Source organism: Ylistrum balloti, unplaced genomic scaffold (assembly GCF_031769215.1).
Source record: "Ylistrum balloti isolate Yb309-2 unplaced genomic scaffold, AGI_CSIRO_Ybal_v1 Utg371000, whole genome shotgun sequence".
Lineage (NCBI taxonomy): Eukaryota > Metazoa > Mollusca > Bivalvia > Pectinida > Pectinidae > Ylistrum > Ylistrum balloti.
The window spans coordinates 1,147,489-1,212,775 of NW_026782558.1; the positions used below are offsets into that span (position 1 = coordinate 1,147,489).

Below are 65,287 nucleotides of genomic sequence, written 5' to 3' on the forward strand. Positions count from 1 at the left end.
GGTTTTCTAAGTGATGGAAACTCATTTAATTTAAACTCAGTAGGAGAAAATACGAATAGAAAGTCTCTTTGATACGGAATAATATCTAGAGCTAGAAATCCACAGATATAAATTTTCTTACAGGTAGAAACCCTCTGAACGATACAAATACAAACATACGTTTTTTACTGTCAGAAACTCTTTGAAAGATATCACTTTCCTTAATGGTAGAAACTTTAAAATATGACAGAGCTCACGTAATGGTTACGGATGACGGTGAATTTAAGATATCCATTTGACAACATTAGTATGAACAAAAGACATGAAGTTCTACTATTTTATGCCTGTCTGATATTCCCTGAGTAGAATCAAACGGAATACAAAAATGACATCATTTCCATGCATGTGCTGTTTTGGAAACTAATTAATTTATTTTATTGTTCTGATGTGCATATCTGAAACCTTTGTCAACATTCACGACATCTTTACGAGCGGAACCGATGTAGTTATTGTAATGTTGTGATCACGTATGAATCACTATGAAATGCGTTTCAACACGTCCTGGTAAAATATTTATCTCTGATTACTTTCTCTGTTCTTCACATCTAAAAATATACACAACGCTGGATTCAAACGTGGGAGTTCAAAGGATTCCAAGTCATTTACACATTTACATATAGTTGTATATTGATCAGGGTGGATCCACATTAAATAAATACTGTGTGAGAAAGTCAACAGTGAAGTGGATAATTATCAACGACACCTGAAAACAAGAGCTTTGACAAAAACATGATACTGACCTTCTTTCTAACGTAAAACACGCGACCTTATTTCTGACGTAAAACACGCGACCTTATATCTGACGTAAAACACGCGAACTTATTTCTGACGTAAAACACGCGAACTTATATCTGACGTAAAACACGCGACCTTATATCTGACGTTGACACACGCGACCTTATATCTGACGTAAAATGCAAAAATACATTACGGTACCTTACATTTGATAAACGCTTTAATATTGAACAGTAAATTTACGTCTGACGTAAAAAATGAATATTAAACGGTATCTTGTATATATGTTTGAAGTTTAAAAGTCTCAAGAGTAAAATGCAAATGTATTATTATTGAAATAAAACACAGCTTTAAAACTTTTTTATTAAGAAATTTGTCTCACATACAACACAGAAATAAAAAGCATTCTTTAAATTCCGAATAAGATATATGTATTAATGTTGTTGTTGTTGTTGTTGTTGTTGTTGTTGTTGTTGTTGTTGTTGTTGTTGTTGTTGTTGTTGTTGTTGTTGTTGTTGTTGTTGTTTACAGGCAGAGGCAGGCGAGGAATACACACTTCCGTGGCTGGATATGAAGGATTCGTGCCTTACTCCGACAGCAATGTGCCAACCGTGAAGCCTCCCCTACCCCCAGCTTACGAGCCGGCTCTCCCTCCCCCTCCTCCGTATTCTGCAGTCAGTGGGCGGACAAGCACGGGTATCAGTACCGTCGAAAATTACAGCCCCGCCCACACAACACCGCCCGTTTCCTGACCTTTGGATCCCACAGCTTTGAATTTTGGATTTAACAAGCAGTATTAAGAATATATGATTTTGGTAAACATCAGGCATATGTCCGGAGAGATGTGATAATTACTTTTTTATGTCATAATCACGTGACCCCGGAGTTGGTATTCTATCATTATCGACCTTGTGGTGTAGAGTATAGCTCAAACCCAAAGAGTGTATGTAATTTTTAAAGTTTCAAACTTCAGATTGTATCGAATGAAAAAAAATCTATATTTGGATCATGTCGACCTTTTCTTTCACCTTTCCATTCCCAATTCTAATTTCTCTTATTCTAAAGGTACCTTGACCACGTTTTGCTCTAGGAAATTGTTATATAGGATATAATAACACTGCAATTCATCATATCACTATCCAATTAACGATGAAACAATACCCATAACAAATTTCTTTGTTTTCTATTTCACATGTGTAATATGACCTAGCGGTGCCTTGATTGGCTGAAAAGATCCCCAATGTTTCCATTGTGACGTCATAACTCCATGTAGGCATATGCATTGTGGCATCACCAAGGAAAGGGACGTGCAGAAAGAATACCTCTGATATTAATATCCTGTATCAGTAAAAAATGCTGATTTCACAAAATTATCTCGGCTATGTGAAAGCAATTTTGCATTCATTTCCATTTAATTAGGAAGAAAATTCTCTAAGGTGTTCTTTAGCCTTGCTTCAGCACATTGTAAAAAATCTAAAGTTTTCTAAATCTCATAAGAAATGGAAGTGAATGAAAGACCCTTTACGATCAGATAATATTTGAGATGTTTCAGAAACAATAGGTCCCATGGTAATCCAGTCCTGATAATTGTCATAGATGTATATGTTATTTTAAGATACACTGTCATGTTAAAATTTGACCTATTCCCATTAAACATAGGACGGACAATTAGGTTTGAAGATTGGTGTGCTTCGTTAAAATCTCAATTTTGATTTTTTTTTAAATACTTTTCAATAGGTATTAGTTTGAATACGTCCATATATGCTGTACAGATATGTGGTTATCGTAATTATGCCCCCGGCTCGTAAGATCATAACTTCATGGTGTCATTAAGTACTGCATCGCCATATTTGGCATGTGTTTCCTGTGTGAAAAAAACATTTCCGGTGGTACCAAAATTTTTGACCATGTGACCTTGACCGACAAAAAACTTCATTTGAAAGTTGAAAAAAAATAATTACCACAAAAAAGACATAACTGTTTCATGAGGTGTGCATGCCGTTAGCACGTGTCTTACACGGTACAGTTTTAATGTCCATCTTCAGAATTTTGTTGCAACCGGGGGCATAGTGTTTCACAAACACATCTTCTCTTTGTATATTTTATATTAGTTTCACGGTTCTTTCATTACTTGCTAGCAACAGCCATCGGTAAAACATATGAATCAGGTTTAATAATATGGATGTACGTTGTAAATGATTTCGTGAATCATTTACCGAGGTGTTGGAACACAGAATAGAAAAGTTGATTCTTAATAATAAAATCATATTTCAGGCATATTAATATCTGTAGCGTGTGTTTCCGTCCATCTTTTTATGTCTATATCACCGGAGATGTTATAGGACTACATCAATTACTTTTCAATGTTTATAAAACAATAAAGCTTATCTATTTTCTAACAGATTTGTTAATTAAGCGTATCAGAAACCACTTCAGGTATTGTAAGACCATGTGTCCCAAAAGGTTAAACGTCTTCTGCTTTATCGACGACATCCGCCGTGTAAATCTTGGCCAATCTATGTGAGAAATTCTGGAATAAAGGCAAGCTAAACAACAAAGCAACTGCGAGGCAGACGAACAAGCGTCGATCACGTCTGACTTCATACCGCTCAAGGAAAAACACTTTCCTATAGAAGTCACGGCGGCGACTATAAATAAGCATTAATTAGCGATGGACCATATTGTAAGCGTGTGAGATTTGAAAATAATCGCACCACGAAAATGGAGTGGTGTAAGACTTACAAATAATAGCAACGCCAAATTGGAGTGGTGTCGGGCTTGAAAACAATAGCACCGCGAAAACTGGAGCGGTTCGAGGCTTGAAAATAATACCATCGCGAAAACTGTAGCTATATTGTTTGCATTCAACGCAAGATGAAATGACAGCTTCACTGCGTTATATAGGCATGTTTTTTTTCTAATACATTGCTTTGGTATGAATTTGCATTAGTCACACGTGAGGCTTTGCTATCATTAGATAATTCTTTCTTATCCAACTAATCATTACTAGTTTGTAGGGATAATGGTTCATGGAAATATTTTGAAGATGTCGAGATAGTATATTTTAGATATTACTGATGTTTTACCTAATAACAACATACTGTGCAGTGCTAGTGTCGGTTTGTAGTACGTAAAAGAAACCTCATAGGGATTCTTTACAGCTGTTTGTAAAGGTTGTGATTTTATATAATAAAATAATACATTAACAAGGATTTGTGTTTCATTTCTGAATAAGAACAATTTAAAGAACCCTACCACCAGGATGCCGTCCTTACAGAGATTCATAGGTTCCAATATTTTGTCCAATCGACAAGCGGCCGATTGCAACGCCAAAGTTTGAAAAACTAGAAAATGTCTGTAAGACATGAATGCCCCCGCCCCCCATGTGAAATAGTGAAAGGTCCGAATGAAGTTGTTAGGTGGTATATACTGATTTGGGACGCGACGCGACGGGACGGGACGGACGGACATGGGCAACGCTATATGCCCCCGGCCATAAATGGCGGGGGCATAAAAATCATCGAATTCACTCCGTAGGTAAAAAAGCACATAAGAACTAAATGTCCAATGATGGATAATGGGTAAAAATTAATTTTTTGAAGTCTAATAATATTAAATGAGGAAAAATTAATTTTTAAGTCGAATGATAGATGATGGGTAAAAATTCAAATCGTAAGTGGATTTTGTCGCTTTTACAAAACCAATACTTTTTGACGGAAATGAAGGTTATTGTAATCCACAAATACCTGAGTGAGTATAGACATCGACAGAATAAAAAACATGATTTCTGTCATCTCGTTAGGTTTGATCAAACAAATCACACGAATCCATTCAATAAGACATATAAAATATTTATTATATATCATAAATCAGGCAAAGTATTAGAAAAGGAATGTTCACGGATACATATGAGATTCACCTGTCAAAACATTGAAACTTCCATCAAGCTTTAGCATCAGTAACAGCTAAGCGTGAACAACATCTTACTTTTTATTTTCAAAATCAACAATGACAACGAAATCAATGGCCAGAGTATGTACACATTAGATAAAGATACAGAATGATATCAAACCATGTTACAAACTTTTAAAGTTATCTCCCCCTGCCCATTCCTTACATCCAGAATAACGAAAAATTCGAATATTAACCTGAACTAAAAAATCCAAATACAAGTAACGAAACATTTTAAAGATAAAATCGTTCTGAATTAGAACAAAATATATGAAACTACAAATGTAGTATAAATCAATATTTTCTTGTCAAAATGATCATTTCATTAACAGTAAACTGAAACATTTCATTATCAGAAGTGTATAATGATATTACATGTAGCATTATCTAGAGTAACACTTCAACAACCAAGATCAAAATGGTACGCTACGGGCTCTGGAATCAGCCAACCATGAAATAAACATCACAACTAACAGGAATTTTCCTTAATCAAATAGTCCATTTAGTCATCCTAAAAGAAACTATCCTGGAATGAATGTGATATAAACAGTAATCCTGAAGTGAAATGAACATTACATGGACATGAGCCACTTCAGAATGACAATTACATTAACAGGTGACATCTAAGAATGAAATTTTACAGTAACAGGAGCCAATTCAGAATGAATATTACATTTAAAGGTGTTACCCAAGAATGAACATTACATTAAAAGGTGTTACCCAAGAATAAACATTACATTAAAAGGTGTTACCCAAGAATGAACATTACATTACCAGTGACCATCTCAGAATGAACATTACATTAAAAGGAGCCACCTCAGAATGAACATTACATTAAAAGGGACCGCCTGAGAATGAACATTACATTAAAAGAAGTTACCCAAAAATGAACATTACATTAACAGGAACCATCTTACCATGACATCACATTAACAGGAACCACCTTTGAATGAACATCACATATATAGGCAACATAACAGAAAAGTCATTACATCAGCAGAAAAAATCCAAAATTTACATTTAGATTTGAAGAACATCTAGTGATTAATTTTAACAAAAGAAAAGCATTGAAATGATCCCTTTAATATAACGTAAATTAACGTAAATGATGAAGTGATAGGACGAAGAAAGTGTGAGAAATAGATTATTGCACCTGCCAATTTATTGGGAGTTTTATCCTATTTTACCTTCCATCACTGAGCCCTAAATAACACATCAACTTGTCTAGTTTGAATGGAAAATGTCCACTCTTTCATATCAATAAAGACCCCGTCAGAACACTAATTGTCGTCTGTGAGACATACCTTGCATGGGAGGAGTTGCAAAGAAGGAAAACCTGTAACTAACTATAATTCAAAAATCCTAAATGAGGATTCCAAATTAAACAGTTTTCAATTCCCTGAACACACAATTGTGTAAAAAAGCAAGCAACATTGGAGGAGAGTGAACATGTTTAGGAGGACTAAGAATCAAACCCTGAACATGCATATATTACCAAATGGATTAAAAGTGAATTGATTTTTTCAATAAATTATCAAAAAAATTTGAATCATCACTGTGACCCTTCCACCTCATATACATACAAAAAAAAATTAAAAATTAAAAAAAAAAAAAAAAAAAAATTGAATCAAATTAAGTCCAAATCATCAGACAATTATTTAATTTTTTTCTGATAAAATATGTTTAATTTTACTGTGAAACTAGATTACAAAATACATGTACGTAAAAACTTTCATCAGATCAAAAATTGATTATCTCTGAAAGACAACCAGGAAACGGAACATCAGTAGTTTTTTCCCAACTGTGGAATTCATTAGAAATAAGGAGTGTTGTACCTTGTGATGTGAGAAGCCCACATATCCACTTGGACAGTTAGTCACATCATGAACACACCTACCTAAACACCATCAGTTTATGACAGAAACAGAAAGAAGTGGACAAAACAGAAAAAATACCCTGTTTGGAAATGTTTCAATTGCACGTCTGTTTTTCTGTAAACAATTTATTTAACAAAATTTGTAACCAGTCACCAACAAATTACAATGGCTATACATATACTGTTACATACATTACATTGAATCTAATAAAACTGAGAACTTAACTTACTGACAAAGTACCCAATCTGAAACTTCACATGGGAGATATCAAATGCAGATTTTAATAGAAACAGGAAGTGATGTTTTATAAATAGTTACTCCAGTGTCACCAACCTGTTGTTAAGTAATATCTGGTCATGACCGTCAACATCAGGAAGGACAAGGTGTGCCAAAGAATCGTCAAGGTAACAAACCTCATAGGCAGTTCTAAGTGTATAGTTATCACATTTGTATGTATTTAGAGGATGTCCTATGTTATGTTTGTATTGTATTGTGAAATACAAGTAAAATATAAACAAATATCAGGTGATTTCAGCATTTTTCACGATTTGAGCAGGTCATATTTCTAATATTAGACTGATCTGATGACATCAGGTGAGCTGGTGACATTGTAACTACAGGATAATATTAATTACAGACTGATATAGAAGGAAGATTGTCTGAACTTGACCTCATTAAATCCAGGAAGCTCCACAAAACTGACCACTAACAAGGTCCAAAATCACCATAAAACCTGTCTTAGAGTATCCAGAAACAACAACCTCTATATATATATATATCTAGTCTGGTGTCATTGTAGATTTTGTACAATTATGGAACTTATGAACAACCAGGTATTTGTTCACGCTTTTTTGTTCACGCTTTTCTCAGGTATTATTGAACCTGTCGGTTCTGAACATCAATATCCTAGTTCATGATCTATCATTATATTTCCAAGCTGAAAATACATGGCCATTCTTTAAATATTACACACATTCTGTAAAAATTGAAATGTTTAATTCATCATCAAGCTTCTTAAACAAATGTTTTACACCTTATATATTGAAAAGCAGTAATTTATATGAAAATGTTCAAAACAGATGTCTACACGAAATAAAATAAATAAACAAAAAAAAAAACTGATCCCTGCAACCGAACTAATGATATAGAACTAATCTAAGTCATACGGTAATAAAAAAATTGATTACAAAATAAACAGAAATTTCTACTACCACTACTACCTAGAGTTCTGTCCCCTGTCCGTTACCATTTGTTTCCATTTTGTATAAGTAATCGTGACATTGAATTAGAACAAGAACCCTTTCCAATGGGCTACACACCACAGATTTCCATAATAATGGATTCCCATGTACGCTCTGAAATATTAGATATCAACTATTTTACTTTCACTGACACTGAAACTGTACTTATTCACAGGAACTTTTGTAAACAACATTTGGGATATCTTGGATTCTACATGAACTACAATATATTTTTGCAAATTCTGTGAAATCATTCATTTTTGTGGTGGTTTCATTTTCATGGTACTCTTTATCAAAAAATTCATATGTCCATGAACAGCTAAAATAACTATTTATAATGGAAATTCATTTAACACAACCAGTAGAATATCTGAGGGTGATATTTCAATGACTACACCTTCATTAAACAAATGATCAGTGTGAAGCATACTATCAGTGACGTACCTAGTTTAGGAGCCAGTAAGGATCCAGCATCCTTTTCTGCTGTACTATATCTCATGTTTATAACAGATTGAAAATGTCACACTCAAATCTTCTACTGGTTTCATTATAAGAACTTTTATTTCATTGACATTACCAATCTGAAGGAAACAGTCTGAAATAATCACATACATCATATTAAGCTGATTTACTGTTCAACATTTATCCACAAAGTCAAGTGTCCATGAAATAGAACTTTTTTGAAAAACCACAAAAATTGTGCTCTCTGAAAATGTCTGATTTTACAGAATATACAACTTAATATAAGCTATCTTACTTCAGTTGATTATGAATAGAAGTGCCGGTTATGTATATATATATCACTACTCTATTTGTGGCATTATATGCCAAACACAACCATTATTACCACACAATGACACCACAACCTTGACTATAACACAGTACTGCCATCAGGAGACTTCATCACCATTCATAGCTCACCAGTAATATAATTCTTTACAGTAAAAAAGACAAATCGAATGAAATGCATCGATCTACAACTATTTCTGATATATTGCACTAATAACATAAAGTGTATACAGAATTGATATTGGACTAAGGTAGACTGGATGTGTTAACATGCATTATTGTGTTATCATAAAATCTTGAAACATGAAAACAAATTCACAGTCTTATCATTCAGAACTACTTCTCTCAAGAATGTTTGAAAAAAAAAATACATTCAACACTAAAATAAAGAGATTTGACCTTGTCAACTCTAGAGTGAAATTATAAAATTCATTTGATTGCAAGTTACATCAATCTATCTTTCCTTAAGGATACCTTTTCCTGATAGAAAAACAGTCACAGATTACCTGCAGTAATTGCATAACAGCTCAAGACATGAAACTGAATTTATTACAAACACAATACATGGACGCTGGATTATAGATATCATTTTACATATATATTAGATAAGGAGGGCATTTCAAACCTCCATACAATCCTCATCTATGTACATATACCAAAACATGGACAGAATTTGGATTTCACAAGAGAAAAAAATAAAGTGATTTTTAACAGAAATGCTAAAACGCTAAATAAAAAATTATGAAATGTAAACAAAATTTAGCCGATTCTGCGTAGTGGTCAACATTTATGTGCCTTCCAATGAAACAAAAATATATATTATTTTCAACCTCTTATTGGATCAAAGTTCAGCCATGCACACGTAACACTCAGACGGTACATGTCAACTAACAGCAATTTTTAACAGACTGAGATTTAAATATCTTATATCTCATCATGTGTAACTATATGTGAATGTAAGCATGGAGTTCGGAAGTGTCGCATTAAGAAAAGTAATACACGAACAAGGTTAAGTTTATAACTGCTACCTTTCTGATCATAAAACATTTGACATTTTGAGAAAATTTTGCTACAAAAATCAGAAAAAAATAAGCATCTCTGACAAGTTTAAAATTTGAAACATCGAAGTAAAATTTGAAAAAAAAAAATATGAGAATTAGTAGCCTTAACTCCATTGGATTACTAGCAACTCATTCTATCATGTCTTTTGTATCACAATGGTTTTCTGCGGGTTTTTTTTGAGACACACTTTCAATATATATCATGTCTACTTTCAAGACACATCTGTCCTGTCCTCTTCTGAGACCTGTATTTCTTGTCCTTTGCCAAGACACAACTTTTCCTGTTCAGTGAGAAAACAAACATTTCCTGTTTTGTCTAGTGAAAAGACAAAAAAACATTCCATGTTTCCTCTAATGAAAAGACAAAAAAACATTTCATGTTTCCTCTAGTAAGAAGACAAACATTTGGTGTTTTCTCCAGTGAGAAGCAAAACATTTCATGTTCTCTCTATTGAGAAAACAAACATTTCCTGTTTTGTCTAGTGAAAAGACAAACATTTCCTGTTTTGTCTAGTGAAAAGACAAACATTTCATGTTTTCTCTAGTGAAAAGACAAAAAAACATTTCTTGTTTCCTCTAGTGAAAAGACAAAAAAACATTTCATGTTTCCTCTAGTGAAAAGACAAAAAACATTTCCTGTTTCCTCTAGTAAGAAGACAAACATTTGGTGTTTTCTCCAGTAAGAAGACAAACATTTGGTGTTTTCTCCAGTAAGAAGACAAACATTTGGTGTTTTCTCCAGTAAGAAGACAAACATTTGGTGTTTTCTCCAGTAAGAAGACAAACATTTGGTGTTTTCTCTAAAGAACAATATATTTTCTCTGATGTTCCAGCTCACTTTTCTGTATCTCTGTTCATATAACTTAAGCATAACAGAATCTTCAATACATTTGTAGTACACAGATCACAGTGACTAGGTTCCAGTAGCCTGTACACGATGTTAGGACAAAGGGAGTTAAATAAAATCACAGATTTCACAACAGTGCTTGGATTTCATATTGTATACATAAAATGGTAGTATATCATCACATGTATGTATAATGTAGAGCAGTAGAGATTACAGCGACAACTAACAAGCAGGCAGGAGATGTGTTTTATAGAGACACAGCTGATTACAACACAAGCTAATTCATTGGCAGGAGATGTGTTTTATTGAGATACAGCTGATAACACACCACAAGCTAATTAGCAGACAGGAGATGTGTTTATTAGGGGTGTAATTATAGACCAAAAATAGAAAACAGTTCAACGTATCCTTCACAAAAATAATTATCTCTGAGAAAAAAACACAACTTTATCCTATCTTAAAATTAGATCAGTATGTCACTACACCCCTAGCAGTATGGTGTATCCTTACATCCCTAGCAGTATGGTGTATCTTTACACCCCTAGCAGTATGGTGTATCCTTACACCTTTAGCAGTATGTACACCCCTCACAGTATGGTGTATCCTTACACCCCTAGCAGTATGGTGTATCCTTACACCTCTAGCAGTATGGTGTATCTTTACACTGCTAAAACCTACCGACTATGGGTAGACTAACACAAGGTCACTTTTTTTAAAACAAATACATTATTTCAAACATAACTTACAGCAAGGAGATCAATGTTAATGTTGAAAACATCAGCTTGATCCTAAATATACTATTTTACCAGCTTATTATAAGACAATATCACTTCTAGGGTTACCAATACAAATTAATCGAGAGGTTTTCTAAACAAATATTGGGTTTTTTTTTCCTATTTCTATGTCTTGTTTTGAAAGAAGGGTGGGGTGGAGGGAGAGGAGATGACAAACAAACAAACAAAAATTATACTATAGAGCAATTTTTGTAATTCTCCAACAGACCTTATTCTAATCTGTCATGGATTTTGGATTGCTAAGATTTATGCAGAGCATACAAAGATCCTCAGCAATATGTAAAAGCTATCTTTACAAAGTAAGTGAAGTAGGTAGTTTTATAAAAAGTCTACACATAAAAAGTAAGACATCCATCAGAAACAGTAACTGTGTCTTAAGATAAACTGAAAGGAACACAAGAGGTGTTTTATAATAACCCTGACCTCCCGTTTCTGTTTCAAAGGGAGTTAACTCTAAAAGAAACAAGGTGCATTGTATATCTGATTAAGTAGCATGTCTACTTGAACTATCAATGACATCAGAGGCAAGAAAATCAGGATAAATGCATGTACTTTGTAGCTCAAATGGGGAGTTAATATAACATTAATTAAAAAAAAAATGAGGTCAAATGTATCATGTACCCTTAATGAAGGTGGGTGTATTTTTCAAATAATGTATTTATATAAAAAAAGTATCAGGTTATGTACAGAAATCCTATCTGGCATATCTAATCAACTTCTAGATAACCAGAAAGAGGCTAGTGAAGCTTGGAGAGGTAAATTACAGCAAAAAGAAACAACCATACAACACAATATCTATCATTAATTGAATTGAAACAGCGCCATCTGTGCTGAATTGCTGACAAAGGATATAATTCGCTGTATCTTAAACAATAATATCAACATAAGGTCATAGAATTTTCAAAATCTATAAAACTCTTTTATTACAAAATTGTGAATTTGCAAAAAAACAAAAAAAAAAAAAAAAAAATAATGCAAAATTGAACAATTCTCTTCAAAAGAATCTGTAATCTTGAATCTCCATCAAAAAAAAAAAAAAAAAAAATGTTCCCACCCCTGGTAATGCTCCATGTAACCAGCAACAATAAATAAAGCTTCACAAACAATATGGCCAACTTTAGGTGATAAAATTCGCTTCCCTTTCAATGATTTTGTATGACTACAGGGGCAAAAAACCAATCTGATTTCCTGTCTGATATTTCTCAAATATTTCAATATGAAAACTTGTGGTGATCCCTGTGTGAGCTAACGATGAGTTCAAAATTTACTCTTCAAAGCCCAACTAATGAAAAGAACAATTAAAACAAAATAATAATAAAGAAATAAATAAATGAAAAAATTCACAACTCAGAAACCTTCTCAGTTTTATGTTACCGGTAATATCTGGTATATAACAGAAACAGTAACTAGAATACAGATCAACCAAGTTATTATGAAATTAAAATTGAAAAAAAAATATGTATACAGTGTAAATTAAAACCAGAAAAATTGAATAAATGTTAATAAACTTGAAAACCAGAAATATTTCAGTATCACTATGTGTTTTGTATATTCTATTTAGATTTTTAGTTATCAATTTAAAACCTGTTCAGAATATAAGCTTTCAGAATATCTAAAATGTTTTCTTCTCAACAATAATATCTGGAGAAAAAGTCCTTTTGTTTGGATTAATGATTCATGTTGAAATCTTAATATCTCAGTTAAAATTTGATATATGTTACATAATAATTTTCGAAAGAAAAGAAAACATTATGTTTTTAATAATGTACCACAGAAAAATTTGGGACAAAGCAAAGTATGATATATTTAAAAAATTAAAAAATATAATTAAAATCATAGAATAACAACTGTAACATGAAAGTTGGATTTTGAAGTTGCTGTTTTGTCTGTGGTGAAGATATTTTCTCCTGTTTTTGTGCGTTTGAAAATTGCACCCCTTCAGCCCTCTATGTTTCTATAACAAGGCAGTTACAACATCTCCGTGGAAAATTCTTCAGAAGTGAACTGCAGTATTAGATGTCACTTGGTCCCATCATGTCCGTTATAACAGATCACATGTCCATTTCCTTTTCTAGGTTATGTAAGCGGGATTTTTTCTCCATTAGATGGCTCAAACGGATTTTCATCATCCTAAAATTAAAGACAGGAAAAAATTTACCATGGACACAGGAAATTCATTTTTACATGTACACATATTTACATTTCAAATCATGGCCTTCCATTATCTCTAGATTGTACACAAAGGAGTACTTTCTACACAACACTGCCATCATAGATGTACAATGGTGGTCTATTGACCTAATTACATGAATTATAGGTAATAAAAGTAATAGGTTTACATATATAGTTTGAATTATCACTGTTTTAAGGATAAATACAAATTAATTGAGTGAATTTTTTTTTTATTTCTTTCACTTAGTAAAATAGACATTTGAAATTTTGAAATAATATACCAGGTATCAGAAATGTAAATAGCTGTAGAACTATTGAACGTTAGTCAGATTGTAACCATTGTCAATATGAAAGTAATTTGGGTGACAGATCTTCACATAGGAAGCCATCCTATCTATCTTTTATTTGGAATGTAAATTTAAATTGATAATTAGAACTATGGCCAGGATTGCTGATACCCTTGCTTCCCAATAATTACCGGTACTGACAAAATCCCAGCATTTCCGATTCAACAAATTCAAATACCTACACGAAAGTACTTTGTCTACCATGTAATCATTGCATATACCATCCCCTGTAATCCCTGTTTATGTAAGGTGAAGCTACCATCCCTGAAATCCTATATATTTCAGGTAGAGCTACCATCCCCTGGAATCCCTGTATATTTTTGGTGGAGCTACCATCCCCTGAAATCCTATATATTTCAGGTAGAGCTACCATCCCTTGAAACCCCGCTATGCATCAGATTTTTTTTTTATTGGTCAATTAAGAAACTCCACTGTGCTTCCATGGAAACAAGTCCAAAACACTAGGCCCCATTAAACAAAATAGGGAAAATTCTTTTTCATGGCATAGGTGTAGACAAGTCATAGTAATACATTCTGTGTGAAGACTATAACGGTTTTGTTTTTTTCAGCAGAAGTAATTTGAATTTTTTATAAACCACTGGTTAGCTCAAAACCAACTTTGAACAACCTGGACCTGACCATATCAATTTATAAGCTTTGATGACTTACTACATATGACAAAGTTTAAATGAATGTGAACAAAGCACCCAGGAGTTATCCCCCCTTTATACAAAACCTGTACTAGTGATTTATCTAAATAGTCCTCTGTTATAGAAGTTTTACTCGTATCATTTTGGTGACCATCAGAGTTGGACTAGTCCATCTAATTATACCCTTGGACTTGCTAGTGTTTCAAACAAGTAATCTGGGTTTTTTTTAAATTAGAAGTTGCATGATACACATTTGACCTTTGTGACTTTGCATGAGTGAAGATCCATTTGAACAGAAATGAAATGTAGGCGAGATTTTAAAAATAAAAATTAAACTGTTAATCATAAAGAAATTTGTAAACAGTGAATCGAAGTGTTGCTGAAGATGGTATATATAGTAAGGCTATGCCTGTTAACAAATGTTATGTAAATGTCTTGTAATAAGCCCATCCTGTGCTTTTTGAAACAAATGTGATGTTTTGTCCCTCTGGATTTACTGTAGTATAACTACATTGAGGATGCCATTAGTATGTCGGCCTAAGTCTGGTGTATTTTCAAGTGTATTATCAGTAGGAACACCCATCATCCAAATGCTATTTATAGATAGCTTCAAACATGCCAACAAACTATACACTCTACAAACAAACAAACAAAACGAACAATATATAAATAAACCATAAAAACCTACACTTCAAAAGCAAACCATTAGCAAGGGCCATTAGGGTCAGCTTATGCTGCCCAAATGGAACAAAATTTAACTACGAAAAATAATAAAGGGCAATAAGAGAGTTATAATTCTTGTGCTCCATCTCGTCGAGATCGATCTGTTTATGAAGTTTCATATTGATACCTCTTATAGTTTTAGTGTAACACCCCGCAAAAAATTATGATGGATGGAAAATTTTTTTATAAAGGAGGATAACATTCCATTGTTACATCATTAGAAAGGCAAATAATGCCTTATGGTTAGGAGTATCATCAGTCTTAGCTTATAAATGAATTGATAAAATAAAATTGAGATAAAAATTAACAGTATTAATTTTTTCTTCATAGTACTTACATGAAACATACTTCTCACAAACAAATAACAGGAAACATACATCTCACAAACAAATAACAGGAAACATACATCTCACAAACAAATAACAGGAAACATACATCTCACAAACAAATAACAGGAAACATACATCTCACAAACAAATAACAGGAAACATACATCTCACAAACAAATAAAACAAAACTAAATGTGATAAAGTAATTATAAAGCAAGTGCGTTCTGCAAACTTCTACTCCAATCACCAGAATACTAATCTAAGAACCATTTTAAGTAAAATAGATATTTCAGTGTTTAAAGAAAACTAAATATCATTATCATTACATACAATAAATTCTAAAGACAAAATTGGTCTGTAACGCTGATGAGACAAGGCAAGGGAAATATTGAGAATGAATGATAACAAACTAGAGCTTATTGTAAACGAAACAATTTCTTTATAGAATAATATCATATCACAGGAGATACCATAACATAATATAAATATGAAATGTTTTGTAAAAGATTTTCAATTCAAAAGTGGTCCATTGCATGACCTTTGACCCTTAAATCAGTGATCAATCCTATCAAGACCATAATACTATACTTAATGTGTGAATATGAAGTCTATCTAGGCGTTCATTAGATATCTTGTTAAAATGTGCAAAAACTAGGTACTTTTAAATTCATTATGTGTAACTTTTCACATTCTTAACTTGGTGAATCATATTGAAAACAATACAATTTTCAAATGTTTCAGTACAGATAGATGAAAGTAGATATATCTCTAAATCTCCACCTTCTTCTGGTAAAGGTATAGGTGGGTGTGTACCCGCCACCGTAACACTACCAATCACCTTTAGGACTATTACTTACAGAAAAGAAGTCATCACTGCTCTGTTGGTGTGACAACAGGAAAATAATATCATACACAATTATCATGACTTAATGATGTTTACTTGACAGATATGATAATGTACAAAAATAACCTAAACAGTATTAGTGACTAAAGGGCAAAAGTCATATATAGTCCAAATTTAACCTAAATTTACCATATTTTACTGAGGGAATGTCATGTACGTAAATATCAAACCAAATCACATTTACCGTGATAGTAAGGGAATGTCATGTACGTCAATATCGAACCAAATCTCATTTATCGTGAAAGTGAGGGAATGTCATGTACGTAAATATCAAACCAAATCACATTTACCGTGATAGTGTGGGAATGTCATGTACGTCAATATCGAACCAAATCTCATTTATCATGATAGTGAGCGAATGTCATGTACGTAAATATCAAACCAAATCGCATTTACCGTGATAGTGGGGAATGTCATGTACGTCAATATCGAACCAAATCTCATTTATCGTGATAGTGAGGGAATGTCATGTACATAATTATATCAAACCAAATCACATTTACCGTGATAGTGAGGGAATGTCATGTACATAATTATATCAAACCAAATCACATTTACCGTGATAGTGAGGGAATGTCATGTACGTAATTATATCAAACCAAATCACATTTACCGTGATAGTGAGGGAATGTCATGTACGTCAATATCGAACCAAATCTCATTTATCATGATAGTGAGCGAATGTCATGTACGTAAATATCAAACCAAATCACATTTACCGTGATAGTGAGGGAATGTCATGTACGTAATTATATCAAACCAAATCACATTTACCGTGATAGTGAGGGAATGTCATGTACGTAATTATATCAAACCAAATCACATTTACCGTGATAGTGAGGGAATGTCATGTACGTAATTATATCAAACCAAATCACATTTACCGTGATAGTGAGGGAATGTCATGTACGTAAATATCAAACCAAATCACATTTACCGTATTACTGAGGGAAAAATTACCGTACGACTGAGGGTAAGTTGACCATATTACTGAGGGAAATTAATCTTTGTCAATATCAAAGGAAAAAATGTTTATTATATTTTTGAAGGAGAGTAATATTCATAGAAAGGAAAACAAAATGAAATTGATTGCCCTAATAGGTACGGGTATTGACTTTATAACTTTTTCAATAAATATTATCACAAAAATCAGTAACACCAGAGTCCCTTAAATGTGTGATGATATGTGTTCATGAATGAACAAGTCCTGTGTAATGTTATCTTAACACACAGTTGGCATGAATTTTTCTCCTTTTAAAATGTCTCCATGAAATAAGGCCTGTTTGGAAATATGATTTTTTAAGGCAAACTTTGTGAAAATACTGAGGTTTTATTTTTAAAAGATTTCAATGCGATTAACTTTTATTTTGTGTTATCAGCTAAAAAAACTTTTAAAAATGTGAAGTTTAAAGTTTTTGTTTTGTACCTGAAACAAAAAAAAACCCCAAAAAACAGAGATTGTTCCAAGATAACAAAACTAACTGTGAATGTTATTTTTGTTTCTTGAAACTTTTAAATTGATGAACTCAAAATGACCAGGATAATGGCTAAATAAAATCAAATACATGGATTAAATATCCATTTTGTTTCAGCTATCACGGAAAAACTACAAAGAAGCTTTGTTAAATTTTAGGTAATCAGCTTTACCTGTTATTCAATTTACCAGAGTTCATTTGTAGGTATCCCCAGACAACATACACATATATACCGAGATCAAACTTTAATAACATTTACTGCATCAATCACACAATCAATGGACAGATAATAACATATATGGACAGTGTTAATACACATATAAAACACTGACGAGGAACACAGCTGCAGGTCAGAGAAAATGATACAAATGACATGCGTAAATATTAGATTGAGTAATAATTAGTATGACACTTGTATTCAACATCCTGCAATACTTCATTAACGCTAGGCCTGATAATTATACAGGTGTTATGTCATTGAATGATACAATTAATTTACATAGTAAGATGATTTTTATGACTGATAACTAAAAACTACAGCAAGAGATTCCAGAGGGCTCTTGGCACCCACCACTGTTCATTTGCTCCTTAAAAGTTGGATCTTTTCCCTTCTTTTCTCTTCTCTCCTGTTTTTGCTCTCAATGATTTGAAAATAATTTGAACATTCTTTTGCAGAAATAGCAATAATTATATTTAACAGCCAAATCAAAGATGCTCACCTCTCAGTCATATTGTTTTTTGTATCAGTCCCAAAATCAAACAAGGGACTAAGAGGAACCTACATATGAAATTGGAGGGAGATCTATCAAGTCCTTCTCAAGAAACAGATAACAAACTCAACTGTAAAAACCAAGATGGCCACCTGTCAGCCATTTTGTGTTTCTGATCAGTCCCAAAATCAAACAGGCACAACTAATAACCAAGAGGAACCTACACGTGCATCTTAGAGACATGTGATATTCACCACACACTGTGTTAAATATCCTTTCGTTACCTATAATGGAGGTCGAACTAAATGGAAGAAACCTCATTGAAGTTTAGGAGAACTAAATGTTTACGTAAATGAGTTTTTCTGAATTTCAACCCACATTGTTTAGTTAGTAATCCTCTAGTTATGTTGTACAAACAGAAGATATCATTTGTGGTTAAGTCAGAAAACGTGTAGTGTTTACTGATGATATGATGTGTAATGCTTGTGTGGTTAAGTCAGAAGACATGTGTAGTGTTTACTGATGACATGTGTGTAATGTTTGTGTGGTTAAGTCAGGAGACATGTGTAGTGTTTACTGATGATATGATGTGTAATGCTTGTGTGGTTAAGTCAGGAGACATGTGTAGTGTTTACTGATGATATGAGGTGTAATGTTTGTGTAGTTAAGTCAGGAGACATGTGTAGTGTTTACTGATGACATGTGTGTAATGTTTGTGTAGTTAAGTCAGGAGACATGTGTAGTGTTTACTGATGACATGTGTGTAATGTTTGTGTAGTTAAGTCAGGAGACATGTGTAGTGTTTACTGATTACATGTGTGTAATGTTTGTATAGTTAAGTCAGGAGACGTGTATAGTGTTTACTGATGACATGTGTGTAATGTTTGTGTGGTTAAGTCAGGAGACGTGTAGTGTTTACTGATGACATGTGTGTAATGTTTGTGTGGTTAAGTCAGGAGACATGTGTAATGTTTACAGATGACATGTGTGTAATGTTTGTGTAGTTAAGTCAGGAGACATGTGTTGTGTTTTTACAGATGACGTGTGTAATGTTTGTGTAGTTAAGTCAGGAGACATGTGTAGTGTTTACTGATGATATGTGTGTAATGTTTGTGTAGTTTAGTCAGGAGACATGTAGTGTTTACTGATGACATGTGTGTAATGTTTGTGTAGTTAAGTCAGGAGACATGTGTAATGTTTACAGATGACATGTGTGTAATGTTTGTGTAGTTAAGTCAGGAGACATGTGTTGTGTTTTTACAGATGACGTGTGTAATGTTTGTGTAGTTAAGTCAGGAGACATGTGTAGTGTTTACATGTGTGTAATGTTTGTGTAGTTAAGTCAGGAGACATGTGTAGTGTTTACTGATGACATGTGTGTAATGTTTGTGTAGTTAAGTCAGGAGACATGTGTAGTGTTTACTGATGATATGATGTGTAATGTTTGTGTAGTTTAGTCAGGAGACATGTAGTGTTTACTGATGACATGTGTGTAATGTTTGTGTGGTTAAGTCAGGAGACATGTGTAATGTTTACAGATGACATGTGTGTAATGTTTGTGTAGTTAAGTCAGGAGACATGTGTTGTGTTTTTACAGATGACGTGTGTAATGTTTGTGTAGTTAAGTCAGGAGACATGTGTAGTGTTTACTGATGACATGTGTGTAATGTTTGTGTAGTTAAGTCAGGAGACATGTGTAGTGTTTACTGATGACATGTGTGTAATGTTTGTGTGGTTAAGTCATGGAGACATGTGTAATGTTTGTGTGTTTACAGATGACATGTGTGTAATGTGACATGTGTGTAATGTTTGTGTAGTTAAGTCAGGAGACATGTGTTGTGTTTTTACAGATGACGTGTGTAATGTTTGTGTAGTTAAGTCAGGAGACATGTGTAGTGTTTACTGATGATATGATGTGTAATGTTTGTGTAGTTAAGTCAGGAGACATGTGTAGTGTTTACTGATGACATGTGGTAATGTTTGTGTAACCTTGGATACAGTCTGTGCTCCATGTGTTTTTCGGTTTGGGATGGTGTAGGCTGTGTGTTCGTGTGTGATGATGCAAGGGGTGCCTTCATTTATTTGCTTGATGGTGCGGAGGCGAGTGCTTCTTTTGGGGTTTGGTTTCTGTAACAGCAACACATTAAAGAGGTCATGACATCATGTCTTTGTACTCAATACTAAAAAATAACTATATTTTTGTAAAATTAACATGAAAAATGCCAAACTATGGTATCAAAAACCCAGGTGACAAAAATCTAACTCTGATATCAACATTCTATGTGACAAGTGCCTAACTCTGATATCAGCATTCTATGTGACAAGTGCCTAACTCTGATATCAACATTCTATGTGACAAGTGTCGAACTATGATATCAACCTCATAGTGACAAGTGCCTAACTCTGATATCAACATTCTATGTGACAAGTGTCTAACTTTGATATCAACATCCTAGTGACAAGTGCCTAACTCTGATATCAACATTCTATGTGACAAGTGCCTAACTCTGATATCAACCTCCTAGTGACAAGTGCCTAACTCTGATATCAACATCCTAGTGACAAGTGCCTAACTCTGATATCAACCCTCTTGTGACAAGTGCCTAACTCTGATATCAACATTCTATGTGACAAGTGCCTAACTCTGATATCAACCTCCTAGTGACAAGTGTCTAACTTTGATATCAACATCCTAGTGACAAGTGCCTAACTCTGATATCAACATTCTATGTGACAAGTGCCTAACTCTGATATCAACCTCCTATTGACAAGTGCCTAACTCTGATATCAACATCCTAACAAGTGCCTAACTCTCAATCTCCTTGTGACAAGTGCCTAACTCTGATATCAACATTCTATGTGACAAGTGCCTAACTCTGATATCAACCTCCTAGTGACAAGTGTCTAACTTTGATATCAACATCCTAGTGACAAGTGCCTAACTCTGATATCAACATTCTATGTGACAAGTGCCTAACTCTGATATCAACCTCCTATTGACAAGTGCCTAACTCTGATATCAACATCCTAGTGACAAGTGCCTAACTCTGATATCAATCTCCTTGTGACAAGTGCCTAACTCTGATATCAACATTCTATGTGACAAGTGCCTAACTCTGATATCAACCTCCTAGTGACAAGTGCCTAACTCTGATATCAACATCCTAGTGACAAGTGTCTAACTTTGATATCAACATCCTAGTGACAAGTGCCTAACTCTGATATCAGCATTCTATGTGACAAGTGCCTAACTCTGATATCAACATTCTATGTGACAAGTGTCGAACTATGATATCAACATTCAACTAACTCTGATATAGTGACAAGTGTAACTCTGATATCAACATTCTAGTGACCTAACTCTGATATCAACATCCTACTCTGTGACAAGTGCCTAACTCTGATATCAACAAGTGCCTAGTGACAAGTGCCTAACTCTGATATCAACTCTGATATCAACTCCTATGTGACAAGTGCCTAACTCTGATATCAACATCCTAGTGACAAGTGCTTAACTCTGATATCAACCTCCTGTGACAAGTGCCTAACTCTGATATCAACATTCTATGTGACAAGTGCCTAACTCTGATATCAACCTCCTCTTGTGACAAGTGCCTAACTCTGTGACAAGTGCCTAACTCTGATATCAACATCCTAGTGACAAGTGCCTAACTCTGATATCAACTCTGATATCAACCTCCTTGTGACAAGTGCCTAACTCTACATTCTATGTGACAAGTGCCTAACTCTGATATATCAACTAACTCTGATATCAACATTCTATGTGACAAGTGCCTAACTCTGATATCAACTTCCTAGTAACAAGTGCCTAACTCTGATATCAACCTCCTTGTGACAAGTGCCTAACTCTGATATCAACCTCCTTGTGACAAGTGCCTAACTCTGATATCAACATTCTATGTGACAAGTGCCTAACTCTGATATCAACCTCCTAGTGACAAGTGCCTAACTCTGATATCAACATCCTAGTGACAAGTGCCTAACTCTGATATCAACCTCCTTGTGACAAGTGCCTAACTCTGATATCAACATTCTATGTGACAAGTGCCTAACTCTGATATCAACCTCCTAGTGACAAGTGCCTAACTCTGATATCAACATCCTAGTAACAAGTGCCTAACTCTGTTATCAACATCCTAGTGACAAGTGCCTAACTCTGATATCAACATCCTAGTGACAAGTGCCTAACTCTGTTATCAACCTCCTAGTGACAAGTGCCTAACTGCAGTACCAACATTTTCAGTGACATATGTCATGTATGTGATTGATGTGTCCTATTAGCATACCTTTCCTCTCTTGCCACGCAGTTTCTTGAAGAAACGGGCACCACGGCTTTCCTTGAAAGTCACCGAGTCATACTGGTCATCTTCACCATCCTCTAAAGCGCACGAGTCAACGCCAGGCAGTTCACCATCATAGTTACGATCAGAATTCTCGGCAAGCTTCATGTATTTCACCTCCAGACTAAAGATATACAAAAATACATAGGCCATCATCTAAAAAGTAATTAAACAATATCATCCATTTATTGACTTGGTTAACATACAGTTGAATTTCTATGAGGATTTTTTCCAGTTAAGAAAATTTTCAAATACTTTCTTTTAATAATCTTAACAAGGGAATCAGTTTGACAAAATTTAAGTATGAAAAATAACAAAGGGCAATAACTCCTAAATTATGCAAAAGATTGTTATGGTTTCTGTACATTGCACTTCTCCTTATAGAGATCTATCTACCGATGAAGTTTCATATTGATACCTCTTACAGTTGTTGTGATATGCTCCAAACAAAATTAAGGCAAGATGAACCAACTGACAAATGGATGGACAGATGGACGGACAAAGCAGCAACTATAGGCTCTCACTTTGAGGAGCATAAATGTATGCTCAATACCCAATGAAACTTAAAAGGCACTGAAGACAAAAAAAACCACCTTGATCTCTTCAAAGAGTCTTCACCACAGCTACATTACAACATGCTCTCACAATGGTATTTTACTAAAATGCCTCCATGAATTAGTGCAACTAAAACTACAGTCAAATGTGTCTACTACTGAAGTGTTTCACTTTAGCCTTGGGAAAAGTTCTAACAAATTCTGAAACTCCTCACAGAGGGAACAAAATAGCTGGATTAGATTCTTAACCCTGTGATCTTTTCAATACCAGATGAAAAGGTTGCAAGTCGTAGCATTAATTTTTTAAAAGGAAAACACTAATAGGTTTTATTTAGCTGTACAGGTAATTGCTTTTTTAAAATCTTGTATAATACAGTTAACTTCTTAGATATCAATTAGTTTTGATCTCATGGCTTCATAATGCTGCAAAACTAACAAGTTTCCTGTATTTCGACACAAGATTTGAAGAGCACAGAAATTGTGTAACCCTCAGGAGTAACCTTTAGATTTTACAGATGAGTAAGATCCTTGTAAGCCTTCTATGTAACAGTGTAAGTGAACTGTAGACAACCTTGTATACAAATCTGAAGAGTATCCTATGATTTTGTGACCAAGCCATGGCAAAATCATACAAAATATACTGTGATGTTACCTTCTGTTTTTGTGCCAGCAGTAGAAGACGATGAGAACCAGAAGTAGGCTCACAGCAGCTGCAATCGGTATGGCAACCTGGAGCTGATAACATTATACAAATCACACACTGGTTAAATGTTGTAAATGTATCAAAGTTTTATTTAACAGATATATTAAGGCAAAATCTGCCTTGTATTCCAGATTCGTTTTAACCAACATATTTATCTAGTGATTAATTTAAAAATGTGGATGATATAGGTAAAAATGTGGATGATATAGGTAAAAAGGTTCGGACACCTAAACCATAACTGTGTAAAATTTTTTTAAGAAACAAAACTTTGTAAATTAATCTAAAAATCAGTACTTTGTAGATTTTTGTAGAAACGAAAATCAAAGTTTGAAAATTTGTCTTGGTGAAATCAAATGACACTTGGCTTCACATGATATTAATACCACACTAATTACATTACATGTGTTACCATACTTACCAACACATCAATCTGTATTCATTACAGATATGTTTGATCATACAAAGTAAAACATATTTCTATAAATTAAAATATAGCGTTCTTTCAAAATGATTAATATACAAATATTTCTTTTTCAGAGAAAATGAATTTCATCTTTGATTTATTTTTCTATTTAAATCTCATTCCTACCATAGCTAAGTATGATCAAAGTACCGGTGAGGAACAAACACAGAGAGGACACTTACTCCAAATGGTAGTGAAGAAAGCTTAACTGTGCATGCCTTCTTTTCTGGCTCAAATTTTGATTTCTTAACACAGTTTCTGAAAATAAATGAGAAATTCAAAATCCAGCACTTTTTCTAGAATACATATTTGAAACATAAAACTCCAAAATTAACTCATTTAAAATCCATATATTTTTCAGTACTTTTTAAATACATTTACTCATAGTGGTGGAATGAAATATATCTATTTCAATGAAAGGAGTGCAAGTAAAGTGATTGTAATTGTGATGTCACAGTGAAATGTATTCATAAATGAAAGAGGCTGATTTCAACATGTGTAACTTACGCTGTTGCAGTGAAATGTATCCCTTTCTGGGTTATCGATGGAAGCCAAGAGAAATGTAAGTAACTTGCCAGGGTGGAGCTAAATGTATCAACTGAAATGTATGTAATTCTATAGCGGAGATACTATTTATCTATACCGAGGGAAGTGACAAGGACCAAATGACATGAATGTAACTTGCAACAGAGGAGTGAAATGGACCCATACTGGGGAAAGTGATGGAGGACAACTGAAATGTATGTCACTTACAGAGGAGGAGTGAAATAGTTCCATACTGGGGAAAGTGATGGAGGACAACTGAAATGTATGTCACTTACAGAGGAGGAGTGAAATAGTTCCATACTGGGGAAAGTGATGGAGGACAAGTGAAATGTATGTCACTTACACAGGAGTGAAATAGTTCCATACTGGGGAAAGTCATGGAGAAACACTGAAATGTATGTCACTTACAGAGGAGTGAAATAGTTCCATACTGGGGAAAGTCATGGAGAAACACTGAAATGTATGTCACTTACACAGGAGTGAAATAGTTCCATACTGGGGAAAGTCATGGAGAAACACTGAAATGTATGTCACTTACACAGGAGTGAAATAGTTCCATACTGGGGAAAGTCATGGAGGACAAGTGAAATGTATGTCACTTACACAGGAGTGAAATAGTTCCATACTGGGGAAAGTCATGGAGGACAAGTGAAATGTATGTCACTAACACAGGAGTGAAATAGTTCCATACTGGGGAAAGTCATGGAGGACAAGTGAAATGTATGTCACTTACACAGGAGTGAAATAGTTCCATACTGGGGAAAGTGATGGAGGACAAGTGAAATGTATGTCACTTACACAGGAGTGAAATAGTTCCATACTGGGGAAAGTGATGGAGGACAAGTGAAATGTATGTCACTTACACAGGAGTGAAATAGTTCCATACTGGGGAAAGTCATGGAGAAACACTGAAATGTATGTCACTTACAGAGGAGTGAAATAGTTCCATACTGGGGAAAGTCATGGAGAAACACTTAAATGTATGTTACTTACAGAGGAGTGAAATAGTTCCATACTGGGGAAAGTGATGGAGAAACACTGAAATGTATGTCACTTACACAGGAGTGAAATAGTTCCATACTGGGGAAAGTGATGGAGGAACACTGAAATGTATGTCACTTACAGAGGAGGAGTGAAATAGTTCCATACTGGGGAAAGTGATGGAGGGCAACTGAAATGTATGTCACTTACAGAGGAGGAGTGAAATAGTTCCATACTGGGGAAAGTGATGGAGGACAAGTGAAATGTATGTCCCATACTGGGGAAAGTGATGGAGTACCACTGAAAATGTATGTCACTTACAGAGGAGGAGTGAAATAGTTCCATATTGGGGAAAGTGATGGAGGACAAGTGAAATGTATGTCACTTACACAGGAGTGAAATAGTTCCATACTGGGGAAAGTGATGGAGAAACACTGAAATGTATGTCACTTACAGAGGAGTGAAATAGTTCCATACTGGGGAAAGTGATGGAGGACAAGTGAAATGTAAGTCACTTACGGTGGTGGAGTGAAATGTATGAGTTGCTGCCCATCCTGACATTCTCCGATGATTTTCTCGGAGTCTTCTTTTCGACACACAGCACATGCAGACTGTGTTCTCCACAGGAAGTGGAAATTACAGCCATCACATGTTCCATCCGCACACTTTGGTGGCACCTCTAATGTTCCAGCCCCTGACTCCGACGGATCACATCGAAGGGAGATAATTGTACTTCGACCAGACAAACATGCAGCAGTTGATCTGCAAGAAACAGAACATATTTTCACAGCATGTATCTTCATCTCTACAACAAAAATTTAAATCCTTTTTAAGTTTCCATTTTCACAGCATCTATCACTATCTCTATAAACAAAACTTAAATAATTTTTAAGCTTCCTTTTACACTTAATTTTCTATCATAACCTGTTACAAGTACCTTAGAATTTAACACACATACTTCAAATAGTCACTGAAAGTGAAATTCTTGAACATTCAGAGACTTACTTCGCAGATCTGAAGTAAAAATGGATGTCGTTCTCTGATCCTGTAAAAGAAAGAGTGGATATTACAAGTGTTGTTTCTCATGAATGTGATAATTCTCAATCTTTACTACAAAGTTCACCTTTCTACTCAATCAATACAGACCAAATCATCACACAGCTGTCAAGAGTCCTCTACTCTTAGTCGGTGAAAAAAAAAATTGAATTTTAAGCCAGAGATTAATGATCAATTAGTGATGGTGACCTTGACCTTTGAACATCAAATGTAATTGAGAGCTAGCACTTCCAGTGTAGAAATAAAGAACAAACCCTGACAGACTCATCCAAACGAACTGAAAAGACATTTGCAGCAACTGAATTCCTGATGACCTTGACCTTTGAATTCCAACAAAGGACAGACAGATGCACAGAGAACCTGAAAACCATGGGGCATCTGCATCTTCAATGCGAGGCAATAATTATAAAAAAAAAATGACAGCCTCTTTGACAGACTTGTCACTTCATACTCTTGAATATAGATTTGTCAACAATACTAAGGTATTTCCAGTGGGTGAAAAATGATATAAAACAAGAAATGATCAAGGAAACTGCTTTCAAGATTTCAAGGGACATTGTACTTTATTGTGATTTATTTACTGAAGACATATCAAGTCAAATACAAAACACTCCATCAACCAACAGGGATTTACTTAATCGAAAAACAACATTATTGAACACAAAATTTAATTGAAGGGCAGTAATTCTGTAATTAAGAAGTTTCAGGTCCTGAATTTGGTATACTGCACATTCTCTTAGTATGACAAATGTTTACACCATGTTTCAATAACTCCTGAATTATGCAAAAGAGAGTTATGGTTCTTGTACACTGCAATCCTCCTTATTGAGTTATATCTACCTATGGAGTTTCATGTTAATAATCTTTCTAGTTTTGTGATATTCTCTGGACAAAATTATGACGGTCAGACAGACGGAGGAATAAAGCAGTGTCACTTCGGAGAGTATGAAAATAACATTGTAGTACATACACTGTCACAGCCAGCAATGCTCTGATGATCAGATAGACTATTAATCATTATAAATCAAGGATTATTATAAACATTTTTATTCTGAATGCTGATGAACAGTAAACTAATAGGTAACTGTTTGTGTGGCAGGTTGCAAAGGTCAAATAATCAGGTGAAAATTTTGTATACCTAACAGCTCTAGTCTTGTATTTACCGCTTGAATAGTAACATAGATATACCTACCTGTATACATGTATCCCTCACTAGTGTACATATCAGAGAGAGATACATTACTGACAATCTTGTACAGGGTGTCTCCAATGCTGCAACGAAATACAGAAACAGTTAGTGAGCAACTTAATGAAAAATAAACAGCAAATCTGATTCGTCTTTTCTTAGGGCTATCCCAGTAAAACATCTATCACATCCAGGAATGTAGGTTTTATTTTTGGGCCATTCCAGTAAAACTTTCCCACCCAGGACTGGAGGTTTTAATTAGTAGTACCACCCATATAATAAATTGATGATATGCTTGGCAGTAATAGACAGGAAACCAAACCATGGAGAGAACTGATTTATTTTTGAATTCGAATAACCCTTTGTCAGTGAGAATACCTCCAACTACAAATAAAGGCAGTCAAGACAAAAGTATCTCAACTAACGAGGATAATTTGCCCTATATAAGTTTTACTTACCTGACAGGCTGAGTAGCTACAATGGAGCCACTGTCACGATCAGGAACCAATGTAGTTCTACACACCATTGCTGAAGTCTCGTGAATTTTCAACCTCTAGAATACAGAATCAAATGTCAAAATACGATGATCGACTGTTACAGTAGTTTAAAATGACTGATACAGATTCTTATCAAGGATATATAGAGAGATCTTATAACTGATAAAGGGATTTCTTTGTAAGATTTTACCAGGAATAAAGTTATTTCTATGAAAGAAAAGAAATTAACTTGAGAGGAGACATAAGTAACATGACATTATGCATAGGACACAATTTTAGAATAAAACCATTTTTTATTTACTATATCTATTAACATACTGTTGTCTTACTTTACTGTCAGAAGAGCTGACATTATTGCGACAGACAGCCAAAGTATCCTTCACTCCACACAGACTGATGTTGAAACCATGAAAGTATTGTGTGCCTGTGCCAGTAAATAGGGGACTTCCATGGATTATCTTGGGGCTAAAGAAAAAACAGAATCAATATCTATTTGATCATATGGTTTTCTTAAAACATTCCAAAATCACTTACAATTCGGCAAATTATCATTTGGATGCATTTTTTTTCTAAAAATTAGCAATTGCTAATCTTGAAAGTGGGTCAAGGTCCTTCACTCAGACAAACACAGTAGCCTTTAAACCAAGCATGCTAAAGGTCAAATATCAGCTAAGGCTTTTTGTTGTAAAGAAGTTGTGAAATTAAATTTACACATTTGACCCTGTGAACCTTGAAAGTGGGTCAAGGTCATTCAATTAAACAAACATGATAGAGCTTCATTTTAGCATGCTATGGGGCAGATACCAGTATCCTGTCCCACTTGGTTATTAAGAAGAAGTTGTGAAAAAGCAAAAAAAAAGTTGGATGGATGATGTACACTGCACTGTAATATAAGTTCATTCTGGCTTCAAACTTTTAGTAAAACCATGAAAATTTAAACCATTACTACCTTTACAGTAACCTTTATTTCTTATTTGGTCCTAATATAAATCAAATGATACTCCTATGTATAATGGTAATTATACTTTCTGACAAATTCCTCTTAAACAACTTCATTATACTATAGCCACATACTACACTCACTTCTACAAGGCTTGTTGTAATAATGCAAAAGAAAAACCGAAAATAAAAGGTTTGTATGATAATGTAAAGTAGCATACTCTTTGAGTGTGGAGAAGTCATACTCCCGTCCATCATGGCCCTGGTAAGTACAGTCAGTCTCGCATCGCTTTCCCTGGACAGCACGTAGGCCCTCTCCACACTTCACACATGACTTCACACCCCAAGAGTGACCGTTGGGAATGACAGTGTTAGGAGGGCAGGGTTTGCATGATGTATCATTGGCATCAATGTAATGTCCGTCTGGGCATGGCACACAGCTGTATTAGAAAGGAGATACAAAAAGATACATTGTTACAGACAATACCAATAAATAGTTTTGTATCAGTAACAGTTAGTTTCAACTCAGCATTAAACCTGCAATAAACCCATCTTTGAGATACAAGTTTTATGATGACCCCCCCCCCCCCCCCCCCCCAACATCCCCATCCCACCCACTCCTACCCCACCCCTTTACAAGGCTGTCTGCTGCCAGATAAATATGACAGGATTATGGTATATTATTGATTAGCACCCTTTGAGAAACAAGTCGGCATGAAGGCAATTCTCTAGCTTATTCAATCCATCCATTGTCCATTACATTGATCACTTCTGGATTCACACAGCTTTTCATTTGTCTCATAAAATCACACAACTTACTTATCCAGAAATGTGCCCATGTCTGGCATTAAGCCATTCCATTTAATATTTTACTTATTAACTAGGGATGTAAATAATGCTATTATTTCACAGTCTAGTAACAAATCCTATAATATGTTGCCATGGGGGCTTATCACAGAATAAATATTAGGTACTGTTTCGTGTCCATTCTAGGCATAACTCTCTACAAACATCATACACTACAAACATACCCACTATGTCCGTTCTGATCAACACCTTTGGGACAGGTCTGACAACCGGAGGCACCACCCTGAAGTGTGTTGGTCACTTTAATGCTATAGATTTTCGCCACATCATTAACAAATTTCTCCCTTGATTCTGATGTATCCTCAATAGTCCAATCCGAGTGTTCAAACGCCCAGGTGAATGTGATAGGGTCGGCAGAGTGTATAGCATATCTAGAGATCAACAGAACACACGTCATATGTTAGAAATACATTTCCTCAACTCTTACAGCTTTGAAAATTGAGATGTTGGTTCTCTGCAAATCTCCATGAATTGAAATGACATTGGGTTTTTTGTGTGGAGCTCTCATAAAAAGAAGGTAGGTATTAGGTATTCCCTAAGATTCTACAAATTTGCATAAATATAGCATTAGCAGTAAGAAATAGAACCTTCAATTTAATTTAAGTTGAAATTTTGCTTTACAGTTATGTGACAGACGTCTGGTGGAAACTGATGTAACAGAAAGTCTGGTGGAAACTGATGTAACAGAAAGTGTGACAGAAACTGATGTAACAGAAAGTGTGACAGAAACTGATGTAACAGAAAGTCTGGTGGAAACTGATGTAACAGAAAGTCTGGTGGAAACTGATGTAACAGAAAGTCTGGTGGAAACTGAACAGAAAGTCTGGTGGAAACTGATGTAACAGAAAGTCTGGTGGAAACTGATGTAACAGAAAGTCTGGTGGAAACTGATGTAACAGAAAGTGTGACAGAAACTGATGTAACAGAAAGTCTGGTGGAAACTGATGTAAGAGAAAGTCTGGTGGAAACTGATGTAACAGAAAGTCTGGTGGAAACTGATGTAACAGAAAGTCTGGTGGAAACTGATGTAACAGAAAGTCTGGTGGAAACTGATGTAACAGAAAGTCTGGTGGAAACTGATGTAACAGAAAGTCTGGTGGAAACTGATGTAACAGAAAGTGTGACAGAAACTGATGTAACAGAAGGTGTGACAGAAAATGATGTAACAGAAAGTCTGGTGGAAACTGATGTAACAGAAAGTCTGGTGGAAACTGATGTAACAGAAAGTCTGGTGGAAACTGATGTAACAGAAAGTCTGGTGGAAACTGATGTAACAGAAAGTCTGGTGGAAACTGATGTAACAGAAAGTCTGGTGGAAACTGATGTAACAGAAAGTCTGGTGGAAACTGATGTAACAGAAAGTCTGGTGGAAACTGATGTAACAGAAAGTCTGGTGGAAACTGAACAGAAAGTCTGGTGGAAACTGAACAGAAAGTCTGGTGGAAACTGAACAGAAAGTCTGGTGGAAACTGATGTAACAGAAAGTCTGGTGGAAACTGATGTAACAGAAAGTCTGGTGTAACAGAAACTGAAAGTGTACAGAAAGTCTGGTGGAAACTGATGTAACAGAAAGTCTGGTGGAAACTGATGTAACAGAAAGTCTGGTGGAAACTGATGTAACAGAAAGTGTGACAGAAACTGATGTAACAGAAAGTCTGGTGGAAACTGATGTAACAGAAAGTCTGGTGGAAAATGATGTAACAGAAAGTGTGACAGAAACTGATGTAACAGAAAGTGTGGTGGAAAATGATGTATCAGAAAGTGTGACAGAAACTGATGTAACAGAAATTGTGACAGAAACTGATGTAACAGAAAGTCTGGTGGAAACTGATGTAACAGAAAGTCTGGTGGAAACTGATGTAACAGAAAGTCTGGTGGAAACTGATGTAACAAAAAATCTGGTGGAAACTGATGTAACAGAAAGTGTGACAGAAACTGATGTAACAGAAAGTGTGACAAAAACTGATGTAACAGAAAGTGTGACAGAAACTGATGTAACAGAAAGTCTGGTGGAAACTGATGTAACAAAAAATCTGGTGCAAACTGATGTAACAGAAAGTGTGACAAAAACTGATGTAACAGAAAGTGTGACAGAAACTGATGTAACAGAAAGTATGACAGAAACTGATGTAACAGAAAGTCTGGTGGAAACTGATGTAACAAAAAACTGGTGCAAACTGATGTAACAGAAAGTGTGACAAAAACTGATGTAACAGAAAGTGTGACAGAAACTGATGTAACAGAAAGTCTGGTGGAAACTGATGTAACAGAAAGTGTGACAAAAACTGATGTAACAGAAAGTGTGACAAAAACTGATGTAACAGAAAGTCTGGTGGAACTTGACTGACAAGAACAGGAGTAAAACATTTGCTAAACTATTACAGTTATTACCTGTAACTGGTTTTCTTTTGTTTGCCTTCCCAGGTATTGATAATAGTGCTGTGACCTGTATCATCCTGTCAAACCAAACAGCTTTGATTATAATACCAGTGTTGGTTTTATCTTTATTATTTTCTATGGTGGAATAAACTCACTGATTATAGACAACAGTTTGATTTAAACTTTAGGTAAAACCAGAAAGAATATAAACATCATCACAACAACATTTCTCTAGACATCACATATCTTTCCTTTGGAAATTCAAGGATTTTTTCCACAAATAACATTTTAAGTATACCAGAATTTTTTTGGATATGTAAGTAACCATAATGTGAATGAAACTATAGCCAATCTAAATACTGATTCACAATGTATGGATAATATAATTCTCTTCTTTTTTACATATTGTTTATAAATACAATAACTTAAAAGGTTTCGAGGGTCGTACCGACAAGAAGATGAATTCACATTTTCCAGTACAGTTGGTTTCAAACACAAACTCCATTCTAGCAATTTCTCCGTTTATACCGGCCCCATTGGTACGGAATCCTCCAATTTTCAGAAGCAAAATAAGGTAAGCATCATCACCGCGACCGTAATGGGTGTGGATATGGTCGCCAGCTACCATCCACTGTGACTCAGACTCACAGTCTGTCTCTACGGAATGTAAAAATAGACTTAATCAACTCACTTAATCATCTCAAAGTCAGGGCACTATTTTACATTAATAATGACTCAATTTTAGTGTTCTATACACCAAGTGATAATATTCACAACAAGTGGTCACAGTTGCCCTACATGTAACTTTGGATGAGATAACATCTAAACCCCAGCATTTTAACACTTCGACCAAAGTCAGAAATAATGTTTGTATTCACACTTTTGTACAAGAAACATAGTCAGAATTTTCTTGTGATATACCAACATACCAATTCAAGTCCATACAGGAAAAAGGAATGTAGTTGATGCTGTGAAATCATATATTTTTTGTGGAGCTCAATTTTTGTGGTTTTACTAAATAATGCATTTCCCTTGGCGCTTAATTACATGGATATATTTTACTCAATTAATCTGCTAAAAAAAGTACCTGAGTTCATATTGATATATATCTGGTTATCACTTTGTGAACAATGCATTTTTGCTTAAGAGTAACTAAAAATTAAACAAAAATAACACCCTCCCCTCACCCCACCTCCTATAGAATAAACATACCATAAACTTATCTCTCAAAGTTGAACATGAGACCAAAATATGTTCAAGTAGGGTACACAGCCACTGACCAAAAAACACAAAACAGCGACAATATATTGTTATCTAAGTCCTTTTTCTAACCTGTAAATGTGATACATTCAGATGTCATGTTGATAGGCATCTCATTCCACCATTTGTACTCAATGCCGTAGGTGGGCGAAGTCGAGGCTGGGCACAGTTTACACAGACTGGATCCATCAGAGTACTTGTTTTCCAGACATTCATGACAGACACCATTTACATACTCATGTCCTGGGTTACAAGGTGGGCAGTCCCTTGGAGGTCCCTCAGCGGGTAGGCTGACAGCTCCTTCAACATTCCCACGACACAGCTGCGGCAGGATCCATTTGTATTCTGTGTATGTCTGATAAAATAATCAAATTCATCAGCTTTTACCAGTAACCTGTATTAAGACTGGTATCTGATGAGACACAAAATTTATAGAATTTGAATTCCAAATGTCCTCAAAAACAAAATAACCCTATTCAGTTTCATCATTTATGGGCTAATGCGAATGCCAAATACATTAATTCAGTTTTTACCCCCCAAATCTATCAATGTTTCAAACCTATAATACACTCATATCACTTTATTTCGGATTAAGATTGCTCCCATCATACAATTGCTGTAATACTTATATGTTGTTTCAACTCTGGTCACCATGGTAACCATTATAAATTGGCATATACAAGAAAAATTTAATTTTCAGTCAAACTAGACCAAATTTTCCTTCCTTTTTAATTCATTATCGATTATACTTACATATTTTCAACTGTTATAGGGTGCCTGGTATGGGTTAGTTACATGGTTTAGGAATGTTATCGACTATAATTACCTTCATTTCATCAGGACAAGGTGCCTTGGGTGGCTAAGTTTCATGGTTTAGGAATGTTACCTACTATACTTACCTTCTCTTACTGTTACAGGATGCCTTCAATGGTTTTGTTATATGGTTGAGGAATGTTGTCCACTATACTTACCTTCTTTTCAGCATTACAAGGTGCCTTGGGTGGCTAAGTTATATGGTTTAGGAATGTTATCTACTATACTTACCTTCTCTCACTGTTACAGGATGCCTTGAGTGGCTAAGTTACATGGTTTAGGAATGTTATCTACTATACTCAGGGTTCGAAATTAACTATAGACAACTAGCAAAATTCCAGCTAAAATTTGGTAATTGCTAGCTGGAAAATAATGAACTAGCAAAATTTTGCGAGTGGAAATGAACTATACCTAATCACTATTTTTGACGAAACATCTGCCACAAAATGCCTTTCTCCGTCTGCCTTTAAATGAGTAAATAGGTTACAAACGCTTAAGTGACATAGATTATCAATACATTCGGAATTGCTCCAGTATTTCCCTTGATAGTTATGTGTAAACCGAATAAAAAGTTGTCTTGGAAAACTCTATGATTTCTGTCTGCTCATCATGTGAAACGCGACATATCAGCTATGATAACAAACTTTTTCAAAAGGAAAGCATCTGACAGTGCTTGCGATGACCAAGACAATAGTCAACAGCCACAGCCTGGCCCTTCTGAAAAAAAATCGTCGAAATCGGAGAGCGTTTCTCCTGACGCTGCTGATATAAAATCACCGCCACAACAACGTGCATATATGGCCACGTTGAAAATGTTGTTAATACAGTATGGCGCAATGACTGCCGAGAACACGGAAGATAGTTGTCTTAATAATAATTTATTGAAATGATCGTTAATGTGAACAATTTTTTAAATAATATAGATTTAGGTACAGTTACATTTATAAATGGATCTGATCATATGACAGTCAGATTAGATGTAGCTCATACATGAAAAAAAGAAAACTGATAAATTCAAAGTTATATAGATTTAAAATGTTGATACAGGTAGCAATCAGCCATTCTTATCCAATGTCTTGGATAACTTTTCCAATATCACTCAGTTCCTGAAAAACTCAATATAACAGTAAATAAAAGTCAAACCTATTCACCAAAAAATTGCTAGTTTGTTCATCACTTTTGCTAGTGGAAATTTTAGGCACTAGCAATGGTTTGCTAGTGCCTAAAACAGTTAATTTCGACCCCTGTATACTTACCTTCTTTTCAGCATTACAAGGTGCCTTGGGTGGCCAAGTTATATGGTTTAGGAATGCTATCCACTATACGTACCTTCTTTTCAGCATTACAGGGTGCCTGGGTCTCGTAGTAATCTCTCTCTGAACAGACAGGTCTATCCTGACATCTAGTTGCTCCTTTCCCTATAATACCAGCATCAGAAAAAACTAAATAAAATGCAGAATATGATGTATGTAACAGGTTTTTCATCTGATTATGAGATTGCATGACAGACAAGCTGGCAGACTTAAGTCAGGTAAAAGTAACTTTCTATGAATCCAGGTAGAAGGGTAAGTACTGATGTTGGTTAAGACCAAACCTTTAGGATGAATTTTACCCCTGGGATGCTGTATGTTCGGAGAGACAGCCAAAGCACCATACTTAAAATTAACATGCTGATTGTCACTGCACTAGCATCAACTTGGTCAGAATAAGCTCACTCCAAGTTTTTAAATTGGCCCAATCTGGCTGTATTAAAACAGTTAGCTGTACTCGGGAAAGGAACAAAGCATTTTGACTTTTCACCTGTCGACGGCAACATGAGTTGATTCGCCATCATCTACATCAATACATGTAAAATCCAATTAATCTAAGGCTTCATAGCCCTGACCTGAATGCATTTTATTTAGCATGATGGGTTGGTTAAAGTAATCAGTGTTTCTGATAGATATATCAGTGTTTCTGATAGATTAATCAGTGTTTCTGATAGATTAATCAGTGTTTCTGATAGGTTAATCAGTGTTTCTGATAGATTAATCAGTGTTTCTGATAGGTTAATCAGTGTTTCTGATAGGTTAATAAGATTTCTGATAGATTAATCAGTGTTTCTAATAGGTTAATCAGTGTTTCTGATAGGTTAATAAGATTTCTGATAGATTAATCAGTGTTTCTGATAGATTAATCAGTGTTTCTGATAGGTTAATCAGTGTTTCTGATAGGTTAATAAGATTTCTGATAGATTAATCAGTGTTTCTAATAGGTTAATCAGTGTTTCTGATAGGTTAATAAGATTTCTGATAAATTAATCAGTGTTTCTGATAGATTAATCAGTGTTTCTGATAGGTTAATCAGTGCATCTGATAGATCAATCAGTGTTTCTGATAGATTAATCAGTGTTTCTGATAGATTAATCAGTGTTTCTGATAGGTTAATCAGTGTTTCTGATAGATTAATCAGTGTTTCTGATAGGTTAATCAGTGTTTCTGATAGATTAATCAGTGTTTCTGATAGATTAATCAGTGTTTCTGATAGGTTAATCAGTGCATCTGATAGATCAATCAGTGTTTCTGATAGATTAATCAGTGTTTCTGATAGGTTAATCAGTGTTTCTGATAGATTAATAAGAGTTTCTGATAGGTTAATCAGTGTTTCTGATAGATTAATCAGTGTTTCTGATAGGTTAATCTAGTGTTTCTGATAGATTTATCAGTGTTTCTGATAGGTTAATCAGTGTTTCTGATAGGTTAATAAGATTTCTGATAGATTAATCAGTGTTTCTGATAGATTAATCAGTGTTTCTGATAGATTTATCAGTGTTTCTGATAGATTAATCAGTGTTTCTGATAGGTTAATCAGTGTTTCTGATAGGTTAATCAGAGTTTTTGATAGATTAATCAGTGTTTCTGATAGGTTAATCTGATAATTGAGAAATTGAGAAAAACAAAAGACTTGTAATATCATACAGACTGATTATAAGGAGTTCTAGAAGTGCAGATCGTCTTATCAAGTTTCTTACGAGAATACTGTGTAGCTGCATCACAGGTTGAACATGTAGCTGCGCCACGGTCGGAAAAAGTGTTGATATCACAAGGAGAACAAAACTGAGCACCTTCTTTAGGGCTATGTGTCCCAGCACGGCATTTGGTACATTCAGATGTGTAGGCCACACCTGTGGGTAAGAGATGGCATGTAGAATTTTCAATCAAAGAAATCAAGGAAGAAAGATAAATATTGATTCTCAAAACTGTAATGCAGTGTCTATATTATGTAAAATGTTCATTGGTCTATTAAAGAAGGGAATGGTATTGTAAAATGTATTTGTTTGATGCCATGATCAATCACAGAATGGTATAAACTTATGGAAAGTTCTAAAAAATATTTTTTCTAAAGTTCTGGTATCAACACTGAATATAAATTTGAATAGGACATTAAAATAATAGAAATTGTACCTGTCACTTCAATCTTGCGAATCATAACTGGTTTATATTTAGCTTTCACATCTCCAATGTTCAGTCCCATAGTCCTCCAGATAATCACATTCAATCCAGTTTTCAGAACAAGCTAAAATATAAACACCAACTTTGTCTACATAGAATTTTGCACTGGTTTCTTAAAAGAAAAAATAACTCATTGAGATCAACTGGTAACAAAGAAAATTTTGGTTCACAATGTTTTTACCTGGATATTTATAAAGATGTATAAATCCAGTTTTATCTGTATGTATGTATAAAGAGTTTTGATTAAGGTGACACAATTCTTTTGTCAGTTACGTACATTCACTTGTTTAAATTCACCGTCTTTTGTGGCCCCCGGCCAATGATTTGCCTCTTTGTCATCAACAGATTTACACTGGTCATTCTGTACCTATAAATAAAAAATAAAAAAAAAAAAACATGACCATTGCTTTGTATCCTCATCTTTGGCCTCTTTCCTGTACTGTTACATTATTGAAACAAACCTAAGAGGTCATGGCTTAGCGCAAAGAGACTGTTGGTGAATTTCCATTACATTTTTCTCTATCAGAAATGCTAGTACCAACATCAATCGAAAAACTAGGCAGAGCCTAAATTAATGTTTTCCTGCAGTGTTGCCAGCCTGCAGTCAACATAAAATTCCTGGACTTTTTACTTACTTTTCCTGACCAATTTACAGACATCCAGTCCACCCCTATCTTAAAAACTTACTAGTTATTCAATTGACGTCAGGTAGGGTTGTTTTATGTCCTGGATCAGAAGCCTTCTCTAGCCACAGTAAAGTGTTCAACCATGAAAATTATTTTCCCTCGACTTTTCCATGACCTTCATAGAATTAGGAAATTTCTCCGACTTCTTTCAAAATTCTCTGACTGTGTTCACTGACCTAGCAACCCTACCTTGATGATCCAGTGTCATGAATGAGTCAATTTGATGAAATATTACAACACAAACCAAAATGTTTGATTGATTTCTGCTATGTACTGTTGTTACGGTGATTAATTACCACCAATAATTGATAGGTTACACAATTTATTGTTAAAAATATTTCAAAATTAATCATCTATTACAATCATCGCAACAATTTCCTATTCATTTCTGTTTACAATCAATATGTAAAGATTTACTCCTAGAAAAACTGAAGAATTGAAAGTGTATATAATTTGAGTAACTGGTAGTTTCCAAAGTGATTTTTTTTTAACTGATCAAAATACTCTACCTGATTTTTAAAAATCAACAATTTTGAAGGCAACAAATAGCCTACACACTTGTATCTACTTGATATTAAATGTGTACAAGTAGCCTACAATGATCAATTTCATTGTACTAGAAAATTAGAATTGGGAAGATTCTGTTGGAAGAAGACAGAGAAAACATACCCATCTATCACAATTTGATTCAGTAAACATGTATATTTGAGAGATCATGTGAACTAACATCTGACTTATACAGCACATGTAAAGACATACAATGACAGAAAGAATCTACAGATATAACGGCCAATATTTATCCTATGTATCATCTACAAACCCAAACAGAAGGCAACATACATCTCAAGTATCAAGATATCTGCTGACTGATAATTCTCCCATAGAAACTTACATATATGACAATATACCACATCCTGCCCACTGGAAATGAAACCCTTCCTACAGATGTGTCTCCAGTGCTGCTCCTCATAAATTTCAAACAAAGTTTCATGCCATTTAAAAACATTGTCTCCATGAGAAAGCAGAAATCTAAATACCTTGAATTGGAACATGGAGGCTGAATCTGTGTACTGGTATTCAAAGGTCACAGATCCCGGCTGAACCAAGGTCACCGAATACACCAGACTGGAGGAGCAGGGACCTGGGTATGAGGCGATGAAATCTCCTTTAGGCTTCCACTCTGTACTGTAATACCAGACAAAGCAATCATATCAATTACCACTGTAAAAACTTGTGTAATTTACATAACTTAAAGAAGTTTTTAACTTTAACATTCATTTTTATTATTTTTTTTTTCAGTTGTGTTTCTTTTGCAAGATCTATCACCTTATATGCATATGATTTTGAGGAAGCAGTTATATAGCTGGTGGCTACTTCAATGAACATCATGTGGAAGACCCATCACATGTCATCCAAATAAAGTTTAGTAAATAAAATTGATTACTGACAAACATTATAGCACTGTCTAATTATACTGAGAAATCAAACTGACCCAGTAACATTGTAGCTTCATGTGGTTGTCTAACTTCACAGTTCAGTTTTTCACCTCAGATTACGTTGGCCAATGCAGGTTGTACTGCTCATATTGTGGTTTCAAATTGTGGAGAATGTATTAACTCACTTTTATTTTCAATTATTTTGCACATTAAAAATTTCAACAGAAAGTGGAATAAAACAGATTCTGTAAACCAAATCCAGAAATAGAGATTCTCCAACATTAACTGAATCTGTAGGTTGTACAAAACACTTGGTGAACCTAAGACTTACTCAGTACAGTTGGCATGGTCTGCCCCAGGGACAAGCGAGTCCAGGAAGCTGTCTACATCTGCAGTAAAGCCCTGGGGTATCTTGTCCCACTCATCAAATCGTGCCCCACCCCCTAGGGAGTAAGTACCTGGGGGGCAGGGACTACACATTTGGTCAGTCATGTTCAGGAATTGGCCAGCTTCACAGGTAAATTCTGATAAGACATTAAGATAGACATTACTAATTGTATGATGTGTACAGAAGGAATCATTGTGTTTTAATTAATAACTACACTACTTTCTGCGGATAGGATTTTAAAATTACTTACTGCAGTTTTTGCCTCTGACTGGAGGAGGAGGAGCCCCGCCTTCACATTTGTTTGGCTCCGGCACAGAAACACGCCATCTTCCACCGTCGCTGTCACATTCAGTATATTCATAGTGGAAGTCGCTCTACAAAATTACAAATACATGTCACTTAAAAAGGGATATATTTCCTTAAATTAATCTTAGGATTTTACAATGGATACAGATAGTCATCAGATTTACCTTGTGCATGGCTGATAATCAAAAATACCTGTACAGGTGTATATTTAAATTGTTGTACTTAATAATTCAGAAGACCAGGAGAGGATGGACAATCAAAGGAATGGATGAAAAGAGAAAAAATTGACAAACAATTGCAAGCAGACAAGACTATGAATGAACATGAAGTCAGAAAATTGTATGGTTTGACAGACAGATATTCTGAATAAAAGAACCCAGTATAGACAATGAAAACGTATATCAAACTTGTTAAATTATTTATGTTGCCATCACACAAATATTTACAAACCCATTTTTTCATTGTTCACATTTAGTATCTGTACAGTGCATGCACCAAAAGTAATAAACTGTACATTGACTATTACTGGTATCTACAGCTGGGGATAAACATAATATAAAACGTCAAAATAGATACAAAATATATACTGTATTATTGTCTCCATACTACGACAAACCTACATCATCAAAAGGGACTAAAACGGTGATTAATATCTAGCATATTTGTAAGAAAACTTACAATTTTTTATATAATTTCATAAGCATTTAGTATCTTAAAGCTAACCAAACATTATAATTATTAAGCTGCTGATTCTCATGGCACATGACATCAAACAACAGCTGTCAAATATTTAGAAACATGTTTACTGTACAGCTTAGGACAATATATGATGTATATTGAAACCATAATGAGGATCTTAACATATACTAGCACAAGCTGAATGTTTACATAAATCTTCTGAACTTTTTCACGTCAATGTTATATGTAAATCATAAACCAATATTTCATAGTACCCTTTACATGCAGGTGATAAATCTGAGGACAACTATAAAACCTATAGGTGATAAATCTGAGGACAACTATAAAACCTATAGGTGATAAATCTGAGGACAACTATAAAACCTATAGGTGACAAACCTGAGGACAACTATAAAACCTATAGGTGATAAATCTGAGGACAACTATAAAACCTATAGGTGACAAACCTGAGGACAACTATAAAACCTATAGGTGATAAATCTGAGGACAACTATAAAACCTATAGGTGACAAACCTGAGGACAACTATATATTATACCCTGTAGGTGACAAACCTGAGGACAACTATATATCATACCCTGTAGGTGACAAATCTGAAGACATTTTTATATTATAACCTATAGGTGACAAATCTGTGGACAACTATATATTTTGACCTATAGGTGATAAATCTGAGGACAACTATAAAACCTATAGGTGACAAACCTGAGGACAACTATATATTATACCCTGTAGGTGACAAATCTGAAGACATTTTTATATTATAACCTATAGGTGACAAATCTGTGGACAACTAAATATTTTAACCTATAGGTGACAAATCTGAGGACAACTATATATTATAACCTATAGGTGACAAATCTGTGGACAACTATATATCATAACCTATAGGTGACAAACCTGAGGACAACTATATATTATACCCTGTATGTGACAAATCTGAAGACATTTTTATATTATAACCTATAGGTGACAAATCTGTGGACAACTATATATTATAACCTATAGGTGATAAATCTGAGGACAACTATAAAACCTATAGGTGACAAACCTGAGGACAACTATATATTATACCCTGTAGGTGACAAATCTGAAGACATTTTTATATTATAACCTATAGGTGACAAATCTGTGGACAACTATATATTATAACCTATAGGTAACAAATCTGAGGACAACTATATATTATAACCTATAGGTGACAAATCTGTGGACAACTATATATCATAACCTATAGGTGACAAATCTGAAGACAACTATATATCATAACCTATAGGTGACAAATCTGAAGACAATATATATTATAACCTATAGGTGACAAATCTGTGGACAACTATATATCATAACCTATAGGTGACAAATCTGAAGACAACTATACATTATAACCTATAGGTGACAAATCTGAAGACAACTATATATCATTACCTGTTCTTGACAAATCTGCCGATAACAACATGAATATATTATGAAACACTTAATAGTTGTAAAGCTTTAAAGTGGCACAAAATATCATACACAGTATTTCAACTAAGGTGTAAAGAGAGAATATTTTAAAATAAATAAATTGATATATGTTTAGTCAATAGATTATTAATTATAATGAGTACATCTAATATTGAGTACATGCATCCACACGTCTTTTGCATGAATCTACAATGTATGGTTGCAATTCAAATTTTCAACAGAACATGTATAATACCTTGCATATCATTATACAAACACATTTACTGGTCAGGGACATGACTTTTATTTTAAAAAAGTAAAAGGATTGGTGATGTGTATTATGCATATTTATGTACAAAAATTTAGTTTCATTTTTTATTATAATATCATTTAATCATATTACACTGAAGCTCACAGCTTTGTTATATTTTTGGTTATCATTATTATCATGTTTTATTTCTACAATAATTATGACTCAGTACAAATAATGCTTCATATCAACATAATATTTAGTATGCAGGCCAAATCAATTTCTAGACTTCTTCTTGTATATAATATGTGAGCCATGTCTGTATTCCAGAGACAGATATCTAGAACTAAGTAACTGAACACTTAAACTGAATTTAAAATTACCTTCCCATCAATATTTATAAATATTTAAAACCTTTAGACTTCTTTGATAATACTCAAAATATTAGGAGTGATGATTAATCATATCAACTGAAATTCTTCAAAATCAGCACTCATTCTCCAGCAACCTTTAAAATAATATTATTAAAAACAAAATTAACTACTTGACTGCAGCTGGTATATATTGAGATCATGATGGGGTGTTATTGATAATTGCTATACAGATTTACATACCAGTATTTGTTAAAACAGTACCTTGGCATAATTTTTGATCAGTTTAGTGTGAACAGGTTTGTTATACCTTCACAATGAAATTTATACGTACAAAGACGATCTCTAGCACAAACAAACATCATAACATGATGCAATGACAAGTGAACCATGATAAGCAAATATAGGAAGTAATCTTAAGAAATAAAAGTGATGTTTTCCATAAACTATACGGTATATATGTTTGTTTGCACAAATGAATAGCTGGAGTAATTTCTTGGTGATGTCTCCCTGTACAGTAGCAACTGCATATATACTGGCTATCTATATCACACAACAACACTGGAGGTCTGAAACATTCCATCCACACCAAGTGGGCTTAAAAGAAGAGTACTGTCCTAGGACACAACCACATCAATACATTATAGAGGAACAAACTGGTCCATTTCACTGCTTCCAGAGAAACCCAAACCATCATAGGCTGTGAATATCAAACCATACCTTTGATCTTCACCTGAGGTAATGTATTGTATATCATAAGTATACATGGTGTCTGTATACATATCCCAAAGAGTTCTTGGCACACACCATCAAAGCTCTTCATTGGTTCTACATATTAAGGCTGATCATTTTCTGTTTTCTTCAGTTTTGTTTCATGTCCAGTTACAATCTAATAGTCACTGAATCATGTGGTTATACTTTCAACAGGTAGAGTAATGTGTAATAATATGTAAAATATTTATAATGTCTTGACAGGTATCAAATTCAAAATTGCCTTTTGAAGTCAACTGGAAAATCCAATAAAAATCAAATGTGCACAGGTATGAAGGTAACTGAATGTGCCCTCATGAATTTATGACAATCTCTTCATTAGTCTGGAAAGAAGTGGTAGCAAACTTTATATGTCAAATTTTCAAAATGATTGTACATCTACAAATTCATTATTCCATTTACAAAATGTAGTCTACTTGGTGAAGGCAGATATTGATTCCCACTCTTGTTATGTATATGAAAAGTCATATTTAGTTATAATGATGCATGTTTATGACTGGAAATGGAGAAAATAAATATAGGCTTTGTCTGTAATTTAATCCAATTGTATGTAATATACAATAAAATTTTTTAAATGAAAATAGTCTACTAGGATAATTAATGGTTGGTACTTCTGGTTACAGTGGTGCAATGCAGGTACTTGCTTTGCCAGTCATTTAAAATTATGCCTATGAAATTTTTGTCAGCCTTATATCTATATCACTTCTCATCCAGAATTTTGTACGTTGAATCAGTCACCTCATTTTCTCCTGTAATGGCGAGCCCCATTTGTAAAGTTATTCTCCGTGAGTCTGAATGACAACACTCGTTTATATGTTGTCTATTAAAATCTCTCTCTTTTTTAGTATTGGAGACCAGACACACTGCAGTGTACTATGTATATGCTAATCTAGTAGCAGTTATTACCCTGGGGCAGATAATTAAAAATTTACAATAGATTCTGATGTAGCAGCTGTAAATGGGACCAGTCACACATGGCATAGGAGTTTTATGTGAAACCTGAAATGGACTTCACTGACAGATTTTTTTTTTTCTTTTACAAAGAATACTGATTAATCAGTATAACTTACTCAAATGTTTTTGAAGCATATTCACACCTTTCATATCAAAATATTGTTTGAATTCGCGTAAAATAGAGTAAAAACAAATGAAATAGTTAGACAACATCTGGTGTATTTTTTTCACTTACATCACATTGCTTTATTACGTTCTGCAATAAGTAAACAAAAAAGCTAAAGCAAACACAGCTACCAACATCATCAAGATTATCAAACTTACCGGTTGACAGGTTGGTAAAAGTTGGACGGCTTCCAAAGTATGTGCAGTAAAAATAACCGAAAACAACAGCACAAGAGAGATGTCCATTGTCTCAGGTTGCTGCTATCACAAAGACACAAACGAATACACGCTGAGTGTTTGTAAACTATCACATATGCAACTGACAGGTTGAGCCAGATGGTGACGGAGTTGTTGGCCACGGAAACCGGAAATTACTTTTACAACATGCGCACTGGCTCGGGAATATTTCATTGTTTTTTGCATTTTTCAATAATATTAGTATAGATACCTCAGATAATATTATTATACAGAAAATTGCCGGTTTCGGTAAAAATAAATTAATAAAAAGTTCAATTGCAAAACAACGCTAAGCCGAGATCCCGCGAGACTTACGGTTGCTATAGAAGCGTCGCCAACATCCGCGGTATTTTGAGGCAATCAGCTGTCAAGGAAAGCCAAACAGAACAATGGCTGCAAGAGAGATGATGTCGAATAGAGATCCGTATTCCTTCCCTCGATATCAGAATGACGACAACTTTATGGGTCAACTTAAAGCTGAAGTAAGATTTTTTTATCATACTGCTTTGGTTATCGTCAATAGTGTGTAGAGTTATCATGTCATGTGTCAAAAATTCTGTTTACATATTGTAAGCACCCATGCTTTGGAAGTATCGTAGAACAGTTTTTGTAATATCGTCTAGACATCGGATTTGCTGCTTACTTACAAATGGCATAGATGATAGATACACTGGGTCTATTACCTGACCGAGCAAAAGAAACATGCTCCGTCAGCTGAGAGACTGAGACGTGATTAACATTATGCACATTAATCGTAGATATGTTACTGCAACATATCATCAATGCAGATAACGGTTTACCATTTCGAAGTATTGGTGGGAAAATTGCCGTTGTACTCTTTAAATTTTAATTTAACAGTTGGCTTTACATATTATAGCTATTGTACTGGAGGATTTAACTTTACTCACTGCCTATATGATATCGATAAAGAGGATTTCAACCTGTATCCATTAATTTTCCTAATAAATCCTAATAAATGTAGAAACCCAGATTTTTTAAATCCCAACTTGAGACCCAAATTACCACAAAGGATGAGATTTTGTTTGGGCACCCATGTGAAAGAACAGGGAAAATACACATTCCTGTTTAGTACCCCATCAAACCCAGACTCTAATCAACCAGCTCTATTTCAACTGAGGCCAAGAACCATGCTGCATCAGCTGAGTGACAGAGACCGTATTTAATTCTACATAGAACCCACACTGACCTGCTTCTTTTACACCAATACAAGGGAACAGCAGGATAAGGGAAACATGCTTATTCTTGCTATTGGATTGAAAAAGGTTACTACCTTCTTCAAACCTGTGTCTACTGTCAGTCATATTATAAGTTCTTATAAGTTTGTATTTAGAGCAACAGATTTAACTGTCTCCCTTTATAATTATGTGTCCGCTAGAGAACTTAATTATCAAAAAAAAGGAGACAAACATGAAGATATGTAGTTCATTGTCTGTTTAGAATTTTCAGACAAGACTGGAACCTGGACAACATTGTATACGTGTATAAACTAAAAAAAAAAAGTAATTTCCAGCAACATATGTCTGTACAAGTATGCTTGAATGTTTTGCAGATTGAAGGATACCAAAAACCAACCCATCTAGCACAGAATGATGATCCTTGGAACAGACTCAATAATACATGCACTCTAGCTTCATCGCGTCGGGAGATCTATCACCATGATCCCGTTGCTCCAAGAGATAGTCTGGACTTTATCTTAAAATCCGAGTATGATCATCATCAAGCCTTCTTGAAAGACCACAATGAGACCTTATACCAACCAGAAACACTTGGTGATGACCATGGGTAATTATATGTCACGTCATGTCTATTGTATAGTGGTAATAAAGTAGATCTCCATCAGACATTTGTAAAGCCCAAGAGAGAAAAAAGGCATACAGCAAATAAAATCTAGAAATACATTTTATGATATTTTATTTCTAAAACCCTTGTTTTTTGTGTGAAATTGGTAAAATATATACATTTGGATATAAAAATCAAACTAAGAAAACCTGTCCATAAAACAGTCACCATTTAAGGTAAATTATGGTCTGGTAACCTAAATGACACTTCATTTTTGTATTTTTTTTCATGCTTGTTTAAGAAATAGAAATAATTTCAGATTGATGCCTAATTTTTCCTGTTATAAATGAAGAAAAATGGTAGCTGTTCAAATATAGAGGCTACTGGTGACTGATTCTAAGTTTTAATTCAAAACTTGGTATTTTACTACATTCATTAAATAAAACAAAACTATTATCAAAGACAAGATCGTCTGAGTTTTTGAAGCACTGATCATACAATGTATGTTAAGTTAAGAGTTAAAAATGTCTTAGATGTTACAATATTAAAACCATTAACCTTATATGTAAATTAATACTTGAACTAAGTTTTGGAATGAGAAAAAAAACTTTGAACAGCAAATCACATATCAAGAAAAAATAACAATAACTACATATTTATGGCAGATATTTATTTACTCTAATTGTTAGTCAGAAATTTTACGTAATAAATGTTTTATTATTTTAAGATAATCTAAAATTTTCCACAAGTATTACATGGCTTCATCTAGTTTGTTCATGTATTTATGAGCAAGATAATTTATTGTATATTTAATTTTCTCTTAATTGAAGCAAGTTAAATAGTCTCCTTGTAAATAGGTTTTTTTTGGGGGATATGGTTGAGGTCAAGGAAAGTATATTTTTTTTCCAGACGTGTATTGAAGAATCGTGAAAAAGAAGTTATTAAACCAATACCGTACCTAAATCATCCTCTTTCTATCTCACGAGGGAAGAAGAAGGAAAGCATCCACTCAATCAAAAATGCAATAGGTTTGTATGACTATACTCTAAATTTATTAAGGACAAAAGATGCTATAAAACTTTTTTAAAAAAACTTCTGCATACTGATTACATTTGAGAAAATAAACAGTACAATCACATGACCATAAATCCTTTATTTCTGAACTTAAATATAAAATATACGTCAAGATACTGATAACCATCTTATAGACATTCATTTATTACTTTTGGATCGGTAATGCCGAGATGTAACATGGAACTTGTATGTCCTATATTAACTTATACTTTGTGTTAATGATATATGCCATGTTGTCGTTCCTACAGCAGTGTTTTTCTCAAACAAATCCTTTGAAATTGCTCAACTTCAAATTGATAATTTTACCATTGTATCAAAAAAGTAATAATGTAGTATTTATATAATGTAATAATATCTTGCAAAACTGGTTGATTTAATCCATAAAAGGACACTTCAATTTGTCAACAAGAGAGAGATGAAAAAAATAAATTCCTTGTGTCACAATTCTCAATGTTAAAGACCCTTATGTTTTGATGTCCTCCTCTTGTTTCTGTCCCATGATGATTCCTTTGGGTCTGGTATTAAAAATTTATTCAACAAAAAAAAAAATATATGTATATTTATTACTAATAAAACTAACTTGACCTTTTAAAATAGTATTCATATTCTTTTGTTTTTTTTTTTTTATTCTTATGAAAACTTACAGGGGGACACCACACACAAACAACAAACAATGGCTTTTCCAGAAAACCAGATGGGGGATTCTTTGTTTTATAGTTATGTTCACCTAAATGTTTGATCACTGGTTACCTAACTACAAGACCCCCTGCCTGAATTGTAATGTTAATTGACCCTATCAAATATATTCAATGTAACAGCACAGGCATGAAAGTGACATGGAACATCTTGCTTTGTAAATAAATAATCTATATTTAAGATCTATATGACAGTGAATTTTTCATCACAAAAAAAAATATTTTTTTTTACATAATTTTTGTACAGTGTGAGTAGTTTTTGCAATCATTTATCAAGATGTATTTTTTTTTTTTGCACCCAAAAATATAAAAGATGACAAAAATGTAATTTATTTTTATAACAAATTGAGAATATGAAGAAAAATTAGCATTTCATTTATCTCTACTTAAGGAAGGATAGTATCTTCTAGATTGTATTTTTTTGTCAAGTTTGAAAGAATATTTTTCCTTTATCTAAAATATGTTCAGAGTCACTTTGATGAATACAGTTATTTGACAAACACATTGATTTTTTTAAAAAAAAGAAACACCAACATCCCACAACTTTTGAAAACTAACACCAAAATTAACACCAAAATTACCTGTTTTTACAATAAAGTAGACCTGTGTGCTTTAACATACTGATTTAAATTAAACCAAAAAAGTTACTTAACAAAAAACTTGTCTTAATCAGTAGAGGAATGAGGTGGACACTTATTCACACAAAGTCTGATTTTATACTAAATTGTTTACAATTTTGTCACCGCATGTTATATGTTATTTCAAACAATCTTTTATCAAACTAATCTGCATAAAACATTTTTTGGTTTGAGTTTATAAAAAAAAAAAATGCATTTCATTCCTGTAAAAATCAAATCACATAGTTTTTAAGTTTTATGTAACTTTTCTCTGTAGTTTTCAGATTATGAAATAATATGTACTGTTATTAAACCACAGATGCAATTCTAGTCTGTGGTATATTACACTGAGAGTATTACCTTTATACATAAACAAATGTGATCTCATTTTTATTGGACTGAATTGTTTGAAGGTCTCAAAATTTATTCTATTAAAATTGTACACTGACGATTTATAAAATGAGAAGATAATAATAAAAATTAAATATATGTAATAGTTTCAATTAGTGAAAATGTGAAGATAAAAATTGATTTTTGAGTAATTTATTTCAAGCTTTTCTGTATCATTGTATCAAAAATGGAATATTGTAGTAAGATTAAATGACATCTAAAAAATGATTTAAGTAAAAATATTTAAAGATGTAAATCTTGAGGCCAGTGTGATTTTTTTTTTCTTATAAATATAATTACTATTAAATATTTGTTTCTTCATTAACACAGAGAGTCACCATACTCAAACTACCAACAGGGGGTATTCCCGGAAACCAGATGGCGGTTTTTTTCTATACTAATATCACACTGCTAGTCTTTCTCTACTCACAGCTAACAAATCTCCTGATATCTCATTCCTGTTGATAAAATTAATTACTTGAACAATTGTTACTACTGGCAAAACCTACAAGTGTACGTTATTGCTAAACAGCCAAAAAATAACCTATGACTTCTGTACCTGTTATCACTAAATTTCAAACTGCCTGCTAGTAGTTTTTTCTTCTTCTTGTAAAATATACAACATATTAGCTGCTTAGCTTTGACAAAGTTAGATTTTCAGTTATCTCTTAATTTCGTTCATTTTTTTGAAAATTCAAATTCAATACTTTTTTTATATTGAATATAAGTGGAAAATCTTTTGAGTTTCACTCCATTCATTATGGCCTGAAGTACCAATATTTCTTAAATCTTTATAATATTATTAATTATGTTTGACAAATCTTTCACATTTCTGTCATTTGTATAAGTATTTGTTGGTCTGAGAGAGACAAACTAATATTTTGAGTTCTCTTAATTTTAACACTATTGATCTTGCTTGGTAAACCTTGAAATCAAATTTGACAACAAATGAAAAACTGTTTGACTAATTTTTTAGAATAAAAATTCCAAGTATGAAATGTATCACTGCATGTTATATTCCTTGCTAGTCACAGCACGCAGTTATCCCCCTTTATCCCACTCCTGAATTCTCTCTCTCCCTGGAGTGTCTCCTTTACTTCTAAGACATGCACAAACAGTGTAGTTTGCAACTAACTTTTTCTCACAAACAGAAAGTCCTCACAGTGCTGGAACAAATGGAGGCTATTCTCGAAAACACGATGGAGGGTTTTATTGTACATAGGAATCCAGAAAGCTGATATGAACTGTAAAAGATTTCAACTGAGGAAAACCCAACAGGACATCAAATCATGTGTAGCAACTTGCAATGGAAAGTAATAAAATGATGAATTATGACAGAAGTTTTTACCTTCTGTTTTGAAGTCGGATATTAGTAAATTTTCTCTTCTGCTTATAAACTGTTTTCTAAATATTATTTGCGAGATATATATTTTGATATACTTTTTAGTGCAAGCATGGTTTCATTTATATAAATACAGTTCAGGTCTAGTTGTAAAATATGAGAAATGATTGTATATTATGATTGAAGAACTTTCTGTGATAAATATTGACACGAATGTGTAAATGTTTTAAGTTTTGAGCATTATGTAATTTTGTAGCTAACCATAACAACAAGTATTTAATTGAATTTCAGTTTATGCAAATAGAATTGTTTTCCTTTTGAATTTCAGAGTAACTTTGTCTCTTGATTATGCCACAGTATAAACAACAATTTATAAACAGGTGTTATGTCAATTTCATCATCATGTATCATTGTGATATGTCACGGGAATATTGTCAGCATGTTAAGTTTCATATCTAATACATAAATAAACATATGAACTTATCTCTTTATTTTAGTTTTTTTTTTTTAATTTCGAGGCCTGTGTTAAACATACTTATAAAATCATGTCAACAATTTTCTAATTTTCGCGTTTTGTTGTGAGCCATATTTTGCTGAAATAAAACACCACACATATTCATTACTTCTATATTCCTAATAAACATGTCCCACCAAAGTGTGCTTGCTTTTTTGTTGTATGCTCATCAAAAATTTTGACACAACATATGAAGTTTTATTTGTGCGGAGATCTTCTCCCACGGTGTTCAAAAATTCCTTTAAAACTGGTAGCTTTAATCACTCTCTGGTGAATCTATTCATGTCTGAATGACAGGTTCATTTCACTGTATGTGGGAGAGTTACTACTCTATGTGTTTTAGCATTTTAATTTTGTATGGAAATCTTCCTCAATTTTACACCAGCTTCTTTGAAACTTGGTACGCTTTTGAACATTACATTCAATAGTGTTCAACTTGCTGGCACTATCATTTTACAATAAGAGTTATTGCCCTTTTTTTAACATTTTTATATCCTGTCCAGATATCTCCAGCATTATCATCTGCCAATTCCTTTGAAACTTAGTAGACTTGAACACCACCAAAATATGAGATTGTATTCTTGACAGACTCTAGGTTAAGGTCATCAGAACTGGGATGAAGGTCAAATATCTTTTTTTATGTCACAGGCTAATTGAAGTGTTTATGAAGCAATACAATGTAACACTCGGTTAAGGGCCTGACACAATTCTGGACCCTTCCTGATGTATGTCTGTACTCTGTTATTATTAAGATGAGTACAAACATCAAAGTGTCGAAATGTTGTCTGTATATCTTGCAATATACAATAGAGGCTTATGTACCCAAATGTATATAAAAATAGAATCATGCTGTGGTAATTAGACCTTGAGACAGTGTTAAGTTGAAACTAGAACTGCATCTACGCATATCCTATATTGAATAACCTGCAGTCTGCCTTCAATCCTTGGGCCCTGATCAAGAAATCCATTTCAAAGCATCAACAGTCACATAGCACGGATGGAAAGACATACACACGACAAACAATGTAGTCACCACACATACACGATAAACAACGTAGTCACCAGACATACACACTATAAACAATGTAGTCACCAGACATACACAGGGCAAACAATGTAGTCACCACACATACACACGACAAACAATGTAGTCACCAGACATACACACGACAAACAATGTACTCACCAGACATACACACGACAAACAATGTAGTCACCAGACATACACACGACAAACAATGTAGTCACCAGACATACACACGACAAACAATGTAGTTACCACACATACACACGACAAACAATGTACTCACCAGACATACACACGACAAACAATGTAGTCACCACACATACACACGACAAACAATGTAGTCACCAGACATACACACAACAAACAACGTAATCACAAGACATACACACGACAAACAATGTAGTCACCACACATACACACGACAAACAATGTAGTCACCAGACATACACACGACAAACAATGTAGTTACCACACATACACACGACAAACAATGTAGTCACCAGACATACACACGACAAACAATGCAGTCACCACACATACACACGACAAACAATGTAGTCACCACACATACACACGACAAACAATGTACTCACCAGACATACACACGACAAACAATGTAGTCACAAGACATACACACGACAAACAATGTAGTCACCACACATACACACGACAAACAATGTAGTCACAAGACATACACACGACAAACAATGTAGTCACCAGACATACACACGACAAACAACGTAGTCACCACACATACACACGACAAACAATGTAGTCACCAGACATACACACGACAAACAATGTAGTCACCAGACATACACACGACAAACAACGTAGTTACCAGACATACACACTTCAAATGGCGTAGTTATTAGACATACACATGACAAACAACATATAGTCACCAGACATACACACGACAAACAATGTAGTCACCAGACATTCACACGACAAACAACGTAGTCTCCAGACATACCAACATACATATCCCATTCCTGATGGAACGCCTTCATACTCTGTCATGTACATATATATACCCCATTCCTGATGGAACACTTTCATACTCTGCCATGTACATATACTTACCTCATTCCTGATGGAACGTCTTCATTTTCTGTCAGAATTTCAGAATTTTGTTGCAACATGGGACGTAGTAACATATCTTGATATTAATACTTTTGCACTCGTTTTGCAAACTTAATCAGCTTGAACTCAAAGATCAGCAAATATTCGTAGACTCATAAGATGGTTTAAGAGTTTATTATACACATACTGTTTTTATGAAAATTTGATTTTCAGTCCATTAATCTACAATACGTGATTTCTCTGTACAACACAGCAACGGCTCTCTCTCATTGTGATGTTAATTCAGCACGTTTAAGACAACACAAAACACGAAGTTGATATCAAATTTTATTATGATTAGTTTCAAAACACATACATATACATACGTTAATGTTTTTTTTTTATATATATATATTACATGTTTTATACATTCAGGTATACAAAACACATACAATGGGTATACCATATAATACAATGTAACAATGGGCTAACAATGAAAAAGATGCAATGAAACAATGTATAACATACAATGTGACTTGTAGTATATACAATGTAACTATGTAGTACATACAATGTAACAATGTAGTACATACAATGTAACATGCAGTACATACAATGTAACATGCAGTTCATACAATGTAACATGCAGTACATACAATGTAACATGCAGTACATGCAATGTTACAATGGAGTACATACAATGTAACATGTAGTACATACCATGTAACAATGTAGAACACACAATGTAACAATGTAGTACATACAATGTACCAATGTATTACATAAAATTTAACAATGCAGTACATACAATGTTACAATGTAGTACATACAATGTTACAATGTAGTACATTGTATCAATGCAGTACATGCAATGTTACAATGTACAACATACAATGTAACAATGTAGTACATACACTGTACCAATGGACTACATACAATATAACATGCAATACATACAATGTAACAATGGAGTACATACAATGTAACAATGCAGTACATACAATGTAACATGCAGTACTCACAATGTAATGTACAGTTTATACAATGTAACATGCAGTACATACAATGTAACATTGCAGTACATGCAATGTTACAATGGAGTACACACAATGTAACATGCAGTACATACAATGTAACAATGTATTACATAAATTGTAACATGTAGTGCATACAATGTAACAATGCAGTGCATACAATGTAACAATGTAGTACATACAATTTAACAATGCATTACAATCTATCATGCAGTACATACAATGTAACAATGTAGTACATACAATGTAACATGCAGTACATACAATGTAACATGCAGTTCATACAATGTAACATGCAGTACATACAATGTAACATGCAGTACATGCAATGTTACAATGGAGTACATACAATGTAACATGCAGTACATACCATGTAACAATGTAGAACACACAATGTAACAATGTAGTACATACAATGTACCAATGTATTACATAAAATTTAACAATGCAGTACATGCAATGTTACAATGGAGTACACACAATGTAACATGCAGTACATACAATGTAACAATGTATTACATAAATTGTAACATGTAGTGCATACAATGTAACAATGTAGTGCATACAATGTAACAATGTAGTACATACAATGTACCAATGGAGTATATACAAAGTAACAATGTATTACATACAATGTAAAAATCCAGTACATACAATGTAACATGCAGTACATACAATGTAACAATGTAGTACATACAATTTAACAATGTATTACAATGCAACATGTAGTACATACAATGTAACATGCAGTACATACAGTGTAACAATGTAGTACATACAATGTACCAATGGAGTATATACAAAGTAACAATATATTACATACAATGTAAAAATCCAGTACATACAATGTAACATGCAGTACATACAATGTAACAATGTAGTACATACAATTTAACAATGTATTACAATGCAACATGTAGTACATACAATGTAACATGCAGTACATACAGTGTAACAATGTAGTACATACAATGTAACATGCAGTACATACAATGTATTACACACAATGTAACAAACAGTACATACAATGTAACATGTAGTACATACAATGTAACATACAGTACATACAATGTAACATGCAGTACATACAATGTAACAATGTAATACATACAATGTAACAATGAAGTACATACAATGTATCAATGAAGTATATACAATGTTATACATATACAGACATTGTCATACCATGAGTGACATAAGTGATTTTTACTACTTGCTATATACATATTATATTATTTACAATACATACAGTTATATATAACCTTAACCTTGTGATGATTTTTTTTAAAACAATAACTTTTTTTGGCATGTATCCAATCAAATTAAATGAAACATACCACAGCGAGACGAGTGTGTCTCAATAAATTTGTTCTTTTTTCTAAGTCATGACATCCCCCAAAAGCGAATAATATGACACAATTTAAAATATTTTTGCATACTTAATATTATTTTTGCATATGGAGAAACAGGTTCTTGTACAAACACTTTTTGGTATGTGCAAGTATAAATTTGTAACATTTTCAGAAGTGTAAAAATTATTTTTCGATATTCAAAATTCAAAATCAATACTAGGTATAGGCAAACGCAGTGGTCGTGGAGTAATGTATATTGTTGGTGGGATGATTAACAGGTTGTGTATCAGTATCCAAGTTTGTAAAACCATAATGACAAATGTGAGTTATTTTTCGTTTGCTTAAAGAAATTAACTTCACCTGTTACAACATAAACCATATCAAATCCAAGTTACCGTCTTAACACTACAGGGGATGTGCTGGACATTGTAATAAGTATAGAGACTGACCATTAGACAATGGTCAATATATTGTAGAAAAGGGCATGTTCTTATATACTACAAGTCGTGTTTTTAGTATTTTTAATTGGTTTGTTGAATCTGGTAATGGTGATCAGTTAGATATGGGGGACGTGGCATCAACATTCCCTTATTATGTTTGTAAAATATCGGGTCTTTCACGATGAAAGATTGCAATGCACAAATGTAGCCTTAATTATATAATTATCTATATAAGCGATGTTTCGTTACCTCATCACTTATCCCTCATCCAACAATTCAACTGACTGAATTTTTACTTATTGTAAAATCTGTTATCAAATCATCATTTATGGAATTGTCTATTAGGCACGTTGTAATCCGACCGACCAACTCTCCAGTCATCACTAATCCGACCGACCAACTCTCCAGTCATCACTAATCCGACCGACCAACTCTCCAGTCATCACTAATCCGACCGACCAACTCTCCAGTCATCACTAATCCGACCGACCAACTCTCCAGTCATCACTAATCCGACCGACCAACTCTCCAGTCATCACTAATCCGACCGACCAACTCTCCAGTCATCACTAATCCGACCGACCAACTCTCCAGTCATCACTAATCCGACCGACCAACTCTCCAGTCATCACTAATCCGACCGACCAACTCTCCAGTCATCACTAATCCGACCGACCAACTCTCCAGTCATCACTAATCCGACCGACCAACTCGCCAGTCATCACTAATCCGACCGACCAACTCTCCAGTCATCACTAATCCGACCGACCAACTCGCCAGTCATCACTAATCCGACCGACCAACTCTCCAGTCATCACTAATCCGACCGACCAACTCTCCAGTCATCACTAATCCGACCGACCAACTCGCCAGTCATCACTAATCCGACCGACCAACTCTCCAGTCATCACTTATCCGACCGACCAACTCTCCAGTCATCACTAATCCGACCGACCAACTCTCCAGTCATCACTAATCCGACCGACCAACCCTCCAGTCATCACTAATCCGACCGACCAACTCGCCAGTCATCACTAATCCGACCGACCAACTCTCCAGTCATCACTTATCCGACCGACCAACACTCCAGTCATCACTAATCCGACCGACCAACACTCCAGTCATCACTTATCCGACCGACCAACTCTCCAGTCATCACTAATCCGACCGACCAACTCTCCAGTCATCACTAATCCGACCGACCAACTCTCCAGTCATCACTAATCCGACCGACCAACTCTCCAGTCATCACTTATCCGACCGACCAACTCTCCAGTCATCACTAATCCGACCGACCAACTCTCCAGTCATCACTAATCCGACCGACCAACTCTCCAGTCATCACTAATCCGACCGACCAACTCTCCAGTCATCACTAATCCGACCGACCAACACTCCAGTCATCACTTATCCGACCGACCAACTCTCCAGTCATCACTAATCCGACCGACCAACTCTCCAGTCATCACTAATCCGACCGACCAACTCTCCAGTCATCACTTATCCGACCGACCAACTCTCCAGTCATCACTTATCCGACCGACCAACTCTCCAGTCATCACTAATCTAATCCGACCGACCAACTCTCCAGTCATCACTTATCCGACCGACCAACTCTCCAGTCATCACTTATCCGACCGACCAACTCTCCAGTCATCACTAATCCGACCGACCAACTCTCCAGTCATCACTTATCCGACCGACCAACTCTCCAGTCATCACTAATCCGACCGACCAACTCTCCAGTCATCACTAATCCGACCGACCAACTCTCCAGTCATCACTAATCCGACCGACCAACACTCCAGTCATCACTAATCCGACCGACCAACCCTCCAGTCATCACTAATCCGACCGACCAACACTCCAGTCATCACTAATCCGATCGACCAACCCTCCAGTCATCACTAATCCGACCGACCAACACTCCAGTCATCACTAATCCGACCGACCAACTCTCCAGTCATCACTAATCCGACCGACCAACACTCCAGTCATCACTAATCCGACCGACCAACTCTCCAGTCATCACTCCAACTCCGACTATACAACCATATCTAGCCTGATAAGCTCACTATAACACCTTCTCTTGTCTACTTTACCCAACCTATTACCATATTATATCGTATAGTTTATCGACTGTTTAACCACCTTAAGTCGGGTAAACCCACTACGTAACCATCTCTAGTCCGGTTAACCCACTACCTAACCACTTCTAATCCGGTTAACCCACTACCTAACCACCTCTATTCCGGTTAACCCACTACCTAACCACCTCTAGTCCGGTTAACCAACTACCTAACCACCTCTAGTCCGGTTAACCCACTACCTAACCACCTCTAGTCCGGTTAACCCACTACCTAACCACCTCTAGTCCGGTTAACCAACTACCTAACCACCTCTATTCCGGTTAACCCACTACCTAACCACCTCTAGTCCGGTTAACCCACTACCTAACCACCTCTAGTCCGGTTAACCAACTACCTAACCACCTCTATTCCGGTTAACCCACCACCTTACCACCTCTAGTCCGGTTAACCCACCACCTAACCACCTCTATTCCGGTTAACCCACTACCTAACCACCTCTAGTCCGGTTAACCCACCACCTTACTACCTCTAATGCGGTTAACCCACCACCTTACTACCTCTAATGCGGTTAACTCACTACCTAACCATCTCTAGTCCGGTTAACTCACTACCTAACCACCTCTAATGCGGTTAACCCACTACACAATCACTTCAGGTCTGGTTAACCCCATTTAAACCATTAATTATCTGCTGACTTTTCTATGTAATAATCTGTACTCTGATTCACTCATCGCTAATCTTATCAACCCACTACCCATATACTATCTCTAGTATGGCCGTGGAAATTTGAAATGGCCGAGTACAAAACAGACAGAATATCACGATTCCATAAAAAATGTCAGGTGCATGTTGTCTTCAAAGTCTTTCATTGCAAACATAGTAAAATAATTACTGGAGCTATGATAAAGATATAAGGTGAAATAACAAGCATGTTGTATATTTTCACACAAGTTATTCTCAGGGATTCGTTTGTCCAGGTACCAGTATGACTGGACTCTCTTATCTCACAGGTGTCCTCAAATCTCAGATGTTTTACGTTCCAGCTTATTCTGTTCTGGAGTTGATACCCGGACACAATGGTATCCACATTTTGTTAAATCTAAACACTGTTAATTAGACACTTATTCACTGGCGACAAAACTTTTCTCATTTTTCTCAGAGTTACCGCCCTTTTACTCTGTCAGATGGTATAGTGATAAGCTTGACAGTTGATGGTAGCTGAAAATGGTCATGAATCACGGACCTATTTCATTCTTACTTCGATCTATTTCAAGAAAGACTTGTTACCTTATCATCTCTTATGTGACGGTTTAACACGTGGCACTAAAATATACAGCATTTCTTGGCGCTAGGTAAAGGATTGCCGACGAAAACTGCTGTAGTATGATAATATCATTTAAGATTAATTAATATAATGAGTATTGTGTGTCATTACAAACAAATAGAAAACATAATAATTTGTATCGTAAGTAAAACAGACGGCGGCAAAGCTGTAATATCATAAAAGTGTCAACATTTGGTATGTATAGTAACATTGTGTCGTGTTTTTTTTTACCTGAAAATCCAACGGAACAAAAATCTTCAAGTTGATAAATTTTAAAATGGGTTCACAACAGCTACAGAAGGATTTTATGCTAGTATTTAAGGTAATTTTTTTTATAGAAAACTAAAGATTTGGCTCTGTTACATTTTCAGCCAATCAGAAGCTTCATAACATATTATTGATGCTTTGTGGTGATACTGTCATACTTCTAACCAATCGAAATGCTTGTTTCAAGAAGGTTTCAATCAATAAACAGTAGACTATGTTGATGTTGGTATTCTTAATATATGGATATTACTCTTAATACGAACGCTTGTGTCTATATTTCTTTACAATAAACGTTTTTATTGTGTACTTAAGTAAATGCGAATTATATATATAAAAAAATCAATGTGGAAAAATTCTCCAGCCTTTTCAGAAAAAGTTTATCTTTTGAAGGGATATTTAAAATTGTTGAGCATATCTATCAATAGAAATAACGAAATTTACCCAGTATTTAAAAAAAACGATAAAAAATAGGATCCCTCCTAGTATTTCTGTAAACATGACAATGATAAAGTAAAATGGGGCGCAAATTAAATACACCTGTTACATATAAAATGAATTCCTGTAAATGTACTGTAAAGATGTTTAAATATCCGGACGTAGTATGCCACTAAGTAGGATTTTATGATTGCAACAACACAAAATCAAGCTTAAAGGGGCATACATTCCAGCTGAAAGGTCTATCAAACGAATAATGAGAATATTCATTAATATTATAAACAATCAGAGTAACTCTAAAACATTTATTTACGCGATTTAAAAATCCCGGCGTTTATTCTTAAATCCAACTGAACAAATTGATAGCGTAACTTGTAAATTTTGGAAAAGTTAATGAATCCCAGGATACAAGAAAAATGAAATATTGTGCAAAGTTGTTTTATAACGTAAATCAGAACAAAAAGTTCGCATGTATACCCCTTTAAACATTTCCTTCCTTTAGGTAGAATTATTTCACGTCAACAAACTTATTTGATATATAGCTACAAAAACTGCCGGTTATATTCTGTGTCATGAACTCTCGTATATGAAATGTTGATCACGTGATGCGCACGCGAGATTTATCAGCTCAGAAATGGGCGGCCATATCAGTTAATATGTACAAGAACGGTTCTTGTAATATAACATTGATAGAATGACATGTGTACGTAGGAACTGTTTGGCATGAATCTATAATTATTTAACTAACAAAAAATATCAACATTAACAACAAGAGAAACAATAGGCTGATTAACCTATATTTCATTAACAGCCTCGTTCTGATTTTTTGTGATGAGAGAGAATGCCAGACCACAAGCAACTTACCAAACGGACTGATAGAAGAATGTGTTACATATATAAATACTTTGTATCACTTACATACAACAATTTTTATATAGCTGTTTTCACGTTTAATCCCAGAGATGTTCTGTAGAACCATATTGAATCATTTGCAGCCAGTGCTAAGTTATCTCTTCATTGAAAACACATCGAGATACACGGAGTATTATGCGTGAAATAAGATCTATTCGACATAAAGGGGTGTTTAAGACTTCCCAATGCATATTTCAATGTTAATGCTATTTTAGCGATGTTTTTGCTGGAACCATTAAATGAAAATATAATCGCTATGGACTATAATGGCGCTGACGGCCGTTTCATCATTGCGTTAATTTGTGCTATTGTGCTAATTAGATAAAAAAAAACAGAAAGATTTACACAGAGGCTCCTGAAAAGGTACAAGGAGAATACGACCAGGTGTTGCGGGAGAGTAAGCGTCTTCTGCTTAATCGACGACACCCGCATTATACTAAACAGGCCCAATTAATACGCTAGATCAAAGTCTTATGCAACTGAAGTGTATTACGTATGAAATACATGTGTGAATATAATTTAAGTATTGTTAGGAACTAAATCACGCACATACATATCCTCACATACGCACTGCATTGCCACATTCAAAAATTAAAATACACAGTAATAAAGTTTTTAATTAACTCTAAAGCGACGCCGCCAAAGGCATTGAAAACGAATATGTCTAAAAGTTTTCTTAACCACATACTTATGATAAGTATGTTTCTCATGCAGCGAGAATAAAATTATTTCACCAATGTTTGAAAGAATATATATGAATGTGTTCATGTTAACATTGTTGCACTTTTCATTAACTTGTATGGCACTGGACTTTCCGTCAGCGTCATGTATTGAAAACCTTATATGGTATGGAAAATTCGAAATGAAGAAACTAAAATTGAAAGAAAGTCTTGATTGAACTTGAAATTGATGAAAAGATGACATTTGTAAGGAACAAATGAAAATTTACACGTAAACCACTAGAAAATAATTCTACTGAGAAAAGCAGATGCTTTAAAAATGTTGGTAAATCCAGGTAGTAATAATACCTTCTTAGATAAGAACAGGGTATATAACAACAGAACCACCAGGCATTCTAACGACCATCGAACACATCTGACTTCATATTGCACAAGGAAAATTAATATTTCACCCTGTGTCAGCAAAGTCGATCAAAATCACTTCCACACATAAAAAGCATAGCTGAGAAACGAGCTTGACTAATCAGAAGTACGCAAACTATATCAGTGAGGTGCAAATCTACAGCTTTGGAGTAATCGAGATCCCCCTCCTTATTTTAACTACTTTACCACTTGAACGCAGAATTATGAATACGTGATTCAGTGCTGTCCGCATGTTCATCTCAGTGCGACACCGAAACAATTTTATTTCGAAAATATAACAATCAAGGACCCATGTATAGAACATTATTGAACAAAGTAAAGGCTGTACTGTTAAAATGCCTTCCCTCGTTTGTGTATAAAGAAACTTCAACTATTCCCAACACTTTCACTTCTCCGTGAATAACACTAATTACAGAATAGATTCTAGTATTGAAGAGATTAACGGAGTGACAGTATGTAATCTTTAATGAGTTTTCATTTCGTATGATGTCTAATGAAACAAGCTACAGAGTTTTTTTTATTTATAATTCATAATTTCTGGATGAGTTAGGTAAAATCTCACAACGCTCCAGGTTATATCAGACTAGTGTTAAACATGCAAAAAAAAAAAAAAAAAAGAAAAAAAAATCCTTAAATATAGATTTTTAAAACGTCTTGGCCAAAATCGCTGGATAACAGGCGGATGATATAACAAATAGGGTCCGTACATTGACTTAACCTAAAACTGAAGTCAATAAAGAATACACATTGATCATTCGATGTTCAACTCCCACGGAAACTGAAATCTCAAAAGTAAGCGTATTCTCAACATTATAGCGTTTCTTCAAGCTGCACTTAAGCGATAAATACCCCAAAGAAATTTTATTTAACCATATTAAGAATCTGACATAATCTATAAAAAGGCAGCTCCTAATACGGTAGTTTTCTCACAAATATAACAGAGATCACGTGACCTGACGGTTACAAAACGCCATAATTAAGGTTAGGGTGGGGCAGTAGAGCAATATCGTTGTCTGTTCCGCCTAACGTTTTAAAAAAACTTCCATTCATGACTACTGGAAAATACTATTTTTACGTGAACGTAAAACTTGGGTCAATACTAGCGCGTTTTCAATAATCCGTTTTTCACCATCCACAGAAACTCAAATTGGCGCAACTGTCTTCTCTGATCTGTAAAGTCTATGATTTGTGTTCACCCATCAGTTCTAAAAATTGTTTATCTAACAACTGATTTGATAAATGTTTTCAAAATTGTAGGAATTTAAATATAGGAACTGAAGGTGTTTTTGATTGATTAAATTTTTTTTTCTGATTTCGGGGCACGGATGAAAATACTCGACATTGTTAAAAAATTTCACCGT

General features: G+C 34.4%; 3 protein-coding genes across 4 annotated transcripts in view; 2 read left to right on the forward strand and 1 right to left on the reverse strand.

The window, feature by feature from the left end:
- Positions 1-1,526, forward strand: part of LOC132559952 (cysteine and tyrosine-rich protein 1-like) — a 10,847-nt gene extending 9,321 nt beyond the window's left edge. Inside the window, exon 3 of the mRNA XM_060224587.1 lies at positions 1,306-1,526. Within this exon, the coding sequence (XP_060080570.1) occupies positions 1,306-1,526 (221 nt within the window). The remainder of the gene's footprint in view (positions 1-1,305) is intronic.
- Positions 1,527-13,410: 11,884 nt separating this feature from the next.
- LOC132559988 (endosome/lysosome-associated apoptosis and autophagy regulator family member 2-like) lies at positions 13,411-46,454 on the reverse strand. The gene is made up of 23 exons (XM_060224635.1): positions 46,368-46,454; positions 41,501-41,624; positions 41,194-41,386; positions 40,464-40,611; positions 39,018-39,107; positions 38,693-38,804; positions 38,260-38,412; positions 36,579-36,667; positions 34,509-34,791; positions 33,625-33,833; positions 33,189-33,253; positions 30,962-31,168; positions 30,152-30,370; positions 29,321-29,456; positions 28,953-29,047; positions 28,501-28,580; positions 27,258-27,297; positions 26,772-27,014; positions 24,908-24,983; positions 24,212-24,294; positions 22,952-23,129; positions 16,413-16,433; positions 13,411-13,464 (listed from the first exon to the last, which is right to left on the reverse strand). The coding sequence occupies exons 1-23, from the start codon at positions 46,452-46,454 to the stop codon at positions 13,411-13,413; spliced, it is 2,985 nt and encodes a 994-aa protein (XP_060080618.1).
- Positions 46,455-46,845: 391 nt separating this feature from the next.
- On the forward strand, positions 46,846-52,630 carry LOC132559989 (protein CFAP276-like). Of its 2 annotated transcripts, none has more exons than XM_060224636.1 (4): positions 46,846-46,927; positions 48,016-48,248; positions 49,155-49,273; positions 52,173-52,630. In XM_060224636.1, the coding sequence occupies exons 1-4, from the start codon at positions 46,850-46,852 to the stop codon at positions 52,241-52,243; spliced, it is 501 nt and encodes a 166-aa protein (XP_060080619.1). In that variant the 5' UTR covers positions 46,846-46,849; the 3' UTR covers positions 52,244-52,630. The 2 variants fall into 2 exon arrangements, with proteins under 2 accessions (XP_060080619.1, XP_060080620.1); XM_060224637.1 differs by lacking the exon at positions 52,173-52,630 and adding an exon at positions 51,352-51,507.
- Positions 52,631-65,287: the final 12,657 nt, after the last annotated feature.

Coding starts and splice junctions, on each gene's coding strand:
- LOC132559988 (XM_060224635.1), bottom strand. CDS start 46,454: ATGGACATCTCTCTTGTGCTGTTGTTTTCGGTTATTTTTACTGCACAT. Junction 27,298..28,500: donor TGAGGGATACATGTATACAG/GTAGGTATATCT, acceptor TTTCTTTTACAG/GATCAGAGAACGACATCCAT. Junction 27,015..27,257: donor TTTTACTTCAGATCTGCGAA/GTAAGTCTCTGA, acceptor TGTTTCTTGCAG/ATCAACTGCTGCATGTTTGT.
- LOC132559989 (XM_060224636.1), top strand. CDS start 46,850: ATGATGTCGAATAGAGATCCGTATTCCTTCCCTCGATATCAGAATGAC. Junction 46,928..48,015: donor TGGGTCAACTTAAAGCTGAA/GTAAGATTTTTT, acceptor AATGTTTTGCAG/ATTGAAGGATACCAAAAACC. Junction 48,249..49,154: donor ACACTTGGTGATGACCATGG/GTAATTATATGT, acceptor TTTTTTTTCCAG/ACGTGTATTGAAGAATCGTG.